At 35.9% G+C, this 69,143-nt stretch overlaps 9 protein-coding genes across 9 annotated transcripts in view; 6 read left to right on the forward strand and 3 right to left on the reverse strand.

The window, feature by feature from the left end:
* Window positions 1-10,396: 10,396 nt before the first annotated feature.
* LOC149391353 (putative histone H2A variant 3) lies at window positions 10,397-12,465 on the forward strand. The gene is made up of 2 exons (XM_089619045.1): window positions 10,397-10,613; window positions 11,949-12,465. The coding sequence occupies exons 1-2, from the start codon at window positions 10,494-10,496 to the stop codon at window positions 12,243-12,245; spliced, it is 417 nt and encodes a 138-aa protein (XP_089475171.1). The 5' UTR covers window positions 10,397-10,493; the 3' UTR covers window positions 12,246-12,465.
* Window positions 12,466-13,410: 945 nt separating this feature from the next.
* Window positions 13,411-19,349, reverse strand: LOC149391354 (DNAse I-like superfamily protein). The gene is made up of 15 exons (XM_089620674.1): window positions 19,229-19,349; window positions 18,575-19,148; window positions 18,315-18,481; window positions 17,869-17,934; window positions 17,683-17,735; window positions 17,350-17,431; window positions 17,176-17,213; window positions 16,375-16,456; window positions 15,708-15,800; window positions 15,581-15,613; window positions 15,415-15,503; window positions 14,429-15,323; window positions 14,275-14,360; window positions 14,062-14,146; window positions 13,411-13,948 (listed from the first exon to the last, which is right to left on the reverse strand). Exons 1-15 carry the CDS (start codon window positions 19,304-19,306, stop codon window positions 13,880-13,882), a joined length of 2,490 nt encoding a protein of 829 aa, XP_089476800.1. The 5' UTR covers window positions 19,307-19,349; the 3' UTR covers window positions 13,411-13,879.
* Window positions 19,350-21,245: 1,896 nt separating this feature from the next.
* LOC149391355 (DNA-directed RNA polymerase subunit beta) lies at window positions 21,246-22,697 on the forward strand. Its single transcript, XM_089620809.1, has 7 exons — window positions 21,246-21,513; window positions 21,623-21,665; window positions 21,762-21,854; window positions 21,955-22,017; window positions 22,085-22,180; window positions 22,291-22,368; window positions 22,511-22,697. The coding sequence occupies exons 1-7, from the start codon at window positions 21,371-21,373 to the stop codon at window positions 22,595-22,597; spliced, it is 603 nt and encodes a 200-aa protein (XP_089476935.1). The 5' UTR covers window positions 21,246-21,370; the 3' UTR covers window positions 22,598-22,697.
* Window positions 22,698-22,762: 65 nt separating this feature from the next.
* On the reverse strand, window positions 22,763-24,030 carry LOC149391356 (Acyl-CoA N-acyltransferases (NAT) superfamily protein). Its single transcript, XM_089620810.1, has 3 exons — window positions 23,751-24,030; window positions 23,372-23,494; window positions 22,763-23,244 (listed from the first exon to the last, which is right to left on the reverse strand). Exons 1-3 carry the CDS (start codon window positions 23,902-23,904, stop codon window positions 23,027-23,029), a joined length of 495 nt encoding a protein of 164 aa, XP_089476936.1. The 5' UTR covers window positions 23,905-24,030; the 3' UTR covers window positions 22,763-23,026.
* A 1,068-nt stretch (window positions 24,031-25,098) lies between these two features.
* LOC149391357 (FAD/NAD(P)-binding oxidoreductase family protein) lies at window positions 25,099-26,915 on the forward strand. The gene is made up of 3 exons (XM_089619644.1): window positions 25,099-25,463; window positions 25,545-25,852; window positions 25,924-26,915. The coding sequence occupies exons 1-3, from the start codon at window positions 25,209-25,211 to the stop codon at window positions 26,657-26,659; spliced, it is 1,299 nt and encodes a 432-aa protein (XP_089475770.1). The 5' UTR covers window positions 25,099-25,208; the 3' UTR covers window positions 26,660-26,915.
* Window positions 26,733-28,591, reverse strand: LOC149391358 (ATPase, F0/V0 complex, subunit C protein). The gene is made up of 4 exons (XM_089619642.1): window positions 28,379-28,591; window positions 28,196-28,273; window positions 27,340-27,510; window positions 26,733-27,220 (listed from the first exon to the last, which is right to left on the reverse strand). The coding sequence occupies exons 1-4, from the start codon at window positions 28,504-28,506 to the stop codon at window positions 27,049-27,051; spliced, it is 549 nt and encodes a 182-aa protein (XP_089475768.1). The 5' UTR covers window positions 28,507-28,591; the 3' UTR covers window positions 26,733-27,048.
* A 2,781-nt stretch (window positions 28,592-31,372) lies between these two features.
* On the forward strand, window positions 31,373-34,493 carry LOC149391359 (protein ECERIFERUM 26-like). Its single transcript, XM_089619978.1, has 2 exons — window positions 31,373-31,816; window positions 33,486-34,493. The coding sequence occupies exons 1-2, from the start codon at window positions 31,373-31,375 to the stop codon at window positions 34,425-34,427; spliced, it is 1,386 nt and encodes a 461-aa protein (XP_089476104.1). The 3' UTR covers window positions 34,428-34,493.
* Window positions 34,494-52,011: 17,518 nt separating this feature from the next.
* LOC149391360 (pleiotropic drug resistance protein 1-like) lies at window positions 52,012-60,884 on the forward strand. The gene is made up of 24 exons (XM_089620499.1): window positions 52,012-52,373; window positions 52,991-53,111; window positions 53,197-53,285; window positions 53,381-53,465; window positions 53,569-53,728; window positions 53,833-53,909; window positions 53,996-54,049; window positions 54,123-54,213; window positions 54,306-54,607; window positions 55,109-55,390; window positions 55,779-56,095; window positions 56,185-56,345; window positions 56,429-56,532; window positions 56,625-56,781; window positions 56,907-57,005; window positions 57,098-57,270; window positions 57,577-57,909; window positions 58,341-58,631; window positions 58,719-58,802; window positions 58,920-59,053; window positions 59,125-59,352; window positions 59,422-59,593; window positions 60,135-60,389; window positions 60,473-60,884. The coding sequence occupies exons 1-24, from the start codon at window positions 52,018-52,020 to the stop codon at window positions 60,728-60,730; spliced, it is 4,383 nt and encodes a 1,460-aa protein (XP_089476625.1). The 5' UTR covers window positions 52,012-52,017; the 3' UTR covers window positions 60,731-60,884.
* A 5,113-nt stretch (window positions 60,885-65,997) lies between these two features.
* The window catches only part of LOC149391361 (pleiotropic drug resistance protein 1-like), a 6,897-nt gene continuing 3,751 nt past the window's right edge, over window positions 65,998-69,143 (forward strand). Inside the window, exons 1-11 of the mRNA XM_089618876.1 lie at window positions 65,998-66,468; window positions 66,551-66,671; window positions 66,766-66,854; window positions 66,940-67,024; window positions 67,106-67,265; window positions 67,386-67,462; window positions 67,743-67,796; window positions 67,902-67,992; window positions 68,084-68,385; window positions 68,670-68,948; window positions 69,025-69,143. The exon at window positions 69,025-69,143 is cut by the window's right edge and continues 198 nt beyond it. Coding sequence (XP_089475002.1) covers window positions 66,203-66,468; window positions 66,551-66,671; window positions 66,766-66,854; window positions 66,940-67,024; window positions 67,106-67,265; window positions 67,386-67,462; window positions 67,743-67,796; window positions 67,902-67,992; window positions 68,084-68,385; window positions 68,670-68,948; window positions 69,025-69,143 — 1,643 coding nt within the window. The 5' untranslated portion in view covers window positions 65,998-66,202. The remainder of the gene's footprint in view (window positions 66,469-66,550; window positions 66,672-66,765; window positions 66,855-66,939; window positions 67,025-67,105; window positions 67,266-67,385; window positions 67,463-67,742; window positions 67,797-67,901; window positions 67,993-68,083; window positions 68,386-68,669; window positions 68,949-69,024) is intronic.

The raw sequence follows: 69,143 nt of genomic DNA on the forward strand, positions 1-69,143 counted from the left end.
AAGTAATTTGTGTGTTTATTTTGAATTATGCATGCTTTTGTATTTTTTTTCTATTATATGGCGTACATTGTAAGTTTAATTTTTATTCAAGATTGTATTTGTATAATTATTAGTATAATTGGTATATATTTTATTTGGTTGTATTGTGCTTAATTAATGTTATGTATTATTATCAATATCATATTATTTACTCTCTTTTTTAATTGATAATATGTATTTTTTTGTATAAATTATTTAAATTAGCATCTAAATTACAAATTAATTTTTTTATGGGTGGATTTGTAATTACAAATAGTTTCACCTCAAATTTGGGGTGGATGAATAATTTCACCACAAATTTGGTGATATATAATTTATCTAAAATTTGGGGTGGGTTGGAGCAATCTCACCCCAAATCCAAATATGTCCAATCTCACCCCAAATTGGTGGGTTGAAGATGGTCTAACTGCTCTGCAATTATCTTCACTCCACCAAACTCACGCCTCCGTCGTTTCTTCTCTTGATCATGGAAGCTTCTGCCGGCCTTTGCTATTCCGACCATCTCTAGGTATTTTAAAATATCGTTGGGCACGGTTTGAAGGCCTAAAAGTCTGAAAGTTATTAATTACTGTATTTGAATCGTTATCGTTTGGGAGATAGCGAAATCTTATCTATCTTTCCTCTCCTCTCGCTTCTCCGATTAATATTAGAGCGCTGCTCATCAAACCTACGCCGCCATTTATTCTTCTCCGATTTTTCTCTCCGTCGTCAAACTCACGCCATCGTAGTTTCTTCTTTTCAGTTCCATGTCTCTAGTTGTCACTGCGCCGCTAGTATAATTTTGACTCCGCCGCTGGCATTCAAGATTCATTGGGGCCTCCTAAAAAGATCTAATAAATTCATCGAGTTGTTCCAAAGGATCAAAACGGCCTTGGTCGCTGAAGGTTTGTTATTTTTTTCCTTTTTTTTTTCTATGATCAGTAATAAAAAAAAAAAATTGCTGTCGATATGAAACTAAATTACAGCCAATACACTATTTATTATATACTATTTAAATTACAGCCATTCACGACATGTCCGTAACAATATTTATTATATACTAGTTTTTTTTTCGTCAATCAGTACCCCTGCCACTCCGACCGTACGTGCTACGTGCTTAATTACAGCCAAGCTTCTCATCGCGTTAAGTTTTTTTGTTTTTTTTTTTCAATGGTCTCGTGGACATTATTGAGTGACTCTATAGGTATAAAAAATTGTTTTTTTTTGTTGTGTCTGTGATCTGGGTGTCATTTTTTTTTATTATGTCGATTCCTTTAGTGATAGATGCTAATTAGTTAATGTTGAAATTGAAAGTTTGGTAGGGTACGTATAGGACATTGTTTATTTTTTATTGACTGTTGATATAGATATTGTTGTTTTTCTCCTTTAGTGATAAATATCTATTGGTTTATGTTGAAATTGATAGTGTGCTAGGGTACAGGACATTATTTTAATGTTGAAATCAAGGATACGTGTTATGAATATCGTACGGTAAAAGTAAAGGGACACCACGACCTGTAAACAAACAATTTGAAAATGTTACATCATATTACAAGTACCATTACCTATTTCCGACGCTTCGTGCATCTTATTCTGAAAATGGTGGGACTTCACTTTGTTCGCCGGTACACTCTCGTGAATGAAGAAACGACTTACAATTTTACCCAAACGCTTCTTCAGTGACGTCTTTGCCCCCGGATTAAGGGTTGCTTATTGTGCACTATCTAATCGATAAAGAGAGGGTGCAGTCGTTTACGTCCCCCTTCCCAAATCACGATGCGATTGTGAACCTCCACCAGGACCGGATCTCCAATTTGCCGCAGCAGCGTCTGCACGACTTCTCTTCATTGCCTTGTATAGGTCACACTCCATCTCAGCATCGAAGTCTCATTCTTCATCAACTGGACCAAGAGTCGCACGCATCTCTCTTCGAATTGTCTCCTCTATGGTGTGTTTATTTTTCTTCTTCTTTTATGCCTCTTGTAGCAACAACATATCTCTTCTCTAACTTCTGGTGGACACTTCTCACACCGGCGCACATTCTTTTTTGGGTCGTTTCCACTCAAATGAAGTTTCATACGAGTCACGCTCCCTCCTCTTGTCGTCACTCCACAATAATTGCATGTAAAATGATTATGGTTCCCCGCCACCTTCGTATAATGCTTTTGTACGCCTTCATCTTTTTCAATTATTTCGTCCACAAATTAGTAAATACCAATTAACAATTGTATGATATTTTCATGAACAATTCATGAGCATTTCAAATTTCAAATCCGTTAACATAAACATAGATCTGAATTTCATGACCACAAACAAACTTTTAGTGAATACCAATTAAAACTTTCATGAACATAACTCTAAATCTAAACTACTAAAATATCAATTTTCGGAAATTCTTGAAATTTTTTGAAAAAAACATATGTTAACCAAGGATTGAATATAAACATCTTCCATTCACAAATATATCACAACAAAAATCAAATAAACACGGAATTTGATTTATTTCTAACAAAAATTGTTTAACGCTTCAATTTTCGGGATTTGTTTAAAAAATTTGAAAAAACATATGTGAACACGGAGTCAATATAAACAACTTTCATGAAGAAATATTTCACAAAAAAATCATTTACATACGAAAATGGACTAAATTCAAATCTACTGACACAAAATTTCGGGCAAGATCTCGAAAAATCGGCGAAGTTCAGCCGAAATTTCCGAAATTTTGTTGATTTTGAACACAGGTAATCGGCATTACCTGGGCGTGACGGAAATGACGAGGTTGTGTCGGTGTATCTTGGCGAGCTGAGTGAGAGAAAAAAAATTTGTTTCCTGCGTCGACTTCTCCTGGAAATATCCCGAATTTTTGTGTTTTATAAACTAACCCGAACGACACTTATGGACGAAACGACATGGACAAAAAAACGACAATTCCTTGCAATTTCGACGACAAATAAATTCAAAACGCATAAAAACTGCCGAACTCCTCCGAATGACGCGATGCCGACGTAATTTCGACGACTTTTCCCGACAATTTAAATCTTGGTTGAAATTTAGTGTGTGTTATAGGACATTAGTTGTTGAGTGTTGTTTTGAAGTATATATATTCATTTTACCGTAGATAAATTATGGATAAAATATGGATATCGGCTCGTAGAAATATTACAATATGTGAATGTAGTTGAATCTTTCTTAGAGCATTGTCGAATTGTTTGCGAAAACATAGAAATAATTATTTGTACGTGTATTAGATGTGGAAATTATTGTTTTGTTAAAATACGTACTCTATACGATCACTTGATCATAAATGATATCGATCAAAGCTTCCAATCTGTCCCTAGAACAAGCTTACAAACATATCTATGGTGAAAATAACCTTCCCTAAAACAGCCAATGCATATATTGTCCAATTTAATGGTTATAGTCCCAATTGAATGAATAAAACCCATAATCACAAATTAAAGAACTAAACCCCAGAATATTGTACCCCCAAAGTAAATAGCTACTAGGCATGAGATACACACTTGCATACTTGCATAAAAACAACCCAAAAGAAAACAACAATAAAATGACCAAAATTAGATCGTTGGTCTTTCCATTTCATTTTGGATGCTTGTGATGTCCTCATCATTTCCTCCGTGTCGAGAATGATTCGCCCTCAACTCAAACTCTTTTCTTTCTCACTTTTTTGTGTGTGCTTCATCTCTGAGAACCTGTTGTGGAGTTGGTGGTGGAAATGTGATATCGCCGTGGTTGTAGTGGAAGATGTACTTGTTGGTGAAGCCGTTGTGAGATATCTTATGATCGTATTTCCATCGCCGTCCAAGTATTTCGGAGAGATTTTTTTTCTCGTTTTTCTTTCATTTTTTATGTTTGATATTTGAGAACTTGTTTTGGAGTGAGTGGTGGCAACGTGATATCACGGTGGCTGTAGTGGAAGGCATATTTATTGGTGAAGCCGTTGCGTGATACCTTCGGGTTGTATTGCCATTGTCGTCCAAGTATTTCTGAGAGATATTTCTTTTGTATTTCTGAGAAATTGCTGCTTAATACAAAAGAAGAAGAAAATAAAAAAGTAGAAACTAAAATACTAAGAAATAACAATTAGAATGAGAGTGGAACCTTGATAAAACAAAATCTCTTATACCACTTGTTATGATCTCGTTGGAGGAATTCGTTGGAGTTCAAATTAGAGCGGACCATTTATCAAAAGATTCGGATATAATTGAAGTTTTCGTACTCGAAACTTTCGAACACTCCGTGCAACATGCAGAGAGTTGCGTGTGGTGTGGAGTCCCAGATTTTCGTCCATTCGGGTCTCGTGCTCCGTTTTGACTTGTTTCGACTCCTAGTTCCTTCATTTTGTCGGGAAATGACTCTAAAGAACCTCTAGCAACTCTTTTACCCATTTGAACTTGCGAATCATCATAAACACACTAAAGCCATCAAAAACACACGAGAACTCGCTATAATTCAAGTCCGAGAGTCATGATTATCACGTATGAAACCTCTTATCATCTTGTTAAGGGCGACATCACTCATTGCATCCTTGAATTGCTGCATTGCAGAGACAACGATCGCCGAGAGCTTCCATCTTCGCCCCGTCCATCCGGATATTGAATTTGTGCACTCCACCGCGCTCTCGAACGCCAATTCCACGTCCCTCTGGTCCGCGTTTTCGATGGCAAGACATAACAACACTTTGGAGTCGTCTTCATCGTCATCTTTGTCGCTCATGGCGGTTTTTTGAAGTTGCCTGGAAATTTCTAGAATTTCAGGAAATCACATTATGAAACTTTCGATTTTCTTCTTCAGCTTCGTTCAAGTTTTCCAAGCGATTTCTGAGTTTTGTTTAATTACAAAATTTTAAAAAATGGTGGAGGCAGAAATTCTTTTCCTTTTTTATTTTGAAAAGGTGGAGGTTGCGTGTACAAAAATTGTTTCGTGATTTACTAAAAATATTTACACGTGCCGTTAATTATAATTAATTTAAATTAATAATAATAAAGACTTATATCACCAATTTTGTTTAGGCATAAATGAGGCATGCAATGAAATTATTTTAAACGTGTGGTTACATTACAAGAATTTCAAACGTTGGCCATATACAAATATTGTTAGATATTTCCATTTTTTTTATATATTTTTAGCTTAAATAAAATATTTTTTAATTTATCGCTCCTAATTTTTTTTAAATCCGCCAGTATCTACACTAGTTAGAAGTCAAATTTGTTGGAACAAGAAGGTCATCAAATAGACGCATGTGCTAAGAAGATATAAAGAAGTATTATTTATAAAGCCAAAATCTTACCTAACGACATATAGAGTGGAATATATAGAGCCACGTGGCATGGGGTAACACAGCCACTCTCGTCGGATTCCTAATCCAACAAGGGTTAAACAATTTAATTGAATGGTTTTAGGATTCACGTATATTCATAGTCGACTTTTACTTTCGTATATAAATACCCTTGATCATCAGTTCACGTATTTTACGCGCATACACAAATCATCACTTTAATCGCTCTCTCTCAATCTAATCTCTTTCTCTCAACTATTACCTTAATTTCCCAATCAATGGCAATGGAAGACCTACAAGAGCTTAGCCTGTGCATGTTAGCTTGTTTTGGATTCTTGAAGTCAAAGAACATAGAAATCAACGAGTCCATCATGAACAAGATCAAGAACGATATCAAGAAGAAGTTCGACGAAGCCTCTGATCAACAAACCGGTTGGTCAGTTCGGAAGATGAGATCGGCGATCAAAAAAAGGCTCAACACAGCGGTGATCTCATTCGCTTCATTGACCATATCAGAATCGGATCAAGAATCCGAAGCAGTGATCAGCGATGTAACCCTAGATGCAAATAAACGGAAGACGAGAGTCAAGGGTATTCAAAAGAAGCAGCCAAAGAAGAGAGCGAAGAAGGTTCCGGAAGAAAAAGCCGAGGAGAATAGGTTCAAGGATGGCCCGGATCCGCCGCCGGAGATGCCTGAGAGGATGAGGAGCGTAATCGGAATGGAGAACGAATCATTGAGGCTGATATTACAGAAGGCGATCAAGAACGCCGACATTGAAAAGAATCAGAGCCGTCTTTTGATGCCGATCAATCAGCTGAACAAGTCGCTCAAGGAAGGCGAGTTTCTGAGCTCCGGCGAGGCTAAGGAAGCTTCCAGAAAGGTGAAGCACAGAATCCCGGGGATGAGAGTGAAGATTCTCGATCCTCGACTCAAGGAATCGGATATCACGTTCAAGAAGTGGGACATGAATACCTCCACCAACTATATTTTCAACGGCACTTGGTCCACCCTCGTCAAAGACAACGGAATTCAGCTAGACGACGTCATTCAAGTCTGGTTCTACCGCGACGCTCACCACAATCCCTGTTTTGCCCTCGTCAACCTCACTCGTCCACTCCATTAGCTAGTACTAGTAGTTACTCTAAACATGCAAAAAAAAAAAAAAAAAAAAAAAAAAAAAAAAAAAAAAACGTAAATTGATATATATATATATATATATATATATATATATATATATATATATATATATATATATATATATATATATATATATATATATATATATATATATATATATATATATATATATATATATATATAGGAGAGTTAGGTACGAGTTCAATTTTTTTTTTTTTAGGGTCAATTAGGTATAGAGGTATATTTACACTTTTGAATTTCTGTTTAGCTAGTTTTTAGTAATAAAAAATAATAGTCCACGTATTTACATCCGTAAATTGACTAAAATATCACATTTTATTTATATATTGAACAGAAAATAAAATGTGATATTTTAGTTAATTTATGGGTGTAAATACGTGGACGTGAAAATTAACAATTTAAAAAATGTAAATATGACTAATTTACTAATTATTTGTTATGCTTAATATTTGAATAGTTATGCTATCATTTTAATTGAAAGTAATAATCAGTGAGCTATTTCAAATTGTTTATTATATCAATGAATAACGAAAGGTTGCCTCGGATAACCTGGCCCATAACTTGCAAGGAGGAGAATCAACCAAGGAAGAACGTCAATTGGGCCTATCTCATCTTAACCTGAAGCACGAAAATCAAATTCAAATATGAGAAAAATTACATAACTAACTTGTGTGCGTCACTTTTCATATCACTTATGCTTATAAAATATTTCAGCAATAATCGTTTTTATATTTTTATGGACAAAAATACCTTGTGTTTCGAATTTGTTCAACAATTATTAAAATTTAGTTAACACTTTTGAAATCCGGTTAACAGCTATTAAAATTTGATTAATTTTTATGGAAACATGTTCAAAATATTAGTATATTGAAATCTTGTTTACAGTTATTAAAATATGGTCAACAGTTATTGAAATTTAGTTAACAGATAAAATGGACACTTAAAAAATTATTTATCAAAAATAAAAAGTCCAACCACTAAGAAAAACTTACAAAAATGCTATTAGGGTTATTTCCACTTCAAAACATTGTGATTGTACAAATATTATTAGTGATGGCATAAATACATATGCTTGTAAGGCCCAAAAAGGTATCTGATTCTAGACAGGGAAAGCAAAATTCGAATTTATTTTGTATTATATAGCATCGATTTTTTTTATGTAGCAATTAGTGCAGTAGCTCAATAATCAATCATCGTAAATCTCAAGTAAATAGTCACAAGCATGACGTGGCCTTCCTGGTTTGCTATTTCATTGAAATAAATTGGTGGGGTATTTATGGACGTGACTATTTAGCTAAGATTTACGAAATTTTGGTTATATAGGAATGTGAAACTGTAAATATGTCTGTACCTAATAGAACCAAAAAAATAATTGTGCAAAACTAATTAGCCTCAACAAATATAACAACTTATTTGTACCAAACATTTGTTTGTTTTACATCCACACCTCTTTTGTTTCGTGCTGTTATATAATAAAGCAAAAAAAAAATGTCATTAGGGGCTACGTTGCTCTCTCTCTCTCTCTCTCTCTCTCTCTCTCTCTCTCTCTCTCTCTCTCTCATCCTTCTCCACCTGGGTTCACAAATTACTGGCCTGCAGCAAGCTTGCGTATTTTTTCGGAGTCGCTGCTTCGGGCAGAGTGGGAGAAGGCAAAAGCGAGGGAGGTTATGTGTGTCCGATCGGAATTTTTGTTTTTATTTGTGTTAATGTTTATGTAAAATTTATGTTAATATCAATATATTTTTGTTTATTTTTGCTAATATTGTGAATATATTTGTGTTAATGTCAATATATTTTTTTATTCTTTTTTTTCCCTTTAGTCTGGAAATGAAGTTTCAGAAAATGTGAAGCGTGGCTTTTTGTTTCTTTCTTTAGGGAAATGGAACAAGTGATAAAATTTTCTACTTTTTTTTTTCTTTGATTTTGTGTTGTGTAGATTTGCCGTGTATATCTTTGTTTATTTCAAACTTCTTCTTTTAATTTATTATATACAGTATGTATTTAATGAAAAGTATTATAGTTTGATTTTTCTGATTAATATGAGTGTATGACTATAATGCAAAATATACAAAACGATGATTATTTTTCCAAAATTAAGTTTGTATTGGCTATACTGCTACTATGCCCATATAATAACCGGTCATATAGATGACTGAATTTCAATAATATCATTTAAATTAGTTAGATGTTAAGTGTATGAAATTGTAAACACTAGTCCTTGAACAACTGTCAATAAAATTATTGTGAATCGGATACTACTTTTAAAAATGATTAATTAAAACCGATTAATGAGATTTAGTGCGATTTGATTAATCAATTTTGAAACCATAAATAACTAATCTTTTTAAAATCAATTTCAAATCAGGACTAATTTTGAAACCGTTTAACCGATTTTTTTTATTTTATTAAAGGGTTAGTAGTATCAAAAACAATTTTAAAATTGAATATTTAATGTAAATAAATGGATAAGCGAGGATAATCGAATTTCAATATTTGAAAATCCAAAATTCTGTTGGAAGAATTGTAAATAATAAGCTTTATTTACAAGTAAATGGATGATTTGTGGCTAATATTTGAGTGGGGTCCACTCATCGGAATTTGTTAATTCTTGCGTATTCTTATTCCTCGTTGCGTTGGGTATAAGATTGATTATTTATTTGCCAAAATCATTACTATAATGAATGAGAAATTGATGCTCAAAGTATGCTTAAAGAACACATTAGTCATGTGGAAATAAAGTGAATTGCAAAAGTCCCACATGGGTTGGGTAAGTGTGTTGTGGTAGTGTTTATATACCATCCTCTCTCTTTAGTGGTCAAGCAAGTGCAAGAGAGGAGAGTGTGTGTGGGTTATCTCTTAACCCCTCACGCGCGCACACACACGCGCGCCGCCGCCGAGCCGGGCCGGGCCGGACCCGGACCCGGGAATGTCTCGGGCTCGGGCTTGGGCCTTGGGCTCTTTGGGCTTACCCTTAACTTTTTATTGCAAAGTTCACTTACGATTTCTTTTAATTCCATAACATAACTTATTCTGCATGGGATAAATGCATAATGGAGACGTTTTTGAGCGAGCGTCCAAGGCTGCTCACGTTCTTAACTGACGTGCATTCACGTGTGGTTTAATTCTGGAGCATTAAGTGCCTGCCTTCAAGTGCTATTACTCTGGGCGTTTTCTTGTTCAAATTCGCTCAGGATTGTGGTTATAAAAGAAAGGCTTGGGTTCTCATTCGGACAGAACCGAAAACACTCCTCTCTCCCTCTCTTTGAAATTGTTTTTGTTTTGTAGTCTGGTGATAGGTTCTGACGCTCTGGTTCTAGTTCGCTGAAGCCGAGTTTTGTGGTGCATTGCTCGTCTAGAAGTCGTTGTATCCTGGGAGGCTTTCGCTCACGAAATCCAGCACCCGTGGGAGGGCGATAAAAGCTTCAAGGAAACCGTCAAACGGGCCTCGACCTTTCCTTGTTTTCCTGTTTCTGTTTCTGGTTTATTTTCTTTTTAATTTTCCTTGCATGTGTCTTGTATTTTTCTATCAATATTATTTTTAATATTGCTAACAAATTCAGTTTTGATTTTTAATAAATGGTCAAAACTAAATAGAATGTATCCAGTTTTATCCTTAGGTAAAAAAAAAAAAAAAAAAGCTTGATGTTTATAAATTTTTTATTTGTTGTTTTTTTTTTTTTTTTCGTTTCGTTTAATTTGTTTTATTGTAAAAAATTATTTTAGAATATAGGTTGTCATAGTTCAAATTTTAAAAAAAAATGATATAGTATAAAAATTTCCCTATGTTCCCTGCAATATTAAGTTATTAACACATGTTTATTTAAAAAATAATAAATAAAAATCGAACAAAAAGCGACAATCTAGTTCGTAATATTCCAGAACAAATAAGGGTAATTTGGGTATACAGCCACAAAATAAATAACCCCAGAAGTTTCTCTCTCCTCGTCCCCGATCAAATTTTTCTACCCCGAAACCCTTCTCTTTCGATTCCATCGATTCAGAGCTCGAACCGAAGCCAAAATGTCTGGAAAGGGCGCGAAGGGTTTGACAATGGGTAAAAGCCCAGCTCTTAGCAAGGACAAAGACAAGGACAAGGACAAGAAGAAGCCTATCTCTCGCTCCTCTCGCGCTGGTCTTCAGGTCTCTCTTGCTTTCTCTGCTTTTCCTTTTTTTTTTCTTTCTTGTCCTGTCTTTCTTTTGGCTTTTAATTTTATATTTTAAACTTTAGTTTCTTTAGGGTTAGGGTTCCGTATGTGATTTATGTCCGATCTATTTTCAATTCGAACATTTTCGCATGATTGTTATAAATTTTTGCTTGTTCTGCAGTGGATCTCTTTGTTTGTTTGGGTTTTTGTAACATAAATTTTTGTGGGGGCAGGGTTAACTTTTTTGGTCTCTAGGGTTTTCTGGTTTTAATTTTATTTTTATTCGAACTTGGTTAACGGACTCTGTAGATTGAGTACCATGAAGCTTTTGAAGCTTAAAGAATTGGGGATAAGAGAAATTTCTGTAGCTTCTGAGTGTTTTTCCTTGTCAAGAATCTGCTTGGGGAAGTATTCAAAACATAAGTTTCTGGGTATGAATGTCGGAGGACATAATATCAGTACAAGCTTTCTGTTTTCAATTATTTGATCCCTTCGAGTTTCTGCCAATGAAACAACTCATTAAAAATCGATACCTAACTGTATCACGTATAGATTGCTCGCTGATCACCTTACTTGTTATTATGCTCCACCAAAGATTCAGTAATTTCATTGTCTTGGTTCCAAGTCATAGAGTTAAAATCTTTAGTTAGACGATACTCTCTTGAACCCAGATTTCTTTGAAAGCCAAAATTGTGTTTCGTTGATGTTTGACGAGTGGTAATCATCTTCTCTTTCACGTCACAAGTTCAGTTGAGGTGTCTGAGAGATAGAAATCTCTCCTCGAAAAGTTGTGTCCTATTTACTTAAATCTCATCCTCGAGAATGTTTTTGCTTCAGTTTCCGATTGGTGGAATCCACCGGCTTGTGATGAGTTAAGGTTTTCCATGTGTTTATTTTTGTCACGCGAACGTGGTTAATGGGTCTGTAGATTGAGTAGAATGAAGTTTGTTTGTATTGAAGCTTATTAGAAATTAAGGGTCAGCATAGTTTTGTAGCTTCAGAGTGATTTTGCTTTTCAAGAATTATCTGAAGTATATGAGGTTTCCAAGTATGAATTTCATTGGACAGAATAACAACAAGCTTTCTGTTTCTATTTATTTGTTCCTTCCTAGTTTCTATCACATAACACATTCAACTTGCTGATATCACAAATGCTTTATCACCGCTCTAGATATAATACCCCCATGTAACATACATTCAGCTATTTCATTCTCTTTGGTTCCTAGTCATGGATTCAAAGATGCCTGTAGTGAGACAATAGCTCTGTTGGGGTGTTTAAAAACGTGTGTTTCTCTTAAATCTCATACTTGAAAGCATGTCTGTGTTACAGTTTCCGGTGGGCAGAATCCACAGGCTTCTGAAGACTAGGGTTCAGGCGAACGGAAGAGTTGGAGCGACCGCGGCGGTGTATTCGGCGGCGATCCTCGAGTACTTGACCGCGGAGGTGTTGGAGTTGGCTGGGAATGCGAGCAAGGACTTGAAGGTGAAGCGTATAACTCCAAGGCATCTCCAACTTGCGATCCGTGGGGACGAAGAACTCGACACTCTCATCAAAGGAACCATCGCCGGCGGCGGTGTCATTCCCCATATCCACAAGTCACTCATCAACAAGTCCTCCAAAGAGTAGAAGTCATGTTGCTGTTTATGAAATGATGATTATGATTGTCTTTTTTTTTTTTTTTTTTTTAATTTTATCATATGTTGGTTAGTTATAACATTGAGATACAGTGCGACTGTGTACATTTTGCCTGATGATATCTTATTAATTGTTGACGAGTTCTCTTATTTAGGCTGCGGAAATAACTAGCTTTTTTTCGGTGATCTAAGTAGTGAATTGTTTTCTGTTTTTTCTCTTCTTCACATTCTCATTATCGTATATCTTATATTATATGTATGGAATCTTGATTCTCTGTCTCTCCCCTGTTAAAGTGGTTACCTGAATTGACGATCTGTTTGGTTCTATTCAGTTTGTGTGAAGTAAAGTTCTTCAATGTAGTCGAAATTCCTTAGCATCATGTTACTCTAATGGTGCGGTTAACTGGACAACATTCCGTCTCTGGTCCCCAAAAATTATGCAACCAAGCAACATTTGGCTCTACTCATTTGTATTTGAAGTAAGTTCTTCAGTGTGTGTCTGATGATAACTTGTCCTTCATTTTCATCTTAAAAAACCTTGGGAAGAGTTAGAGCCTTGGAACTTCGACCCGAGGTGGATCTCTTCTGTCTAAAGTCCATAGCCCACAGCGAGCTGCTCGGTCTGATATACTTTCATCAAAACCATCATGAATTGACGATCTGTTAGTTCTATTCAGTTTGTTTGAATGAAGTATAGCTCTTTTTAGACGAAGACCCAATTTTTGCAGACGGTCTATGGAATGCGGTCAAGTGAACATGATCATCCGAGTAACGTGCAATCGATTTTGAACGGTTGAGAAGGATAAGTATCAATCATAATCATAGACTGTAAGAACCTTCACTCACTGATGACTAATATATTGAGAAAAGCCAACCATTTTCAGGCGAAATTTTGACTTACGCTACCCACCGTAATAACTCATTTCCAGCCAAATCCTGTGAAAAGTCGCTAAAAAAAATGAAATTTCTAGTGTAATCTTCAACTTGGTAAGCTGCATAAAATCATTGCGAGAACTAAGGACTCCAATGAAATGTGGCCCCATTGCTCTGCAAGGAATTTGGAAACGACTATTTTGTGAACCTAAACCATAAAATGGATACAGCCTGTCAAATTGTGTTTGAACTTAGAACAAGGTTCTTATTTCCAATTGGGGCCAGGCAGCAAGGAGATTCTGTTTGATTCACTGGACTAAACATAGAATTAACAAAGACCTCAAATTATTGAGATAGTATATCAATGTCAAAACTGCAAATTGGTGGACAATGCTTCAAGAATTAAAAAGTTGTACCATTTCCACAACCATGTAAAATCCATCAGGTAGAATCTTGGTAGGGGCACATTCCCGACGCAAGAAGACAAAGACTAGTAATAAAAAATATGTTGTGATCGATCCTAACTAGGCCTGAGAATTTTATTTCATTTTGCAATTGCATGAAACGAAGGACACGGAATATGATTGAAGCCTCAATATGATTCACCGGTTTGGAATCAGAATAATGATGGTAATCCTCAAAGATCTCGAGTCAATATGAGGAGTAATCCCATTTCTACCAATATGATTGCTAATTCCCATACCACTGTTTTTACTGAAATACAAAACGTACCACAGCTATTAAACATTGGTACTATTGTTTTGCCTGATCTAGAGCAAATGCTAACTCGGTAGCCAACGCGATGTGGTCACTACCCCATTTCTGCAAAATAACAAGTACGTGTTAGTTTATTAAAACTGAAAATTTCAGCGAAAAATAGTATATCACAACCATATTTTTTAAACACCCGCGGATATATTTCATTAACAGCTTACCTTTGTTGGAAATCCTCTGGTTTCTTGCATGACATGTTTTGGGACTGGGGCGAGAACCCGGACAGTTTGCAAGCCTTCTGACCGCCTGCATTTAATAAAACAAGAATGTGTTAAGCTTTGTTACATGAGTTTCTTTCTATAAGTATTCATAATTAGATTGGAAATTCCAGGTAAGAGTACACCAAAAAAGCAAGAACTTTATGAGCACTTTACCAAATGTAATCAACAGTCCCCAGGAAACACTTATGGTAAGTGGTCGCGAGAGGCTCTCCGTTTGAGTCCCGTATCCCGAATAAATCCTGCACGGGCGAGAAATCAGAAACATCCAACTTTGGCCATTCCCTAATAGTTATTAAGTGTCGCTTACCTCGGCTTCAGTATAGGTGCTTGTGAGTTTCAGAGGATGTTCTAAAGTAGTACAATCTGCTCTACCGGTAGCAATTTCTAGTTCATCTGGAACCCATCCCACTGACTCGGGGAAATTTTGCCCAACATCAGAAGAACCTTTAATTGAATCCGAATATTGGTTTTCCTGAACCCCGGTTTTAGATGAATGTGGTGGAAAAGCACCGTCATTGTGATGCAACGCGGATAAAAATGTAGAGTCATCTTCATCCTCATTTTTCCCTTCATCTCCATCAAACTCAGTTTGAAATAAATCGGCAATCTTTTCTTGCTCAGTGCTAACAAGTGTAGATGACATGTCAGCTTGACTTGGTCCTGAGAAACCACCTTGACCATCGCTCAAACTTACCTGAGGGTAATGATTTAAGCCATCTTTCTTGAGAGAATGGCTGATACTTTCCTTCGGATGATTACTAGTATCAGAATTTTCATCAAATGATCCAATTTCCAAGTTATGAATTACTTTGGTCTCGGACGAGTGATCCACTTCAGGATGAGACATTACTGACGGAGATGAGTCAACTTTCCCAGAGGATCCAATTATGCCGTCTCTAAGCTCGGAATTGGAAATACAGCAAGCCGATCTGCTTCTATCCGCAGAGCTCTGCTGAGTTTCTTCTTTCGCCTCATCTAGTTTTCCCTCATGGTCTGCATGGTTCATCTCGCTTGATCGTTCATTTGCATCCGCAACATTACAAGACTCGAGCCCAGGGGCGTTTCCCACTAAGTGAACAATCTCAACATTATTTTCTAAAAAATCTGATTTTGGTGGGTCCAAGGTTGATTCATTATGTATGCGAGCTCCAGTGTAATGAACATTTGATGGATCAGGAACATTTTTTCCAGATCTAAAAGCGCTGTATGTTGTCAAGCTTTTGATTCAGATTTCTGGTTTATCCAAAATCGGATCGTAATTAACAAGTTAACAATGATATATATGAAAAATACCTGGGGGTCTTCTTTGCCCAAGGCGGGCGAATTTCAGCAGAATCTTGACCAGACACTTCATCTCTACCACCAATCATAGACAGATCTAACTGTAGAAGGATGTTAACAATCTCATGACTTCTTTAACATAAAATATGTGTGTGTGTGACGGTGTTTACAACTTTACCTTCTGGTCTGAAATATAATTGTACAGAGGACTCTGGTACAAGGAAAACAAAAATAATTATAAACATTGAATAAGATAAAATGCCAAAACACCACAATCTTAGAGAAACGCTTAATCTAGTGAGCACCTTTGGTACAGAATTGAAATCTCCACAAAGAACGATTGGAGCATCATTCCACTTTTTTGATACAGCATGAACCGTGTCAAGGAGTATCCTGGCCTGTTTGAAGAATGAAGAGATACGAGCATAATTTACTACTGGGATCTTATCAAATTGGATTTAATGCTTACTAAATTGAGCTCAAACGAAATAACTATCCACCAGAGTATGCCTCACGATACCCAACCGATATGCGATTATATGCTTCATTACGAAATTATTACAACATTAAGACATATGCCAGACCTAATACTGCAGGGTAGCCGAATGATCAATAAGCAAATTTGTTATCCAAACTGGATCTCTAGAATAAAATTTTGTATGAGAACTAATAAAGGTAAATACTTTTTTTTTCCATAGCCAATTCATTCTCTCTGACACTGTATATTTTATTTTATTTTCTAATTGTTGTGACGTTGAACCTGCAATCTTTCAATGAGGAAACTCGAGTACGACACTAACCTTCCAAGAGACATAGGAACAAAAAGTAGTAGACTAATCACCTTGCAACACGGGTATTCTTAAGAATAAACTATTAAACAACCTTTTCTAAGAAAGGCACGGACAAAAACTGGAAACGGTTACCATCAGAAGAATGCAAAAGTCACTATTTCAGTATATGTAAGGGAAATACCTGGGCAAGCTTAATTTCTCCTCGTTTGGGGTTGAAAAGCAGATGAGTATTACAAATGACAACTTTATTGGAATCTGTTAAGCTGCAAACAAAATTTACAGATTTATACATTTGGACTGAGGATAAAATACTTGAGTAGTCAGCTAAGCATGTCATGTCAATTGTCATCTACTATTTTCGAGGGACATCACCAGTTCACCCGTTCTATTAGCTCTATTAAGACTTATATTTGCTTTTTTCTTTTGTCCATTCCAGAATCCTTCTGAAAATGTGCTTAGTCCCTCCATTAGTTGCTACCAATTTAAATTTTTTGACAGATTAGCAAGGAAAGGAAACAGAAAAAAGTAGACACGAGGAAGTCTGTCCAAGGAAACAAAAAGAGAGTTCAAATATGGACATGATTGACAGAACCCATTCAAAATTCAAAGTTTATAATCAGTTAATTATATAAATGTGGAGACCTGAAGTAAAAGTACAACAAATAGTAAAAATGGTTCTGAGCTAAAGCTTAAAAAAAAAAGAAAAAAAAGAAAAAATAATAGACATCTCCATTTTAAAATCAAGCTGCTAGAAATATAACGAGTACTAGTCAATTGACTAACCAACCCAAAAAAAAAACTTAATATCTTGACCACAACAGGTCAAGAAAGCAAATAAATCAACCAGCTTAATATTAAATAAAGCAACCCTATCCACATAAGAGGAAGTTCATTTTAAATATAATTTTAAATGGGATTCGACATGTAAAATCGGGAATGGTAGAATGAATATAAGGAGAGAATGCAAGTTATAAAAAAATACCTTGGAGATGTAGAAATGCCAGAGGTTTGCTTGAGCAGCTGCCAAGAAAGAAAAATAACATTTAAATATCAGACAGTCATCATGAAAATATCAACTGCGAAAACAATAAAATATATATATATATATATATATATATATATATATATATATATTTAAAGATGACCTCAGATGTACCTCTAGAACACAAATTTGTGCAACATTATTTCGGAGTCCAAACTTGTTGAAGTCGATTGATTCTTCGTGGACCAAGTTGAATCTAACATGAAGGTGATTAAATTGTCACATCCAAATCACACGTAACAATATCCTGTCTACAGTATCCTCAAATGTCACACTGAGTCGAGGAAACAACACACGTAGCAGATATCAGACACTAAACTGATCGATGGGTTTATTTTTTGAAACAATATTAGCATACTCACACTTTATAAAGTCACTTGTTATAAGACAAACTCTATACCGCGTATATAAACTGAGCTGTTTGAAGTTCGAGAGGACATATTTTACCTTGATTTACGCCAAAAAATTGCACAGCCGTCAATTGGTCCACCGGTCCGTATCTATACAATGATAAAATAGTACTTCTGTTTAAAATCAGAAACCTATGATAAGCTCTCCATTATTTACAGAGCAAATCGGTCAAATTGTCGTATATGTTCATTATCCTTTTACAACATATTTTCTTCACATTACCTTCCAAATTCCGTTGTACCCAATTTCTTTGAACTCCTCCTCCAAATCTTGAAACCTATCAACCTCCTGGGATTTTTTTTTCTTTCCAAAATGAGTCTACATAGAGTCTCTTTAAATCCTCAGAAGAATATAATCGTTGCAAAAACATTAAAAAAAATGAAGCTACAAAAGAATCAACCGTCTAAGTGTTATTTAATCCCGAAAGGTCAAGAAAAGATCCCTTTCTCTACTTCCTAACGAAAACTTAGGCATAAAAAGCAAAATTAGTAAAATTTTACACCAAAACCATATCCTCAAAACAAACTACATATATGTTCTACACTCTTTATACAAACATATCAAAATCTTCTTACTCAACACTCGCTTCACGTTCATAAATTAGCTGATGATACAGTCATGCAATAAATAATACTTCCCAGGTAACAAAAAAAAAAAATCCTTCAAACCTGAAAGCACATAATGTCAGAGGACCATAATGCGAGCTCAAAAACCAAGTTTCTCTTTCTCCGTTCCCAATCCAACACGCGATCAGGAATATGGTAGTAAAGCTTACGTTTGTGTTCCCAGACCAGGTAATCAGCGAGTATATTATAGGAAAGCACTGTAAACCGATCTACCAAACCAAACAAAATTAACTGAATCAATACACGCATAACTGCAAATAGATGTACAGCATTGACAATACAAAGAAGCGAAAATCGATTACCAGTTGAAGTGCACGGAGTCGTCTTGGCCAACTCCCAAGCCCGATAGTCTGGAGGATTCTTCTGGAACATCGACCGATTTCGAGTGGACTGCGAGTCAGGATAGCTCAAATGTGGATTCCGTGGTGGAGGCGGTTGGAATTGTTGGTTGTGGAAATATTCCGGCGATGGATTAGAACGAAATTGTTGGTTAGGGTAATATGCCCGCGGTGGAGGAGGTTGAAATTGTTGGTTAGGGTAGTATTCCGGCGGTGGAATAGGTCGGAATTGTTGGTTAGGGTAATACGCCGGCGGTGGAGGCGGTTGGAATTGTTGGTTGTGGAAATATTCCGGCGATGGATTAGATCGAAATTGTTGGTTAGGGTGATATTCCGGCGGTGGAGGAGGTTGAAATTGTTGGTTAGGGTAGTATTCCGGCGGTGGAATAGGTCGGAATTGTTGGTCAGGGTAATAACCGGAGCTTCCAGTTTGGCCATGGCGGTCGAATTCGGAGTAACCGGAGGCTGTGGAGGCGGAGTTTGGGCGGTCGGAGGAGATGCAGAAGCTCCGCAGCGGGTGGCTTCTGCCGAGTGGGTACTACGAGAGAGAGATTGATTAGCGAAATCGTAGTTGAAGCATAAATAATTTTGAAGAGAGAGAGAGAGAGAAATGGATACAAAGGGACGTGCAGACGCGGCGGCGGAGCGCATTGAACGCCGGAAACGGCGATTCATGTTTCTGACTGCGATGTGCATCTTCTTTCTCTGTGTCTGTCTCCGTCTCCAAGGTTTAAGCGCGCGGTTTTTATAATACCTGAAGAAAACGACATTGAATTGTGGAGAGGGAAACGACGATTTTATCACGGCAGTCAAATTATCGAGAAAAATGGTTCCCCTTGCAATTTGAATTAGTTTTCGGGTGTAACTAATTTCTATCAAATGCCACGCTTTTTTGTTTCTTTTCTTTTTTCCAATCAACAGTTTTTTTTAAATAGGACTCTGGCAACTTTACGTAGCAGTGAAATTATCAACTAAACTATGCTAAGAATCACTCTTCAATAAACACTTAAACTTACAAAGATTTATAAGAGTTTATTCTTTTAACTATAGGAATTTGTTCTTTTGAAAGGGCTTTTTGAAGCTGCCTTAAAAAAAAAAAAAAAAAAAAAGCTTTCGATAAATTTTTATTGGGTTTTTTTGTATTTTTTTAAAGGCTTTCTGTAATATAAATATACATATGTTTTTTTGTAATAAGCATATGATGTATCATAATATTTGCTTTTTTGTAACGTAAAAAGTAATCGAATAATTTTTTTAAAGATTAATTATATATTTTCTCTCAATTCTTACACGTGTAACAACATATCCCCTCAAGTCTAAAAAATAGCATCCAGGTCTTTGTAATCTTACATCGAATAAAATGTACATGTCTCCTCATACTTATACTCATCCTCTCTCTCTTATTGAAGTGGGAAAGTCTCACATTGGTTGTGTGTGTGAATGGACATGTGTTTATATATCAGTTGAGCATCTCCACTTAATATCAATTGGATTTAAGATGGAATTCAACATCGTATCAGAGTCTTGTCCATTCACACAACTTGAATTTGGCCCGGTCCACGCAAAGCGTTGGGGGATTGTTACTCGGTCTAGTCACGCTACGCGTGAGAGGGAGTATTGGAGTGAGAAAGTCTCACACTGGTTGTGTGTGTGAATGAACATGTGTTTATATATCAGTTAAATCTCTCCACTTAGTATCAATTAGTTTTAAGATGAACATCTCTCTCTCTCTCTCTCTCTCTCTCTCTCTCTCTCTCTCTCTCTCTCTCTCTCTCTCTCTCTCTCTCTCTCTCTCTCTCTCTCTCTCGATACTCCATGGGTTCACGTCATTGATGAACAATAGATGAGTTTTTTTTTTTGGTATGAGATTTTGGTTTTGTAGAAGACAATAACATCCCCAAATCACAATCGAAGCTTTTTTCTTTTGTTTTTGGACTCAGGATTGGACCCGTGCTTCCCAAAGAACAAAGATTTGAAATCGATTTATTTATGCTAAAATTCTCTAATGTTGCTCAAGATTCGGATCAACAACTTTTGGTTTGTTTTTCAATCGGAAAAATTCTTTTCTCTTCACATTCTTCACGCCCTGAAACCCAAACCCAAAGTCTCGATTTGGCCAATTCGCATAAAATTGTTCGCAAATCTGGAAGCTTCTTGGCTGCCATGCCCGTCGTAAACTCCGACAAAGGTTCTGCTCGATATCACCGTCATCGGAGTGTCTACGCTCCATATTTCAAAAGGTACAAGAAAAGAAAAGTTCTCTCTATTAAAGAAAATAAGTATAGATTGTACAAAAGAATAAGAAGAATAAGAAGAAGAAGAAGAAGAAGAACACGACGATAATAGAAGAGAGAGTTGCTGATAAAAAATAAAATGAAAAAGAGCAAAATGAGTTTTAATTTATTTATTAATGTTTTAATTTATTTTTATAAGGTTAACTAGGTAATATCACAATAATATAACCAAAATGTGACCAAATACTAAATGGTCGTTAAAAAAAATTAACGGTAGGGGCACAATATCACCAATGTAGATTTTGAAGGTTTCATATGCTATTTTTCGAATTTAGAGGGTCATGTGGTTACACGTGTCAAAGTTGGGGGATTAAACATTTTTTTAATTAGTGATGCCTTGTCATTTGGATCGTCAAAATCCCAGCGGTAAGTAACGTTGACTACGAAACCTGGTCCTCTCAAATACGTTGACCTTTTCTAAAATCCAGAGAGAATAAGAATAGAAGATTGAGAGTTAGCAGAAACGATGTCGTTTTTCTCGTTTCTCTCGTCGTCGCCAGCTCAGTCCCTCTCTTTCTCCAGAACCACCAGACCTTCGACGACAACGACGTCTTCCCCGGTTCGCTTCAGAGTCTCCGCCGAGATTCCCGATTTCCTCTCCGAAGACTGGTTGGTTGGTTGGCTCTTCTGATTCAATTTTCCGATGAACCGTAGATCAAATATTCGCTTCGTTTTATTTTTTTGTTATTCATCATAATTTTGTGTTCTATTTCTTCAGGCTTGAATCCCGCAAGAAACGGCCTTCCGGACCGAGACTAAGTGTATTTCCTCTGAGTCTGACCACGCAAAATGATGAAACAAAAAAAAAACGACGGGTTTTGTTGTGTTTTGATGTCGTTTCTCTGTACGTTTGCTAGTTTAGTGCAGAAGAAGCGGTACGGTATCAGCTTGACGCTCTGAAGTACAACGACAAACCTCGTCAAGATTATGGCATTGAAGTTATGTACAGGGTAATATCATTTGTCATACTAACGAAATTCCTTGTATTGTTTTTTTTTTTGTATGAGCTTTTTCTTTTCACTCAAGTATATGTTTGGTTTGCCATTACAGTTTGCAGGGTTTGATCCTTTTGAAAGGTCAACATATTTTGGTCCATTCTTTGATTTGGGTCAGGTTAGTAGAATTGTAAATCTTCTTAGCGAGAATGAAGATTTAGTTGGCTGATTCGTATTTGTTTTAGTTTGAACGGTTTAGGAGGGTTTTTCACCACTCAACATACAGAGTGCTACTTGGTCACAAGGAGAGAGAGATGTTGAGCAGCTTATTTGTGGAGGAGGTATTTCATGGCCTAATAAATATCTGTTAAGCTCGACTTTTAAAATATATATATATATATATATATATATATAATGATAATATTTATATTTCTTGGGAACGGTTGAGCAGAACCGGTTCAAACAACGGGTCTGGGTAAGAGGAAGCCGACCAGAAGAAGAAGAAATCTTTGAATTCACCATGGTTCAGGTTTGGTTACGTTTCAAATGGCCTATTATATTCAGTCTCAAAAGACTTTTTTTTTTTTTTTTTTGTCAAAACCTATAAAAATTCTGTAAAACTGATTTGATCAAACCTTGGAAATGGTTCTTATAAGCATTTGGGGTTGCAGAGAGTAGGCAGTTCGTGGGACGGGTATTGGCTCACTGAGAGTTTACTTCACGACGGAGATGCCTTTTCTGGAGGCTTGGCCTATTGAGCAATGAACAATGAGAGTTATCATAAAGCTTTTATCTTGTACTTCTGTAAATCCTTTACACACATCAATATTAGTTGCACACATCAATATTATTGAACTATCCTTTTTTATTCCTTTCTTTTCTTTCTAAGTAGCCATGGAAACTAGCTAGTAATTACCATGACATGTAATCAAACTCAAAGCGCAAAACTTTTTTTGGCAAACCAAAACCAAATCAGACACCAGTTGTATTATCAACGGAGTAAGGAAGCTTGTCTGCTTGATATATATGTAAGGAATGCTAGTAATAATTATGGGGGAAACAAAAAAAAAAAAAGAGAGTAAAATACTAATCTGATGATGGGTTTCTAAAGACTCGACCTACTAATGGACGCAATCGGAAACTTTTTATGATCACCTCGCGAAGCTTAAAAAAAACAAAAACAAATACTATTTGTTGGGATGGTGTTGAGCGACGTGGTTGGTGAGGACGTAACAGTCCGGCGGAGAAATGTTGGTGTAGTAGTTGTGAATGGTTTCGGTGATCTCGAATCCGAACTTCTTGTAGAAGTTTATCGCGTCCTCATTGTTGGTCTGCACATGCAGGTAAACCTCCGGTATGTTTTGCTTCGCGCTCAGATCCAGAACGTGGTTCAACAGCTTCGACCCTTCAAACAATTCAATTCACACAAGCTGAACTTGACACACACGCAGAGAAAGAGAGAGATCTAGATACACATATACATATATATATATATATACATAGAGAGAGAGAGAGAGAGAGTTGGTTCAGACCGATTCCGATGCTACGATAAGGAGCGAGAACGCCCAAAGTCATGATGTAGATGCGAACAGCGCCGCCTTCCTTTTTCTCGAGCCGGCAAGCGATCGATCCCACGCATATATCACTGTAGTAAGCTGCAACAATTTTATCAAATGAAAAAAGCAAGCTCAGAATTCCTTTCTCTTTAGGGATTTCTATACGCTTGGTCTGACGAAATTGGGGGCAAATGAGCGGGTGTGTTTTCACTTTTCATTGCAATTTGTCTTTTTCTTAGTAACAAATCAAGGACGAAACAAGCAAAAGGAATTCGGTAATGAATGTCAATATTGATGATAATGATGATGATGATGACGAGAGAGAGAGAGAGAGTGTGTGTGTTTAGAATCAGACCGAGCTTGGTGAAATCGTCGGAGGCTAGGGCGTCGGAGTAGTACTTGTCGTTGTATCGGACTGGGAAGAGAGCGGTGTTGAGCTTCTTCAGCTGCATCACATTCTTATCCCTCACTCCCTCAAGCGTTATCTGTACTTCTCTCCCAGCTCCCATTTCTCTCTCTCTCTCTCTCTCGATGAATCGCTGAACTGTACGTACGCCCCTCGGGGAGAAATAGAGAGAGAGAGAGAGATTTACAGAGAGGGTTTTGCGATTTGCAGGGGAAGAGAAAACGGGGAGAGATTTTTATACCGTACGACCTCTTTTCATGTCGTACTCTTCTGGGCTCTCTTTCCTAGTTCCTGGGTTGGCCCATTCTTCACACCCAACAGATACACAGAATGTGGAAATTGTTGGTGTGTTTTGCGAACTTTATCCCAAGAATAACGTGATTACATTTTTTTATCTCGATTTTTTTTTTAAAGTTATAAACAGTTATATTTATAGTTTTTTTTTTTTTTTTTTTACTATTTTAAGCTTTGTTAAAAAAAAAATTATTGTTTACAGTTTCAATTAATAACTGTCTGTAATTTGGAAAAACTAAAATACTATATTTATGAAATAATTTAAATAGCCACTATTTTACAAATGTTACATTTTTAAAATATTATTTTTCTAATTTTCCCATTTTAATAAAAAAAAATTATTATAATTAAAATTTTAAAGCTTATATATCGGAAATTTTTAATTCAGTAAACTTTGAGGAAATAAAATGGGAAGAGAGTCACACTCACACAAGATATATTTCCATAAAATTTAATTGAAACTTCACATTTTGACTTCGTAATAACAAACAAAATTCTGGCGGCATATCAACGAGAATGAGTGACATTTTAATTCATGCTCGTAGTATATTAAAGGAAACAATACTCATATTACAAGAGAAATATGGTAAAAATATGTGTAAGAACACATTAACATTTTAATTTCATTAATCAAAATTGGAAAAGTATGTGTATACTTCATTCTTCATTAAAAAAAAGGCTGATAAATCTCTCAAAAATTGATTATCACACGAGCATGTATACCTCTGAGAACACCAAAACTATAATGTTCTACTCAACACTGAAGTTTGATACGAGTTTACTAAATTTTCATCATATTGAAGAAACAATTTCAAACTAATATACCAAATGTCGTACATTATTTATTTCTTTTATAACATATATGTGTACAACAAAATAGAAGATTAGATTTCCTTTTTATCAATGCAATTTTTTTCCTCTAAGCAGATAAAAAGTCAATATTCAGGTCACGTGGAATGGTATATCCAACCAATTGGCAAAAACATGTGACCATTATCACCCAACTCAATCACCCTCTTTTATTTTAATTTATTTGACGTTTTCCTCTCCATTTAATCTCTCCTAAAAACCCAGAACAACAACGAGAGAGATAAGAGTTGGAGAGCGAAAGAAATGAGCGACGGTGAGATGAAGAAAAGACATAAGGCAATAATTGTAGGAGGAAGCATATCTGGCTTATCGTGCGCACACGCGCTCACTTTGGCGGGTTGGGACGTGGCGGTCATCGAGAAATCTCCGGCGCCGCCGACCGGAAGTCCCACCGGAGCCGGCCTCAGCCTCGACCCCCTCTCTCGCCACGTCATCAACTCTTGGATCAACCACCCTCACCTCCTCCAGAACACCACTCTCCCACTCGCTATTGATCAGGCAATAACTGCACAAATATAAACTATACGTGTCACGTTCTAATTGGTCTGTAGTCTTATAATTTAGTCTTGCGTCGTACAGAATCAGGCAACGGACGTTGATGAGAAGAAGGTGGTAAGGGCGTTGAGTAGAGACGAGGAATTCAACTTCAGAGCGGCTTATTGGGCCAATCTTCATTCTCTTCTTTACAATGCTCTTCCCAGCGATATATTCCTCTGGGGTCATGTTTTTCTCTCCTTTAATGTCTGTGCTGACAAAAAGTCGGTGAAAGTCTACGCTAAAAAGCTTCACTCTGAAGAGACCGTTGAGATATTCGGGGATTTGCTTGTTGCCGCGGATGGGTGTCTTTCTTCGATCCGCCGCAGTTTCGTCCCCGATGTCAAACCGAGGTGATTGTTATTCGACGAAAAATTCGACGAAATCGTGGTTTGATGCGACAATAAACACGAATGAATTGCAGGTATGCAGGGTATTGTGCTTGGAGAGGGATTCTCGATTTTTCGGAGGACGAGAGCTCGAAGAAGACCGTCGCGGCCGTCAAAGAAGCCTATCCTGATTTGGGGAAATGCTTGTACTTTGACTTGGGCCGCAAGACTCGCGCCGTTCTGTACGAACTCCCGAACGAGAAGCTCAACTGGATTTGGTACGTGAACCAAGCGGAGCCGGAATTGAAGGGAAACTCGGTGACGATGAAAGTGAGCGACGAGGCGGTTGAGAAGATGAGAAAAGAGGCGGAGAAGACTTGGAGCCCAAGCCTAGCCCGTGCGATGAAAGAGACGAGAGAGCCGTTTGTGAACGTGATCTACGATTGCGATCCTTTGGAGAGGCTGGTTTGGGACGGAGTGGTGGTTCTGGTTGGGGACGCGGCTCACCCCACGACCCCTCACGGCCTCAGAAGCACCAACATGTCTCTGCTTGACGCGGCCGTTTTGGGCGCTTGTGTTGAGAAGCTTGGAAAGGAAGGTTTGGACCGCGCTCTCGAGGAATACCAGTCCGTTCGCTTGCCAGTCGTGGCCCACCAAGTCCTTCATTCTCGGCGCATGGGCCGGATCAAACAAGGGTTTGTCCTCGAAGATCGAGAAATCTTTGACCCGATCACTGCTTGTCCCGAAGATTGCGAGGAACTGAAGCAGAATAGTATGCCCTTTTTTGGGGATGTTCCTCTAATAGTTGATTTTAATCTGAATATCAAGTAACTGTTATTTGGTCTAGTAACTGTTTGTTTATAAGCTTTAGTACCAAGTGGAAGTGCAATATGCAAAGAGCGTGGAAATAAATTACACTCGATTCACTTTATAAAGTTCGGGGAACACGGAGGCTCGAGAAACTTCGGAAGCGTTACATAGAGTCTAAAAGAGACCATTATTGTAAAGTACTCATCTTCTGACCATGATTTCATCCACCAAAAAAAAAAAAAAAAATTACAATTCAACTCAGCATAGAGGAAGCTCTTATGCTATAGGGGGGACTTACACAGCTACTGAAAAATATGAAATAAGATACAAGGTGCGATTGGGTACGCATCTTTATGCAAATAAAACCAATGAATACCGAGTAGAATAAAAGCGAATAATACAGTCGAAAATCAGGTTCCCTTGGCTGGCCATGTCGCCTGGGCCGACATGATGATCCCGACGATCACTCCGAACAGCCCGAGCGCACTTCCGAAGATCTCAATCACGAGAATCTTTACGAACAGCGTGGAGTTTTGGGCATCGGACAAAGCACAGCTGCTTCCGATAATTCCTACACACAATCTGTTTGACGAAATGAAAAGGTGGGTTATAGCAAGTGGGCAAAAACGGGCATATAAGCAATCTTCATTTGAACACGACAAAGGAGACGTGAGAAGGGGGAAATTGGGAGGAACACAAACCCACAAACAAGGTTTGCAAAGCCAACGATGAGCCCCGAGGCAAATATTGCATATCCTGCTCTAAGAGACTCCGGGTAATGTATCTGAGACGTTGGGACGCTCTCGAGTTTAGTCTGTAGGATGATCGCAACAATGACACCGTAGATGGCGACGGCTTCGCAGAAAATAACACTGCACGAGTACACACCCACTTTTCCGATTAGTACTGTGATCACGAGCTCATAAAGAAAATGCATTTTGGATCAATTTCTGCATGTGAATACACTTTGATGCCTTCGGACCGAAAAACGGATATAAGAAAAAGGGGGTTTGAAGGGAAAAGCTCCCGAAATTCAAGAATGGCTGATTGATTCCTTGACTTGAGAAACAAAACTATTGAATTTTCTCAAATCAACTAGCTCTTGCTTTAACTCGAAGCTAGAAAATAATTGTTAACTTGTCCTTTGTTAAATCTGGACATATCTGCAGTGGAATCTATAATATTTTACTACGTGCTATTTACGTGGTATTGAGTTCAAATACAGATGACTGAGCACAGATTGTTACACAGCTCTTATTGCGCGAGATTCAGTCATCCATTTCATTTCAACTTATGAATCTACGAAAATCAAAGGTTTTGCTAAGGGAAAATAGGAGGTATAGGAAACTGTGTTCGACAGAAAACACTAGGAAGGCAACACTTAAATCTGACTTCCAAAAAACACGCCAAAAAGATACACTCACACGATAATTACTAAAGCCTCAAACCTAATTATACTGGGAAACAATTCGCACTAACCCTAGCAAAATTCAGAAAAAGAGCGAGACTTTCAAAAACCTTGATGAATCCCAAAAACCAGGGCTGGCGAATCGTTACCTGATGAGATTCTTGGAGGTGATCCGAGGAGCTTTAATGGCAGCTCCGATCAAACTGCTTCCAGTAATGTAAATTCCCCTGCGGAAAATTCCATCGGAACACACGCGAATTCCGCATCGAATTAGACGAATTGCGAAACAGACACTTATCATCAGAGAGAGATAGAGAGTGAGGGAGGGTTACCAGGCGGCGCCGAGGACTGAAACGCCGATAGAGACGGCGATTCCGATGGCGGCGAAAGTGTAGGGAGAGATCCTGACCAGCGCGGCGGCCCAGGAGAAGGTGTGGGCGGCGATTGCAGGACCAGACATGGCTCGATGCTTGATCTGCTTTAGGCTTCGCTCGAGAGCTTCTTTGATTGATCCGACTCTCTATAATGGCTGAGAGAGAGAGAGAGAGAGAGAGAGAGAGAAGTGATTGTGGTTGGTCCGTTAAGATTGGAAACTCGTTCTGCTCGGCAGAATCTAAACCCGAATAGTTGCAAATTACAATCCCAATCTTGTAAACGACAGACGACGGTGAGAATTTAAAAACGACAACTCATATTTGGCCCAGCCCAAGTTCACAGCTAAAATTCAATTAAAAATTAACGAAAACTAAAATTAATTTTAATTTTAGCACACTGTATTCTTTTTCTTCCAATTTCACAAGAAAGATTTCGGATTAGACTTAATTTTCGAATTAATCTCTATTGTTTTTATAAATTAGTCATTTTTCATCAATTTTCTAGTAAATGTAAAAAAAAAATCAGTTTTTTCTCAAAAAATAAAAATAAGTTTTTTTTCTCAAAAAATTTAAAAAAAAAAATCTCAATGTGTACCATAACTCTTTGACAATTTTGACATTTTTTTTTTTTTTTACATCAACGGCAACGTACTTCTTATGCATAATATATGACTAGTTAGCAATGGTTAATAATGAATACAATGCATTGTTTCATCAATATATCACGGTAAATCATTGACTATCCGTACTATTACAAATATTAAAAAATAAGTTACCGTCCCAAGAAGAAGAATGAAAGCAACAATACATAAACAATAAATTAAATGATTGGAGGCAGTCATGAGACGTAGTAAGGAGCAACGACGATTAAATCAACGACGTTAGAGAGCTATAATTTTTTTAAGAATTTTTGTATGTAAGAAAATGACTAGCATTTGACCCTGCGCCACACCGGAAAGAACGTGAAGGAGTGATCGCTAATGTGTTGGAAGAGTGGGGGCTTACGAAGAATGGGTAAAATACCTTTTTTTCGACGTCAAATTTATATTGTTTTGCTATTATTTTATATCTTGGAATTAAATTTTCAGATTTCGAAATTCATCTATATATGTTAGGTGAAAATTATGGATCTTGATTATGGATCTACACTTGACTCTATCCAAGAATGTATTTTTAGTTGTTATAGATCATACGAGATCAAATACGGAGCACCAGTGGTGGTCGAAGAGCGCACACACAACTTCGCTGGCGGGAGGAATTGGAACTTTCTCAACATGTGTATTAAACATCAATGACATCCACTCCCACCCGCGACAAAAAACGAGTTCAACTTGTATATTAAAGCGGGCTTCATCGACATAAGCATAGCAACAACCTCGACCTCCTTCAATGGTGGAGGAAGCAAGCTGAGTAATTTTCAACATTTTCCATTTTTGCACGAGCCGTACTCACCATTCTCGTCTTGAGTGTTTCATCCGAGGCGGCATTCTCAAAAGCCAGCCTAACCATCTCCGACCAACGATCGCGACTACGCCTAAATTTAGTCAAAGTCCTTACGTGTATAAAGGATTGGGAGTGTTCAAAATTAAAATTGTCGTCCGAGATAAGAGAAGAGCAATAAGATCCAAACAATACCTTGACGAGATGGAACTTAAAATAAATGTATTTTTTATATTTATATTTTATTAATATATTTATGGTATTCTTCCGCCACATGTGAGAGTTTCAAATGATATTTCGTAGTATCGTCCACATCTATTAAAATCATAATTATTAATTTTTTATTTTTATTTTTTAATATATCTAAAAAACGTCCTAAAAGTGACTTAGTTACTATGAAGTTTCTTTTATTATAAATTATACAAATTAAGCCACTTGAAACATACGAGTTTTTTTTAGTCAACGTTGTATTTTTTAATTTTTTTTAAAATAGTCTTCAAACTGACGTGGCAAGTAAAGTCAAATATATTGTATCTAATATACTCTTTACTCCACCGTAGTTAATTACAAAAATAAAAAAAATTAGTTCCTAAATAGTGGGATCTCCTAAGTAATTAAAAAAACTATGAATTAATTGTGTTATTAAGCCACTAAAATTTGGAGATATGTTAAATAGTCAATTTAAAAAAAAAATTAAGCAAATAATCATTATGGTGATATAATATTGTTTGAACGTTTTAAGTTCCATTTGTGCCTTTAGAATGTGATGGTTATTTACAATTAATTGAATATTTACAACTATTAATGTCTTTTAGGCTTTGTCAATAAAATTTTATGGTTATATACTTAAAATTTACCAAAGATTGACTATATGTCGAAACTTCAATTTTCATATGGTTATATATTTAGAGAAACCAAAAGCTATTCCATTTTTTCATTCAAATCAACGTATCTTCTCTTTTTTTTCTCTCTCTCGCTCTCTCTCATGCATTATCATAACACGGCGTCAGAATCTCACGAATCAATAGTGATTTTTGAGTGGAAATAGGCTAACAAGAATAGTGTCCGATGATTTTAGCAAAATTTCGTGCTCCAAAATAATATTTTTACGTTTTTTATTTAATATTTCATATTTTGGACAGTTTTGCTATTCGCTTTTTATTTCCAGATTTTTTTTTTATTTGTTTCAAGATTTCATTTATTTTGTAAGGTGGTTTTTTTTTTTTTTTTTTTTCAAATGACAAAATAACACTTATTTAGCCTTCTGAGTTCTCTTACTTTATTTGATAGATTTTTGATGCGGAAATAACGTGTCACACAAAATCAACCTCTTTATTTTTTTAATTTTTTACGTCACCAAATGAAAAACCAAACTCAACAAAAAAACAGCTTTCAAGATCATGATAAACACATTTTCCCCCACAAACACGAACACTATTTTCGCTTACCAACTATAAATAATCTCTCCCCAGTTACAATATTCACATATAATCACGCATCCAAAAATACAAAATGAGCATCGATGACAAGGCAGCGATCAGATACATATGCAAACGCACCGTCGTGAGCACAAAGCCGGTGAGCCCCGGGAAGTACTATCCCTTATCGGTTCTGGACCGTCTGATGGAGAAGAACCGAGTTCGGATGGTGTGGTACTACCCTCCGATCGGCGCGATCGGAGAGAAGCTCGAGATCGGAGAGAGCTCGAGGAAGCTGAGGGAGTCTCTGTCGGAGCTTCTGAACGAGTTTCCGGCGATGACGGGGCGGCTGAAGAGGGACGACCGAGGCCGGTGGACCGTCAAGTGCAACGACGCCGGAGTCAGGCTCGTCGAGGCCCGAGTTAATGGGAGCGTCGAGGATTGGCTGACGTGTGTTGATAGGGACAGAGAGCTTATGCTTGTTCATTGGGAGGAGATGTATCACAAACCCTATTTCTGGTCCACTTTCTATGTTCAGGTAAATAATCTGATACTATACACCTTAAAAATTATGAATCTTAAATTTATTAGGAATTTTTTAGTATGTTTTTTTTTTTTGCCTAAAGTGGAACTCTTGGCTCACTTAGCTAAATTTACTTATGTTATTTTGACTATTTAATTAGTATGAATTATAAAATCAAAGGAAAAAGAATTAAACTAACTGGACCACCATAGTTAGGTGGAAAAAGTAGAATTTTGTAACTAACTGAACCACTTTAAACTCAAAGTTTGGGATTTAGTTTACGTTTTGAGAGTTTTAGAAAAATAGTCAATTATATTAAGTGACACTAGATGTATAATAGGTTAAAATTACATATTTGTCTTTAAATAAATATAACTTTTTTTTTTTTCTAGATTCATCAATTTCTCTCTCTTGTTTTTTAATTCGTCACTTTCTCTCTCCTAATTTTTTTCAAACATTTTTTTTCATCAAGACTTCAAAAATCCATATCTATCTCATTCGAACTCGAAATTGAGTGATTCCAAATCCTACAGATTCGTGGCACCGAGATCTTAAAAAATAGACCCATTGTGTTTGATGAAAAATCATGTTTAATGTATCATGTTTACGTTTCCATTTATTTCCAAATGATTTCCGAAAATTTTCAGTTATTTACATGTCTAAGGCAGTAACGTGATTTTTCTATATCTATGGAATTAAACATGATTTTTCATCAAACACAATAGATCTATTTTTGAAGATCTCAGTGTCACGAATCCGTAGGATTTGAAATCATTCAATTTCGAGTTCATATGAGATAAATATGATTTTTTGAAGTTTTTATGAAAAAAAAAGTAGGAGAGAGAAAGTGACGAATTTGTTAAGAGAAATTGCTTCATTTGCCACCAATTTCATAACATTTTCCCACTTTCCACTAGAAAACTAATTTGGTCTAAAATGACACCATCTATGTCAACAATGTTGACATCTATTTTTGTCATTCACTATGTCAACATTGTTGACATAGATGATGGCATTTTGGGCCAAATTAGTCTTTTGGTGGATAGTGGGAAAATGTTATGAAATTGATGGCAAATGAGACAATTTCTCATTTGTTAATTAATAGATAAGGGCAAATTAGACTTTTTATTTTTGCTGTCTGTTTGACTATATTTCTAAAGTTTGGCAAATATGGGTTAAAACCCAAAAAAGAGATTTGCTTTTGACCATATTTCTATAACGCCCGAAAAAGTATACAGAATAAGCTGTTCTAAATTAAGTTATTAGAAAAAGTTACATTATTAATATATTTTTTTCGACATATTTATTGAAAATTTTGATGTTGTATATAAATGATATATCACTTTCAAATATTTAATCACAAGATTAAATATTAATGAAATATACTTGCGCATTATTTTTTTTGTAACATTTAAGCATTTAATTCATTTTAGACAAAGTTAACTATTTATAAAACAATTCATTTGAATTTATTTATAGCACCCTAGTTAGTAATATTTTGGTCAGCTCATGCAAAAAACAAATCCAACTTTTTAGGATTAAAAAAAAAATACATTAAAGATTAATATATGTATTCAATTACGTACACAAAATAAAAACATTTCTAAAAATTTACTGTTTGGTTTTACGGTTAGCTATATATAATTTACGGTTCATTCATTCCATGAATCACTACACTGCATAGGTGACTGAATTTGAGGAGGGTGGATTTGCCATTGGACTAAGCTGTATTCACCTACTGAGCGACCCAACTAGCGCTACCGTGTTCCTCAATTCCTGGGCTCAGTCAACGTTCTTGGGCAAAATGCTGGCCTCGCATTTCGATCCACTCCCACACAGAAGACAAGACAACCAAAATATCGACCGTATCACTCACTACGCTTCATTGATCGACCACTACAAGTACACAATCGAGAAATCATCGTCCATTGTTCCGACCGTAGACCCAAACTACACAACCGTGTCTTTTCTCTTCTCCGACGACAAGGTCCGAGCCTGCGTTGCCAAGGCCCAGATTGCTATTGGGCCTCAAGAAAACAACTCGTGGGCTTTCGAGGCGCTTTGTGGGCTCTTTTGGGTCTGTATAAGCAGAGCTAAGGGAGTGACCAATGGGCTTGTGGACATGTCAGTGTGTTTGGACGCGAGGGATGTTCTAAGCCTGGACAACCGGTTCTTCGGGAATTGCATGGTTTATAACCGCGTCCAAACAGAGGGGCTTCGAGGGGGTGACGTGGCAGAGGCTGCCAATGGCGTGGTTCGGGCGGTGGGGGAGACTGATATGGAGAGCGTGATGGACTTGATTGAGTGGCTGGAGAAAGGCGATGATGATGACATGGATCGATCACAGCCGTTCATCTTCAACGGTTGCGATCTAGTTTGTGCGGGCTTGGAGACCGTAAACCCTTATTCGGCTGTGTTTGGGGACGGGGTTAAGCCTATCCGCGTCTCGTGTTATGTCGAGCCGGTGGTGGGATCTGGGCAGGTGTTGGTCCTCCCGGGCCCACCAAGAGAAGGCCCGCTCAGTAGGGTCGTCATGGTCACTCTTCCGCGCGATGACGTGGCTAAGCTTTGTGAGGACACTCATCTTTTGAGCTTCTCTCCGATTTTGTTGATGGAATTAAATTAAACAAATAATAGTTTTTTTTCCGAGGGATAACAAATAATAGTTCCACGTGATATTAATGATGTTCGGCGTCACAATATATAAAAACATGTATTTATAATTACATTAATTTATCATAACATAAAAAAAATAGGTGTATCATCACAGATTCACAGTATGACCTCTACTGTAAACGGAGCCAAAATGAAGGAACACAAGTTCTCTTTTTCTTTGGTAGAGAATTCCCTAAAATAAGGGAAGAGAAGAATTCTCTACGAGAGAGAAATTCTCTTCCCTTAAAAGAGAATTCTCTTCTCCTAAAATATATTTTTGATTTAAATGTAATGGTATTTTATTTGTAGTGTTTTTAATTGAAGGGACTAAAAAGCAAAGACATTTTTATGTGTGTGTAATTATTTCATGACTATGTTAAGGTTCCATTGTTCGTCTATGTTATGAACCACCACACTCATAAAATTCATCCTAGATTTAGCCGTCCATATATCAGAGGTCAAGACTACACTAAACGTTCCAGAAGATAAAATGGTTTTCATTTTTTTCCTTTTCTTCCAAAAAATATTTGAGTACGTCACGCCTCAATGTTGATCTATAAATAATTTGAATACCAAGTATCAAATAACTAACATATTTAATTAAACCTTCATCCTCAACATGACTAAACGATTGGTTCGTGAAAATGATGTACTCAACTAAATGTTGCCTATGTTCTAAGGGATCGTGAATACTTACATTACTTGAAGAACCGATCGAGGAACACTTCTTGTAGTGGTGTTTTTGACAAGAAGTTTCTTGAACCCCATATTGAGCTTTGATGACATTTCCACATGCTAGACATTTTCCTCGAGGGGTAGAGCCTTCACCTATTTGCTCGAAGAATTGTCATACGTGGGATCGAGCCTTTCTTTTCTTTCGGGGTCTTTGCTCTTGTTGTCTTGGTTGTGGTATTTGGATTGGAGGATGATGTGGTTGCACCTCTTCGGTCTCCTCCTCATCGTCTTCCTCCTCATCCTCGGGGTTATTGTTGTCAATGGTGCCCACAAGAAGAGTTGTAGTCTTTATTTTGTACATTTGATGTAATAAAGTCTCATGAAGACTCTTGCTTGTAATTGCCTATCTATTCATTAATAAAGTTGAAACGTTCATTCATTCTTTCTTTGATTGAAGCTTTATGATAAAACCTTAGTCTTTTAGTCCATAAACAAACTTAACAACTTACGAAGAGACAAATGTAGATTTGCATGAACAAACTCTTCGTAGTTTGCTTAAAACGATATATTCGCAATCTTAGGGTCAAAGGACTATTGACCTCAGTATGATTGTTAGAAGAATCTATGATGTCTGGTTATGAGGCATTGAGAGTTGGGGACTCTAGTTCTTCTAGGTATCTTCTGAAGGTATTGAATTGACCAGTGCACTTCTAGAGACAATATAAGAACAAACCATTTAACCTCTTATGTCTCGAAGTCACTATGTATGAATTGCATCATGCTTACCTTAATCCTGAAATGAGACATGCCATTTCACACCTTAGTATTCTCATTTGAGAAAGTCAAAGTTCGGACTCACTATGTGATTCCGAACAAGGCCTATTGGTGAAGTACTAAGTTGTGAGTCTGTCATGAGTAACTTTGTGAAGTTCTCATAGATATGGAATTCATGTACAAGATTGCTGAAATGCAATGTATGTCACCTCATGATTTGTTCCTTGGAGTGTGAATAAATGAACTGGCCAGTGTCCAAATTGAGTCCTGACTCTTTTGGATGAAACAATGTGACTTGTTAGCTCATCGTCAATACATTGTTTCTAACTTATTCACAAGCGACAAAGGAGTTGAGGAAATAACAGCTAGAAGGGTAAAATGGTAATGTAGTAAATCCCGACTAGCTGATGACATTCATGAAGGGTAAACATAGATAATATTCAGTGGATCCGCTCATTACAATTAGGTGAATTCTTGAGTAGAAAATAAATTCATTTGAACCGAGAGATTTTCAGTGTCAGCTCTTTAGTGGAGTCAGTTGGCATTAAGCTAAACTTGGAAAAGGTTTGTGAACTTTTGAGTCCAAGTGTTTAGCTCAAGCTTTGTTCATTTGGGTCCATGAGGTCACTGTCACGAATCACATCGATAGGAATAGTTAAACTGGAAGCTAAGTCAAAACAAGAACGAAAATTATCAAAAGGGTATTTTTGTCTTTTGAGACATAGGATGAAATGAATGTCAATAAATTTTTTGACAAGTTCATTTGATGACTTAATGTCACTCGGCCATAACTTGATTATTGGGCCTTGTGAATTAATTTCATTTCGTAAGAATTTTATTGAAAATTCTTAATGGGCTTTTCTCATGTTGTCATGAACAAATGAAGAAGCTTCTAGAAGCTCCTTCTAGATGAGAGATGGGCGCCCATAATACCCAAGGAAAGAGAGTTTATTTTGTGCATAAATGTATTTAGATACTTGCCAAAAGAAAAAGAGGAAACAAATTTGCATATGGATGCACATGGGAATCGGCCAAGCAAGGAATGGAACAAAAAATGAAACAAATCCAAGGGCTTCTAGAAGCCTATTTGGCCGAGTGACTCTAAGGGAAGGAGAGCAATATTTGCTCATGAATATGTGATATTTAATGAAAGAGGAAACTACCTTATTGAAGGTAAAACCTCCCCTATAAATAGAGGCCTCATTCCCTTCATTCCATTCATTCAACATAAGTTAGAGATTGAGAGACTCTCTTTCTAGACATTGTTGGCCGAACTCCTCTCTCTCTCTCTTTCTAGTTTATTTTCGATTTTTCTTGTTTTGGCACCTAGGTCATCACTCGACCTAGTGTTTAGCTCTGCGACTTCGAGACTCGTTCTTAAGTCGTAGTGTTTAAAAGTGCCCACTCACTGATTCCTTCTTTTCGAGTGATTTAGTGATAGAAACTTTCGTGGTTGCTCGAGGTGCCGAGGAAAGGAAGAGAGACGTGCTGCGAGGGGAGACGAGCGTTGCAAACTTTCCAAAAGCTTCTTCAAAGTTCAAGCTTCAAGAAAGGTTAGTAAACTTCTAGCTCATATTGGTTTTTAATTACATGTACTTGCACTTGTCTAGGTTAGTAAAAACTGTTTTACTTGTAAAAGAAATTTTTTAAAATTCCGCCGCTTACTGAAGCGTTAATTATTTTCTTAAACCCTAGATCGATTCCAACAGTTATGATGTTGACTTTCATAGTGTCGATATATTAAATAAGGATCTTGGGTTTCATCATCATCCTCTTGTGGTATTCGGGCTTGTTGGGAATTTTGGACTTGAAATTGGATTTGACTAGGTGGTTGAACATAAGGGGGATTTGGGTTGAACTCGGTTTCATATTGGGTTATGTTGAATGATGGAGGTTGGTAAAAAGATGAAGGTAATGGAGTCGGGTCAAACTCGGTGTTTTCAAAATTAGGAATTTGGTTTAATCCTAACTAATTTTGAGGAAATTGGATGGTCGGGGAATCTTGGGGTGGTGGAGAAATTGTAGGAGGTGTGTTTTGGGGTAGAGGATGTGGATGATGGGATCGAGACGAGTTAGACGATTTACGCAACATTGAAGTGTATGATAAAATTATTACTATATGATAAAATTCATAAGTATGGGAAATGAATTTTGAGAGAGATGTAGATGAATGAGAGAATTTGAGAGTGTTTTGTGTAAAACGATTGGAGATATATGAGTGTATTTATAGAGAAAGAAATGAGTGGGTTAAAAATGAATTTTTTAAAATTTTTTGGGGTTCCAACGGATATAAAACGGTGATATTTGGGCTGTAACGGTCAAAAAATATGAGCCATTGGATCTCCAATGGTCAACAATCTAATGGCTCAAATTAAAAAAAAATCCTACGGTTTTTGAAAGAGAAGAGAGAGAAGATAATGCTTTTTGGGGTTCTCTTCTCTTCCCTTTAATACAAAGAGAACGGAATTCTCTTTCCTCGTTTAAAGAGAAGGGAAATTTCTCCTCCTTAAAAAGAAAGAGAAGAGAAGAGAATTCTCTTACATTTCTCACCCCATGACCACGTTTACTCTACAGCAAATATAGTCCTTTTCTTTTGTTGGAATATTAGAGAGGAAATTGGACAATATTGAGTATTTATTGTCTATTAAGTTGCTGATTTTAGGCAAAGGTTGGAGTGGGGTCCACTCAACGGAATTTGATAATTCTTTCGTATTATTCTTCCTTGCGGAATGGGGTATAATATCGATTATAATTTTGCCAAAATCAGAGCTAGAATGAATGAGAAATTGAAGTGTGAAGTATGCTTTATGTCACATTGAGAAAGTGACAGAATGGACGAACTGACTAAGTCAGTCCAGCTCGACTGGGCGAGGCGATCTCGACTAGACGAGCTCGACTGGGTGAGGCGAGCTCGACTGGGCGAGGCGAGCTCGACTAGACGAGCTCGACTGGACGAGCTCGACTGGACTTAGTGACGAAGTCATTCCAGTTCGACTGGACTTAGTGACGAAGTCATTCCAGTTCGACTGGACGAGCTCGACTGGACTAGCTCGACTGGTCTTAGTGACGAAGTCATTTCAATTCGACTGGACGAGCTCGACTGGATTTAATGACGAAGTCATTCCAGTTCAACTGGATGAGCTCGACCAGACAGAGCGTACTTTTGAGACTTAAAGCCAACAGTTTGGATTCTTCAATTCAATGGTTCTTTGAGCTTTAAGTACTCTTTATGGCTGTGTAATAATGCCATTAAGGCTGAAAAACGTTTGACTGTTCACTTGGCCGTGAGTTGAAGACGGTGGTTTAAATGGTTGTAATAACTAGCTTTAAATGCTTTTAAGGCTGGACAGTTTTGGAACTTAAACCAACGCAGCCTTGGCCTTTATATATAGAGGCTTGCTCTTCTCATTCGAACACACACAGAAACACATAGTTTCCTCTGCTTCTCTCAGCTTCTTCTCTCTCCCAGAAATTGTTTTTTTCTTTTTGTAGTCGGTGTTCAGTTCTGTTACAGGGTAGTTCGCCGGAGAAGTCCGTTTGGTGCAAACCTCTTCTCGCTTCCGCCGTTGTATCCTGGGAGGTAAATTGCTCGTCGTTTCCGGCACCCACGGGGAGGGCAATATTACTTTAAGGAAACCGTCGAACGGTCCTCGGCCTTTGCTTCCATCTTGTTTTTCCTTCGCTCATAATAGTGTTGTGTTGTAATTTTTATTTCCTTTGTTCTGAGTTGTCGGTTTTATTTTTTTAAAAAAATATATATATATATATTATTGAAGTAATATTTCTAACATCTTTTACTGTATTTTATATATTTAATTCCACGAGTATCAAGCTATCATTTGTTTGTTTGGTATGTACAGTACATTAGTACACTGTATACACAAGCTATCAATAGATTGATATACAAAACTGGGAAAAAAAAATCAGTGTTTTGTGTTTGATAGAAAATCAACCTCCAAAACCAGATTATAAACATAGAAATTATCAATAGATGAACACTATACGATTTTTACGATCCTAATCCAAGTCAGAGATGAAATCATCACTACTAGCAAATGACTTTTGGCGTAGCTACTTTAGAAGCTTTTAGTATAAAATGCATCGTCAAAACTTATTTTCGATATACTAATTGATTATTTTTAGATGGACCAATGAGAGGATTATGGAGCACAAAAATAACGCCATTATATAATTTTTGCGGGTCTGGAAAAATAAACGCCTCTAAAACATTTAGGTGCAATACAATTTGGCCATGTATTTGTGTGGCAGAGGAAGTTTTAGAAGCACTTACACACAAACAGCCTATAGCCTATTTGGTGTATAAATAATGAACCATTTTTATTTAAACTAATTGTTTAAATAGAATTTTGTAATTTTTTTTGGAAAAAATCAAAGCATTTGAACCATTTAAAAAGGCTTTTAAATGAGATATTTTCACCATGAGTTAAATTCTACGCTATAGGTAATTTAAACTCATTAAAAATGAGGAGTATTTATTTATAACTGTTATCATCTAACACTCATAATTTATTTTATTAAATAGAATTATCGGCCTATTTATCTCATATAGAGTGGTTAAACGTTAGTTTTCTTTCAAAGACAAATAATATGGAATCTCGTATGAAAAAAAATTTCCACTTTTGACTTTTTTTGCATATCTTTTTTTGAAACCTTTATCATTTGTTTCTTTTGATTAAGAAACACGAAGTTTAATTAATAAGAACATCTTCAACCCATATGCAAAATGCATCTTTTACATCTGTGAACAGTGTTTTACATCTCCAACGCATCTCTATTTTACTTATGCTTAAAAAGAATATCATGGGTATATTCTTTTCCACTTTAATTTTTTTAGAATTATAATTTTATACCTCTAATACTTTCACATTTTATAATTTTTTCATATCACCCAATATATATATATATATATATATATATATATATATATACATCATTTTTAATATGACAACAACGCATGAAATAATAATATGTTTCTCGATTAGATGAAATATGCTAATTTAATTTATTTTTAATGTATGAGTTGTATTTGAATTGACATATTATAGAATATATTTAAATATTTATGTTCAATTAATAATTTAAGCAATCATATTAAAAATATATACATTATGTACAAAGTTGTAACTACAAATTAAAATTTGGATCAATTTTAGAATTAATAAAAACTTTGGTATTAAAAAAATTATGCATCTATGAATGGTGATGATCTATATTTTTTTTTTTTGAAGGCAGCTTTGCTGCAATGGGGATTGAACCTACGACCTCCACACAGGAGGTAGTGTGGAATTACCACTAGGCTATCCTAGGTACCACAGTGATGATCTATATTTTGATCACCACTATTACATGGAGATGCAAACATAGAGAATGCATAAAAATTCGCATCTTGGTTGGAGCAAAATCTCTAAATTTTGATGCAAAATGCATATGGTTGGAGATGGCCTACGGCTAATAAATGAATAAGAGCACCCCTCTCTCTCTTTTCAACCCCATTTCTACAATATTCATCCAAAAATTATTCCAAGAACACTTGCACGACTTATAGGTCGATGCAAAGAGAAGTATTGACCTAAAAACATATTATACAAGATTCAGAGACGGCTCTGTTCAATTCCAATGTCCGTGTTGGCTATCTCACCGTTGAGCTTTGAGGGTATGAACACTATCTCAATTGCAGAGGAACAAAGCTTAATGTGAATGATTGGTAATAATTAGCGTTAGGGTTTAAAATATCATATGAGTTAGAATTTGATGGGACAAAGGGTTAAAAATATCATATGAGTTAGAATTTGATCGAACAAATGATTAAAATATCATATGCGTTAGAATTTGATTGAACAACTTGCTGCGTGTTTTTAGTCCAAAGCGTTTTTCTTTAAAACTATACGTTTGATTTGGTATGCGAAAGAGACATGTTAGCATTATGGAATATTCAAAATTGCGTAAACTAAGTTTATGTGATACCAAATTTCACCAACTAGTAACTACTATACATATCCTTATCTATACCGATTATTGGTTGCAAAAATCTTGGCAATATATGATATTCCCCTCAGTAAACACTCGAATAATTGATATGGTAATGAATTGACAAATACAAGAATATCACAAGCATCACATGATCATGATAAAAGGATATATATTTTTGTTTCATTTACCTTCTAGTTCTTTTTCTTGTATACAGTTTGATGCATAACGTGGAACGGTTGATCATAAGTAGACAAATAATGCATATAACAGTCGAGATGGTCGGATGTTTTGTAGACGCTTTGTACAGTCCTGAGTCTTGTTCAAGCCCACAAAAATCAAGTATACAAGACATTAAGTGATTATAGCACATATATGACATTTTTCAATAATTTATTTTTTATCGCAATCAGATAAGTTTATTTTAATTCAAAAGGGATTTTATATATTGTGTGTATTTACATTTTTAATATTTTTTTTAGTTGATTTTTTTTAGTTACTAATCCTCACGACGTTCACTATCGTTCTCATAGAACCGTTTGGAGATTCTTTTTCTCATTTGAATTTGTTTGAAGTTTCTGGATCTGTTGAAGATTTATTGACATCCAGAAAATTTATTAACAACGATGTCAATAACTTTATAAAATGTCAATAAATCTCCAAACGAATTCTCAAATTTTTCAAACAAAAAAAGTCTTCAAGCGGTTCTATGAGAATAAAAGTGAACGCCATGAAAATTTAACTACTCATATACAAAAAAATCAGCCACGCAAGAGAGAGAAGAAAAAAAAGACTAAAAAGATTAAAAAAAAATAACAAAAATAGATTTATTGGAATTTGATTTAAAATGATCGGGAATTTCATAGGTATATTGCTAATTTATTATCCAATATACAAATATCATCTTCTTGACAGAGACAGAAGCAGCTGTCTGAAACAAATAATATATGTGATTTATATAAAAGAAATAGAATATTGTAAATTACAGTAATGTCCAACACCGCTGCGAGAAGAAACAAAGATAGTACGGACATATTCTTTTAATAAGATCTTGTGATTGTGGTTATAAATCGATTAATACTATTGGTCGCAAGAGATTAGCTAAGCAACAATAGCCACATGATATTTAAAGCTAGCCATCCATGCCACGCGGTAGTCGTAAAGATTCGATAGAATTATTTTAAAATATAAGAAAAAAAATATATCATTATATATATTTCAGAAGGATCATTTTCGAATTTCATTAAAATAAGCTAACCTTTGTGTCTACGATTTGTTTTTGTTCAATCTATTCACTTTTTTTTTTGGAAGGATTCAATCTATTAACTTTTAGTCTGTGGAAAGGTATAAACATTGGCCAACTATCTGCCAGCAATCTCACTAAAATTTTAATAACTAAAGAATTGTACTTATTGTAACTTTAAGTTTTTGTTTTCATTTTTTTTTTAATATTGAGGATAAATCCCATTAAAAATATGGGATTTTTTTTTCTAAGTTTAAGAAAATTCCATATATATGTGTACATACATATATACACACACAGTCACAGATATTATATATATATATATATATATATATATATGTGTGTGTGTGTGTGTGTGTGTGTGTGTGTGTGTGTGAACTGTGTCTGCGGAAAATTAACCCTATTTGGATGCTTCATGCTTGTACAGTTGTACGTATAACATCCATACATGTTTATGGCTGATAAAATTGGAGATCAAGAAAGGAAAAATAAAATAAAAGAAGAAGATGAAGCAAGTATGACGATATATGAGGTATAAGAAATAAAATAATAATCTATGAACCGACAGATCTTGTCCGGATACGCAGGGATTTGTATACGGAAGAGAAGAGACTGCGATACATACATAAATGTCACAAAATATTATGTTATACTTATACCTCATGTAATTGAATTATTAGTATTATTGATCAGCCACAGTCGATACCTGGCGCATGTGATCCAATGCGTTATAATAAAACATTAAATTCATAAACCTATACATCCATATTGAAATTATAATACAGGAAAATCTAATAAATACATGTAATATCGGAATTTCATCGTAGCGAATAACCACAAAACATCGAACAAGATATAGTTCGAGGTGTAATATAGTGAGGAACGAGCAGGAGCATAAACTAAGATCCGAATATCGACCAGCATAATCATGAATTATGGAGAAGTTCTCGGTAATATAAAGACTAGTCAAACGAAAGCTTACAATAGCCACGTAAACACTAAGAACTGTCATGATAACCTTCAAACGGTTATCCAAATAGTTACCAAACACGAACAAAGCGGTTACCAAATAACTACTCAGGACGTGAGTCTGATCAATCCACGTTCACACCAGCCCCCTATGTAAAAAGCACAAGACCCTAACAAGAAGAGGCGGGAAACTGAATCACATCGCACGCCTACGCTACATTACTTTTCATTGTTACTTTCACATTTATATCGAATCCCTTAGTAACAGTTACTTCTTGTATTGAGATTTGTTTGATAAAAGAACAATATGATTTTTATGCTTAACGTATTATCAACTTTAGTCCGTATTTGTGTATAATCGTCGAGACAATTATTGTATTTATTTTTTGACATCATGTATATATATTTTTTTTACATGGTTTTGAGATAGGTTACATTTATAAATATTTACATAAAAGTGTTATTTTTTGTACATTATTTCATAAATATACGTTGTTATTTTCGCCGATAACCAGTATCTTCATCGGCTTCTAATTATTCGGTAACAATATTTCAAATTAATTATATAAACATTTATCCAGATTTATCTCGGTATATTAGTATTAAAATTAAACCATTGCTCACTAGTCACGACCATGAGGAAAAATATTGCAAAGTAGTCATTTCATTTTATTTAATAGAAAAAAATAAAAATATAAACCTAGCTAGTCTTCCTGTAGTACTTTATGTTATTCTATATACTGTCGGGTAAATTCTGATTTGTCCAAAGTTTGCCGTGCAACTTGTAATAATTTAGCTTATATCGTAATATATATATATATATTAGCATATTTCAGTCCAAGACATGTTTCAAAAACACCTTCCAAAATAGGTTCACCCTTATTATTTTGTAGACAGGACTAACTTACAAAAAAAGAGGTACGAAAAGAGGACAATCATTATATTTATAGTACCACTGTTTCTAAAAACAGCGCCACAAAAATTAATCCGAATATAATTCATCCACAAATCCATTTCCTTACAAAAATTAAATATATTAAAGAGAAGTTACTCTCACAATAATGCACACATTGACGTCTTCATTATTGGTGTATATGAGTGTACTAAAAATCGTTCTAAAAATCGTTCCCTGTCACCCATGCTCTCATCGCTTACCTCATCTACAGTCCTACAATCAGTGAATAATATTGGAAAAATATTATATTCGTATACAGTTCAAAAGTCAAACCTCCCAATATATATTTGTTTTTTGACTAAAAATTTGTCGAATTTTAAGAAGCGTCAACTTAAAATAGCTATATGAAGTGTTGACACGAGAATCGGGATAAGTACATTTAACCGTGACTCGAGATATCGTTAGGCATATAACTTAGTGGGGTCGAAGTAAGCTCTAAACGTTCGATAGTAGTAGTTGGTTGATAATTGAGGAGTTGGAAGGTGATATTGTAGAAAAATTGTGCATACTGGAGATATATTTTCCATTATTTTTTTTTTTATCTTATGATTCATCTCACTATGTGATATGCCGTCATTTTAACGAGGATGATATAGCTAAATAGTTAATTTAAAGTTATGAATTTGCAAAATAGCTAAAATTTGTCTTAATTTAGTTAAATAGTCAAAATGTGCAGCAATCTGGTTTAAAAAAAAAAAAATTGACCCCAAGATTAATTTTTTTGAAAGTGATAAATTGCTTATAATAATCGTAAAAAATTTTAATCCTGATTGTCAAAAAAATTTGGAAAACGTAAATTTGGCTACTTTGCTGAAAAGTTGAAACTTTGGTTATTTTGCTAATCAATAAGTTTCAAAGACTATCGGCGTCAAAGACTACCAGCAATCAAGACTTTAGGCGCCCAAGACTATCGGCACAAAAGACTATCAGTGTGAAACTATAGGCATGAAACTATCGGCGTGAAACTATAGGCGTGCATACTATCGACGAACTTATCGGCGTGCATACTATCGGCATAAAACTATCGGCGGGCATACTATCGGCGAACTTCCACAACCTTGGCAAATAAACCGACCTCCAAGGCCCAAAATGCCCCCAATGCTCACTCAAACCTCAAAATGAAAAGCTATAAATACCCCATCTCCATCTACAATCAAGGTAAGTTTTCAAAAACTTAAGAAATTGTTGCTTCACTCTCGACTCACTATATTTTTTCTCTCGACACTTGAGACGAGATATTAGCCCCCCACCTCGACTAATGTTGAGCGTCGGAGCGCGCGTCAGGGGAAACCCCTCCGCATCTCTCTAGTTCACGTTTCTTGTTTTTTCAGGCGAAGAACACGAAGACAAAATTACGAAGTGACGAGAAATCGAAAACCTCTTTCCGGTGAGGCAAATACGACGAGAAGAGAAGATTTCACCACACCCAGCCTAGTGCGGTTATAGGCTCCGGCCCTAGACCGAACCACAGAGGGTTTTAAGTGTTGACCCAAAAACGTGGTTAACACTATGCATCTTGGGCGAGAAGTATGAATTTATGGTCATATTCATTATTGGGGGATGTATCCATTTGAGATGTAATATGGTGTTTAAAATTATATTTATTTTGAGTCATTCTTTATGCTCAATTAGAATCTAAAATCATGGTTATTAATTACTGTCTCGTAGCTAGGTGTATGAAGATTTTGAAGAGTTACATATGAAATTATGCACCACTAGAAGAATGAAGGATGCATATGAGAAAAGTACTTTATTGATGAGTCTTGTATTTCTTTCGCAAATACATAGATCAAGACACAACCCTTACTACATAATCTCACAATGAATATATTGAAGCTGATACAATTGTAGGAGGTCGTCCACTTTTTAAAGGAAAATCAAAGGAATTGATAGGTGCGTTAATCACGCGGAAAACTCATATTTTCTCGATTAAATCCGAGCTTGTTCTTGAGTAGTTTTGAGGTTTTTCGTGTGTTTTGAAGGTTTTCTGGTCAAAAGTGGGATTTCTATGATACTCTGAGCAAATCTGTACAAATTGAGGCATTCGGGATAAAAAACGAGTCAAAAATGAAGAATGTGGCAAGAAGACATCAAAACCTCGCGCCACGACCCTCATAGTGCGCGTCGCGAGGTCTGGAAATCATCCCGAGCCATTTCCGAGCAGTTTGCGCGTTCCGTGAGGGTGTGGAAGTGTTGACCTCGCGCCGCGAGGTTGAAGAACTTTAGCATCGAAAATCCCCCGAGCGTCAAGCACGGAACGCGACCTCCCGAGAAGATCTACCTCGCGCCGCGACCCATCTACCGCGCGCCGCGAGGTGCGCGAAACCAAAAGAAGGAAACACGTTTTCTGGAGCAATCTGAGCCGTCGGATCAAGTTTTGTTACCTAGTCTACTCCGAAAATTAGAGGAAACACCCTAATTTCGACCTAAGCCTATAAATACACTACTTAACCTCTTGTTTAGGGATCTTAGCATTTTTTTTATTGTTTTTACTTAGTGTTTGGGAGAGATAGAGAAAAAGAGGAGAGCCGTTCTTCATCAATTCGCGCCATTTACAATTTTATTCTTCTCTTTTACTCTTGAACTCCCGTATTTTAATTCACAATTTAATTTTTAATTATGGTTTCTTATTTTTATTTTCTCATTCTCTTTTTGTTTTCTCGCTACGCCATGAACTAATTCCATTAAGGACTATGGCGTATCGGGTTTAGGATTCGGTTATGGATATGATTTAATATATTGAAGTTCGCTTTTCATTCTCTACTACCTTGTTTAATTCAAATCCGTTTTTAATGCTTGATCAAGATTGGCTACCTTGTTCATGATTTTGTACTTCAACTTGATGCTTGAGAAAGATTAGGTTGTTAGTGTTTTGGTTTGAATTACTATGATGCATGTCTAGGCTAGAGATAGTTAGGTTGCCATAGAATCGCGTGAATGCTCTTGATATGAATGCATGTTGTTGTTAGGGATTGAGATCGAGAGAAGATTTTCCTAATTTTGACATAGGTTGTTAGATGCTCGAGAGAGATTTAGCAATATTATTCTGTGAGTATGGTTAGCAAAAAGTAGTGAGTTGATTATTGATTGAGCGTCAAATTCGTGTATCCAAACCGTTGAATAAACCCGTGAAGCCTTGGTCCTTAGCCTCTTTTTCTGCTTACAACTTTTATTTGAGTATCTTGTTATTTATTTGTGTTAGAACTTGTCAATAATTTGTGACATCTTTCCATCTCCTCTTTAGTTCAATTTGTGCTAGTTGATTTGTTTGCTAATTAAGCTTGTTCCTCGTGGGATCGACACTCGTACTCAACTCACTATATTACTTGAGCGACACGTGCACTTGCGCGCGTAAAAATCTCAACAGGAATTCTTAGATGAAATGCTTAAAACTATTCACAGACATGTCCTATATCACATCGCTGAAGCCGAGTCATATAATCACATACATGCTTAAGTAAAAAAAAAAAAAAACTCAAGTTTATTTATAGTACCCTTCATGTAATTTCAATAATATACATAATGACTATCTTTATTAACAACATTGTAGAATGCACATTGATGAGTTGAACATAATGATAAGCGGTTGCTCAACATACATTATATGACTACATTTCCTTCATAGTTATTAGAAAAGGTTACTTCCTGCAGCTAATTAATATCTATTTATAATCTTTTTGGTGCTTTGGTGTGAAAAGAAGTTTTATTTTTTACTTTTCATATTCGTAATAGTACTCATGATCATTCTGGTGTAATAATGACATCCGATTCACTACAATGGTTTGCAAGTGGTTCTCAACGAGTTTACATGTCCCATAAAAGGTGTATAATTAATGGTAAACAATATCATACTACTGATGTAGAAAAGTGTATATACATATTTATCGAGTTTCAGTAGATGCAGATACCATTTATAGACCAAGTTCACGAGACATGGCTCATGTTCGTGCCAATATCTCGTATTATAATATCATAAAATAGATCATTTTGCTTGATTTTCACTCCTCTAAATTTTATGTATTTCGATGTGACTATACTAATATAGTCTCATGTGTCAAAGAAGATAAAGAATTTTACACTTTTGAATTTTTACATCTCTGACTATATTAATTTCAGAGATCCATTCATTCTAGCTATAAAAGCAAGGCAAGTATTCTACGCTAGAAGAATCGAGTCATCGAACTAGTCCACCGTAATGATACTCTATCAGATATGGACATAACAAACTTGTAAAATTCTAAGAATGCAAAATAAGGGAAAATATTTTACATAATACTTTATTATGAATGAAGAATACAACTTAGTAATATAAATGGGAGAGATACATGAGTATTAAATAGATACATATAGAATAATAATAGACACTAAAAGAATATATGATATTAATTTTAATGAGTACCGTATTCATGTAAAAGATTACTAACGGTTTCTATATAGCCACACATATTTGTTTATGAATTTGTCTCTTAAATTTTCAGCAGACATAAGCAGAATCGCACAGTATATTATTTACAAAGTGCAATTTATCTTTCAATTTAGCCATGCATACACAAATCTATGTATATTTTCCATAATAATAAGAAAATAATAGTTGTAAAAGAGTCTCTTTGGGTTTGTATCCAAGAAATAAAAACGAAGTATAAGTATAAAATACAGGCGAACATATATATATAAATAAGAGATGGATTATAAAATAATAAGTCGGACTCGTGGCCTTGAGTGACTGCCAATCAAATAAACAAACCATTTTAAATTATATATTACAGATAATACCTAACCTAACCATACAAATGTAACCTGCATAAAAAGTCCATTGCAACAATACAATTTATATTTTTCTTCCTTTCCTTTATTTTTTTTAATTACATTTCTTTCTTGCTATTTAAATCATATATATTTGCATGACGTCCATGTATGGCTTTCATTGGTGAAATTCTGATTAGTTGCGAAGACAAGATGTCACACACAATATGTGTTGACAATGTGTCCGACAACTTGATTGAACACAGATTATGGATAAACAACAAACAATGCAAAAACAAAGTACACACGATATGGTTACCCAGTTCGGTGAAACACACCTACGTCTGGGGGCACTCTGCCAGTGGAAAGGATTTCACTATCTTGTAGTTAATAGTACACGCAAGGTTTATATATGATTACAATCATCAAATCAATAAAACCTAGAGACTATTACCACCAGTGAATACCTAGTCAGAGACTCCCTTGAATTTGAGCTCCGTCTCAATTCCACCCTTCGAGCAACCGCCTGACTCAGATGACTTTCAGTCTTCAGCTGTTCGTGAATCTTCAATCACGCGAACACAAAAACCCAACTCTCACAGACACTCAATCTTTGTGGAATAGAGTTTGAGAGAATACACCGCGATCAACAAAACACAAAACCTCCCAGTCCGCCGGTCTTGCATGTCTAAGAGCTCTAAGTGTTTTATCAAAAGCGTCAAGGCTGCTAAGGGGGAGCGCATGGCTTTTATAGCAGCTGCACAAGCCTGGAAGTAAATCTAGGGTTTCCTTACCCAGCCTCAAACGAATATCACATAATCAAGTCACCAGCGAGACAAATATCTTGCAATGAAGACAGTAGCGAGGTAAATATCTTACAATGAAGTCAGCAGCGAGGCAATATCTCATAATCAAGTCACCAACGAAGCAATCTGTCAATACTGGAAACTTGCCTGAAATAACGTCTGAACACAGGAGGAAAGATGTCACACCAGAAATAGAAGCATAACGACCAACATCTTTCCACACAACTTGCACTAAAAAATAAAGTCAACATATAACGTAACATTGGAACTACTTTAAATCAAAAACCTTTTTTTTTTTAATTTTTATCCTCAGATTAAAAAAAAAAAAAAAATTAACTGTCCCGCGTAAATTTACATTTATCACATTATCACACGAGTACACAACAAAACAGGGATAAAATTAAGAATGATATCAATATAATGAATAATATCTTAGTTATTTATTATTTTGAATTATATTAGTTGGATTCCATGTGCTTAGCAGCTAAATTCAATGATTCAGTGTTTCATGAAATGTATAAACAAATCGATTTAATGAATTGATCTCTTGGCGTTATCACCTGTAATAAATGATAATTCACGAGGCGCTATTCTTGGTGCATTAATTTTAATAATGCTTTAATTAACAAAAAGAAATATTATCTTATAGATTTCTTAAATATTACTCTGGTCTTGGAAAGGGTGTATTGCAAATAAATTGCGCGATACTACACAGCTACTTATTTTATTTTGTATTTTTATCTTCTCAAAAGAATCTTTCCTTTTGTATACAGTAGATCAAATTATTTAAGTTTATTTATCAAAAGGTTGGCAATACAGCCAAACTCGTAATTTTTGGGGTTTATTATTAAACAGCTCAATATAGAAAGATTAATTAGTTTTTCTGATATATTAGAATCTCTCTCTCTCTCTCTCTCTCTCTCTCTCTCGTAAAAGGCCAACCAATATTCTGCATTACTATACTTGGAAATTTACAGTCATATGTGATTCAGAGTCACACCAAATATTTTCCAACCCAAGACATACTAACCAATACGAACCAAAAAGTGAACAAATATGTAAACTACAAATTTCGACAGATACAAACCGATAATACATATATATATATATATATATATATATATATATATATATACATATATTATATATCCCCAAGTTCCAAGCTAGTTCGCTCGTTCCCATGCTGTAATAACAACAATAATAATATTAGTTTAAGTGCAAATCAACTGTCAGAAGATACGTAGTTGACCCTGAAAAATAAACCTAGCTAGAAATTAAAATCCTTGTATATAAATATATATATACACCACGCAACTCTCAAGAGAGACCTTCATTCATACACATTATATATTCATATACATAGCGTAGATATATACACACATCACATATAGAGCTACGGATAGTATATATGGAGATCGGCGGTGGTGGCGGCGATATATTCAGAACAAGCAGTGGTAGAGTGGGAAGCTCGAGCATTTGGAGGAACACGACGACAGAGGTGTTTTCTCGGTCATCTCGCCGAGGCGGCGGAGAGGACGAGGACGATGACGAGGAGGCGCTGAGATGGGCGGCGATCGAGAAGCTTCCGACGTATCTGAGAGTGAGGAGAGGGATTCTGACGGAGGAGCAAGGCAAAGCCAGAGAAATCATCGATATCGCCGATCTCGGCCTCGTCGAGAGGAGGAATGTTTTGGAGAGGCTCGTCAAGATCGCCGATAAAGATAACGAGAAGTTCTTGACCAAGCTCAAAGATAGAATAGACAGGTTTTTTTTTTTAAATATAAATTTTGTTTATATTTGGCGCAAATAACCCAGAGCTTATGTTATATTTTTTTAACTTTTAACTTTTTTCCCTCTCATTTTTTTTTTGTTGGCCGAAGAAGTTTTCCAAGACACAAACAACTTAAAAAAAAATATTTTTACTAAATATAATAATACATATATTTTATTTAAATGACAATTCTTATGGGGATTATTCCAAAATTATAATTAATGGTAAAAAAAATTCCATTTTCCATAGAAAGACTTTGTTGTACTTTTATTACTATGAATGTCATTAAATATATTTTTTTATGCCATATATGTCATTAAATGCAGCTTTCATGACAAATGTTGTCATAAAAATGGTAAAAAAACATTCAAAACATTCCTATTAGATAATAAAAAAAATATTTCTTTTATATAGTTACACTTTTGGAATACTTATTAAATTAATTTATTTTGTAAATATGTTTTAATGGTGTTGAATTAAAAAAAAAATCCAGAAATGACTAAAATGTTAAAACCAACACACTAGATACTAAAATAACACAATTCAAGAACTATTTATGCCAAACAAAATAAAATTTCATTAATTGATGTGTTTTTGTTATTGGTTATAGAGTTGGACTTGATCTTCCAAGGATTGAAGTGAGGTTTGAGCATTTGAGTGTGGAAGCAGAGGCTTATGTTGGAGGCAGGGCGTTGCCTACAATTTTAAACTTCACCATCAACGTGTTTGAGGTTTTATAAATATTTAACACAAATTTCCATATTAATTTAGAAAAGGAAAAAAAAATTGTTGATTTTATATTAATATGTTGGGCAGGGGTTATTAAACTGTCTTCACATTATTCCGAGCCGGAAAAAGCCATTGCCAATTCTTCATGACGTTAGTGGAATCATTAAGCCAAGAAGGTAACGACACTTAAATACAATAAAACAAAAAATAATTTAAAAAAATTGATTTTTAAATAGTTTCATTTTTTTCCCCTTTCTTTCTTGACTCCCAGAATGACGCTTCTTTTAGGCCCTCCGGGCTCAGGAAAGACAACACTTCTATTGGCTTTGGCCGGAAAACTTGATAAGGACCTAAAAGTAAGAGAAACGTACTAGATTTATTTTTTCTATCCAAATACTATTTTTTTTTTGGTGATTAACTGAGAAAATTAAAAATAATAATTTATAAAAAAATGGACAGTTTATGGGGAGAGTGACGTACAATGGGCATGGGATGGAAGAATTTGTGCCGGAGAGAACATCGGCTTATATAAGCCAATACGACCTTCACATCGGAGAAATGACCGTCCGAGAAACACTCGCTTTTTCCGCTCGATGCCAAGGAATCGGACCGCGCTATGGTTACTCCCTCAAAATTTTAATCTAATGCAACATTTTTTTAATAATTTTTTTGTAAACACATCATCTTAATTTCATATGAATATTATTATTCTTGTGAATTCAGAAATGTTGGCAGAATTGTCAAGGAGAGAGAAGGCTGCCAATATTATTCCAGACCCAGATCTTGATATCTATATGAAGGTGACATAATTAAATATAATTAATAAGTTCTAATGCTTCAAAGTTCATTTTTAAATTTTGAAAACAAAAAAAAAATAATGTTTCAGGCATCAGCTTTGGAAGGACAAGAGACTAATGTGGTCACGGATTATATACTAAAGGTATGTTGCATTTTAATTAAATCATGTCAAATGATTTTATTTTAATTTATTTTATTATTATTTCCTGTTGCAGATTTTGGGACTTGAGGTTTGTGCTGATACTATGGTAGGGGATGAAATGTTTAGAGGTATTTCTGGAGGACAGAAAAAGCGTGTTACAACAGGTAATTTATTAATTAAAGCTCGTGATCAAAACAATTAGTCTGCCTAAGGAACAAATAAATAAATATTTATAATTTTTTTTTAATCTACGCAGGAGAAATGTTGGTGGGGCCGGCGAGAGCGCTTTTCATGGACGAGATATCGACCGGTTTGGATACTTCGACGACGTTTCAGATTGTGAATTCGTTGAGGCAATCCATCCACATTCTCGATGGAACCGCACTGATCTCTCTCCTCCAACCGGCTCCCGAAACTTATGACCTATTTGACGACATAATTCTACTCTCGGATGGCCAAATCGTGTACCAAGGACCCCGAGAGAATGTCCTCGAGTTCTTCCACCACATGGGGTTCAAATGTCCCGAGCGAAAAGGCGTAGCCGATTTCTTGCAAGAAGTAAGTTTATTTTTCCTTGAAAATTAGGCAACTAAGTAAAACAATTAGTTCTCAACTGTTGCATTGCTAGCATTTTTACAAAAAATATCTCATAAGTACCTTCAATTTTGTAGCAATTTTAGTCGACAAATAATTAGCAAACAGAGGAATTTCTAAATAGTCAACGTTTTGTAAATTTTTAGTTAGTTTTTTTTATTTTTTTGGGAAAAAAATCTATACCTAAACAACTCAAAATCTAATTTAACCAATAGAAACCTTATCTTGTCTGAGATTTCAAAAGTTATAATAATATAGGGTTTAATTTTTTTTTTTTTTTTTTTTTAACTCAATTAGATTTTAATTCAAATTTATAATTAACAAGTTGATCCAAATTTTAATTAAAATCTGTCCTAAGAACATGTTTACCTGTGAAATTGGGCAATAGTTGACAGAGACTTGTTTCACAAGTTACCCACAAACAAAAGGGATTAAATTGGATATTGGTGCGTGAATGTGATATAGGTGACATCAAGAAAAGACCAAGAGCAATACTGGGCAAAGAAAGACGAGGCTTACAGTTTCGTGAGCGAGAAAGAATTCGCAGAGGCGTTTCAGTCGTTTCACATCGGCCGAAAGCTCGGGGACGAACTTGCCATTCCCTTTGACAAGTCCAAAGCCCACCCAGCCTCGTTGACCACTCACAAGTACGGCGTCGGAATGAAGGAGCTCTTCAAAGCCTGCGCTTCCAGAGAGTGGTTGCTCATGAAGAGAAACTCCTTTGTCTACATTTTCAAGATTTTCCAAGTAAGCATATATATTTATATATTCCCTTCTTGCCTTTCTCTCTGAATCAGTCTGGTTTCTATTTCATCATTGCATACCCGTTTGGACTTTAATATGTACCATCTGATTCCATCTTGAAAAGTTACGCAGATTCTGGTTTTTTATGCTCATTCTAAAAATAACGGCTCGCAAAAGCTTTCATTACCGACTTTTCAAAGTAAAACTGTGAAAGAACCTTATTTTATAATCTAAATAACATTGTAAATAGAGTAAAATTTGGTCATTTGGAATAAGTTTTGAAAATAGAAACTCAGTGATGTTATGAACTCTAGCTCTTAAGTTTTTTTTTCTTTCTTTCTTCTCAATGTGAGATTCCTGACAATTTTCTTATATTCTTTTCGCTGATCAGCTCACTTTAATGGCGTTTATCTCGATGACGCTCTTCTTCCGAACGGAGATGAAGCGAGACACGGTGGAGGACGGAGGGATTTTCCTTGGCGCACTGTTCTTCATCCTCATCCTCATAATGTTCAATGGGTTCTCCGAGCTTGCCATGACCATAATGAAGCTTCCCGTGTTCTACAAGCAAAGAGACCTTCTTTTTTACCCTTCTTGGGCCTACTCTCTGCCCACCTGGATTCTCAAAATCCCAATCACTTTCCTCGAAGTCGCCGTTTGGGTCGTCCTAACTTACTACGTCATCGGTTTCGATCCCAACATCGAAAGGTAATAAACAACAGAGTGTGATGATATATCTATCTGATGTGGGAATGCCCTTGAATGATCATATAAATGTGTATATCTTTTTCCTGCAGATTTTTCAGACAGTACTTGCTTCTTCTGTGTATCAACCAAATGGCTTCTGCGCTTTTTCGGTTCATGGGTGCGCTAGGAAGAAGCGTCATCGTCGCAAACACGGTTGGCTCTTTCGCTTTGCTCGCTTGTCTCGTCATGGGTGGCTTCGTCTTGACAAGAGGTTGGTTTTTTTTTTTTCTCAATTTATCTTATGGAATTTGAGGATAGTATTCTTATGTATATGTATGTCTTTGTGCTTCCAAGATGATGTGAAGAAATGGTGGTTGTGGGGTTATTGGGTCTCGCCTATAATGTACGGACAGAATGCCCTTGCTGTTAATGAATTCCTTGGACATAGTTGGTCACATGTAAGGTTTCATTTCGATAATTATAAAAAATCCGGAAAAAGACATAATTATCGAGATACTAATTGCTGATGTGGAAATATTTTTCGCGTCAGACTCTTCCGAACTCAACAGAGACGCTAGGAGTAGTGCTCTTGAAGTCTCGTGGGCTTTTCCCGGAGCCGAGCTGGTATTGGATCGGAGTAGGCGCTATAATCGGATACACTTTGCTCTTCAACATCCTTTTCACCATCTCCTTGAAGTATCTCAACCGTAAGTCCTCTTTTTCCAATAACTAAGCTCTCTCTCTCTCTCTCTCTCTCTCTCTCTCTCTCTATATATATATATATATATATATATATATCTTCCCCGCTAAATTTTGGGTTGAATTAATGCAGCATTTGGAAAGGCTCAGGCTGTGATATCAAAAGAAGTCCTCGCCGAGAAAGTTGCAAACAGCGCCGGAGATTTATCTGCGAGAGGAAGGCTCTCAAGCGGTATATAGTCTAGCTTAGTTATTTGGAATGGGAAATGCTTTTTTTTTTTTTTTGTGGGGCTCTTAGTTTCTCTGGTTGTTTTTTCGGTGCAGAGAGAGCGAACGAGTTGAGCCGAAGGGGTAGTTTATCGTCGAGAACATTGTCATCGAGAGTTGGAAGCATCAACGAGATGAGAGATCCGAGCCAAAGGCGCGGGATGATTCTTCCCTTTGAGCCACTTTCCATCACCTTTGATGAGATCAGATATGCTGTTGACATGCCTCAGGTAACTTGTGCTGCAAGAAAAGTCTTTTTTTTTATATAGCCATATTTACGCTTTGAGATTGTTATTTAGTCAACATTTGGTAAATAGTCACATCCACGTATTTACAAGCTTAAATTGACGTAAATACTCGATCCTTTTATTTCAATGAAAAGACAAAACCAGAAATGCCATGTCATGTTTGTGGCTATTTACTAAATATTTACCAAACGTTGACTATATAGCAATCTTAAACGTCTAAGCTGGCTAGTTACCTACATTTTTGTTTTTTTAAAGCAAAAACTGATCACACCGCATTTCTCCGTGCAGGAAATGAAAGTGCAAGGAGTTTTTGAGGAAAGACTCGAGCTTTTGAAAGGAGTGAGTGGTTCTTTCAGGCCGGGAGTACTGACGGCACTGATGGGCGTTAGTGGGGCCGGTAAGACCACCCTAATGGACGTTTTGGCGGGAAGGAAAACCGGGGGTTACATAGAAGGAAATATAACCATATCCGGGTACCCTAAGAAGCAAGAAACGTTTGCCCGGATCTCAGGCTATTGCGAGCAAACCGATATCCACTCCCCTCACGTCACACTCTACGAGTCTCTGGTTTACTCCGCTTGGCTTCGGTTACCCCCAGAAGTCGATTCCACTACCAGAAAGGTATCCACACCATTAATTTTTTGTATCATTTTAGTTGGGCTTTTTAGCGCAATCGTCCAAGAATACTACGCGTATAACATTCTGCTTGATAATTTTTTTTTTTTTTAGCAAAACAGTCCTCAAATAATTAACTTGACAGAAATTTAGTCCTTTTTCATTAAGGGAAAAAAAAAAAAAAAAAAACTAAACTCAATAGTTTGCGGACCAAAATGTCACTCCCACTAAAATGATACAAAATAAATAGTCTGAAAAAACTCAGGTTCGGGATTAGATTGTCACTCCCATAATATTTCATGCAAGTTAAAGTACAAATAAGGTCAAAAGAAATGTTATCTCAAAACTAATTGGCAATAAGAGAAGTACAAACTCACGATCTTAGTGATCTTTTTTCGATATGGGATTCTCATATCGATTTGCTCGTTACTGCGAAGATGTTTATCGAGGAAGTGATGGAGCTGGTAGAGCTGACCCCGATAAGGGAAGCCCTTGTTGGACTCCCCGGAGTGAACGGCCTCTCGACCGAGCAGCGAAAAAGGCTTACGATCGCGGTGGAGCTCGTGGCAAACCCTTCGATCATATTCATGGACGAGCCGACCTCAGGGCTCGACGCCAGAGCCGCGGCCATCGTCATGAGGACGGTTAGGAACACTGTGGACACTGGCCGAACCGTTGTCTGCACAATCCACCAGCCCAGCATTGACATTTTCGACGCTTTCGATGAGGTAATAATACATAATTTCTTCCTCTTTCGACAAAAGGACTACTAAAACTCGATCAATCTTATTTTTTTTTATTTTTTATTGTTGCAGTTGTTTCTGCTGAAGAGAGGAGGCGAAGAAATTTACGTCGGTCCTTTAGGCCGCCATTCTTCGCATCTAATCAAGTACTTCGAGGTTATAAAAAAAAAAAAAATATATATATATATATATATATATCGAAATTTTTGTATCATTTGTTTTTCATCGACGGAGTACTAAATCAGCGAGGCATCGGGTGCAATATTTATATAGGATATTGAGGGAATTCCGAAAATCAAGGACGGTTACAACCCAGCGACTTGGATGTTGGAGATCACGACAGAAGCTCAGGAAGAAGCTTTATGTGTCAACTTCACTGAAAGATACAGAAACTCGCAACTTTACGGGTAAAATAAATAATTCAATTTGATTAGTCTCATGTATCTTGTATTGATATGGTTGTTTGTTTGTTGTTCAGGAGAAACAAGGCAATGATAAAAGAGCTGAGCAGTCCAATGGGAGGGTCAACAGAGCTCTACTTCCCAACCCAATACTCACAGACATTTTTCTCTCAGTGCATGGCTTGTCTGTGGAAACAGCACTTGTCTTACTGGCGAAACCCGCCGTACACGGCCGTGAGATTCCTGTTCACCACCTTCATCGCTCTCATGTTCGGCACCATCTTCTGGGACCTCGGCACCAAAAGGTACCTTCCCCTCCAAGAAACACGTCTATATAGATATGTGTGCGTTGGCTTAATTATTTGGACTCGCAGGGAAAGGCAACAAGACATATTCAATGCGATGGGGTCAATGTACGCTGCGGTGCTCTTCATCGGGTTTCAGAACGCTGCTTCGGTGCAGCCGGTCGTGGCCGTCGAGAGAACTGTCTTTTACAGAGAAAAAGCCGCCGGGATGTACTCTGCTTTGCCCTACGCCTTTGGACAGGTACCACGAAACGCGCAATTCTGTGCTCCTTGTAATAGGTTGGTAATCTTGAGATTTCATGACAACTCGGTTGATAGTGCACTACAGAGAAATGGGCATTTAGACGCGGAAAAAAAAACTCGCGTCCAAAGGCCCAAAAATCGCATCTATTTCTCGATTAAAAAACAATTGTTAAAGCAAAGAATAAAAAAAAATAATAATTTATATGTTTTCACTCTTAACATGAGTGCTAGATGTTAATTCTACTATAAAATTCATGCCCCGCAATAGCATAAGAAACTATGGCAAATAACGATATTTGTCAAAAAAAAAAAAAAATACTCCTCACCGGATAATGTTACAAAATAAAATTCTATTTAACGTTTGTGCGCATAGCCTTTATAGCGCAAGGTATAAATTAGGCTCCACAACTTAACAGCCACGAATCTGTTTCGTAACAAATTTATTGGATGGATGGACAGCTATCGGAGCACGAAAAATATTATAAGAAGGTCTAATTAATTGCTATGCAAGTATGGATTGATTTTATATCATCTTTCAGGTGGTTATTGAGCTACCGTACATTTTCGTCCAGACGGCTGTGTACGGAGTGATTGTGTACGCGATGATCGGATTCGATTGGTCGGTGGAGAAGTTCTTATGGTACATCTTCTTCATGTACTTCACATTCTTGTACTTCACTTTCTATGGCATGATGGCCGTCGCAGTCACGCCCAACCACAACATCGCAGCCATCGTTTCCTCCGCTTTCATGGCCATTTGGAACCTCTTCTCCGGCTTCATCATCCCAAGAACCGTAAATATTATATTAATTCCCGCCAATAATTATATTATTATTACCGTTGCTAAAATGTTTTTTTCTTTTTTTTTTTCTTTCAGAGAATGCCAATTTGGTGGAGATGGTACTATTGGGGTTGCCCGGTTTCTTGGACACTGTACGGACTGATTGCCACGCAATTCGGTGACGTGAAAGACAAGTTTGAGTCCGGACAAACGGTCGAAGATTTTGTGAGGACTTATTTCGGGTTCAGGCACGAGTTCGTTGGCGTTGTGGCTATTGTTCATGTTGGGATTACTGTGCTCTTCGGATTCATATTTGCCTTCTCTATCAAGACATTCAACTTCCAAAAGAGATAAATAAATAAATAAAAAATTATTGAATTTTAATACAATTGCAAAGCAATCATGCCAAGTGTGTGTAGATATGATATGCTAAAAAGTCCCCCCCTTTTTTTTCTTTTCCTTTGGTGGGGTCATAATTTGAGTATGTTGTATAGGCAATGAATAGATTTAATATATATATATATATATATATATGTGTGTACACAAGTTAGAGTGGCTTACAATATTATTTGGTAGAGCCCATGCCTCACATGGGGCTCAATATAGTTTTGTGACTTTTTAAGTTGGTTCTATAATTTATTATATAAAATGATATAAATTGTGTGGAGTAGAGTACTTGACATTTCACGTTGGAATGTCTACGTTTGAGTTCTCGAATATTGTGTTGTTCTTCGAAGTTGTCAAAAAAACTTTGCAATTAATAAAATTCTGACATATATTTAGGTTGCTAAATGCTCTCGAGAGATTTAGTGATATCATTATTGTGAACGTGACTAACAAAGTATGAGTGTTATGAATCGTGTGTTATTTTTGTGAATCCAAATCATCGAATAGACTTGTGAAACCATAGTCATTTCCTTCTCATAACCGAAAAACCTATCTTTTATTCGTTGTATTTATTTTTGTGTAGTTTAGCGATAATCATTCTCCTCCATCTTTTGAGTTCAATTTGGTTCTAATTAATTTAATTATTAATAAGGCTTAGTCTTCAAAAGATTCGACTCTTTCTTACGATATACTACGTTTGCATCTACGTGCACTTGCGGACGGAAATATCGCAACAATTACGGAGTATTGCTGTGATTTTTTAATTTTTAGGTTGGTGCGGAGTTGTTTCTTCGGCATCTTTACTGGTGATCGGCGGTGGCGACTCCAGGTAGACATCGATGATGACGCCCACCATTACTGAAGTAAATATTGGCTTTGACTTTCTTGGTTTCAAGTTCCCTTCATTTCTTGATGACGAAACCCACCATCACGGGAAGAAGACACAATCACGTCAATCTCGAGTCCAAACTTTCCTAGCCGATGCCTCTTTTCCTAGTCGTTTTGGCTCGTTGCAGAGCTCTGGCGGTTATTAGTCTCAACCACATTTGTGGTCTCATTGGAGGATACTTCTTCTAATCGGCGTCTCCCAGTCGATCTCGGTTTCTCGGTTACTTTCGGTGATGTGCTTGCAGGCGTGGGTGAGCTCCTTGGTTGTCTAGCGATCTGGTTCTGATTGGTTTAGAGGGTAGAATGGAGGATACTGTCAAGTTCAGTTAAGGGTTTGGTTCTTTGGTAAAGGTTTTTATTTTATTTTGGTTGTTTGATTGTCTTTATTGTTGTTTGATGTAATTGTTATTTAGCTTAAATTACCCATTACTTTTAGTGTGTTTTGGCTACGAGGCTCTGTCCACAGTTCTTTGGTGGTTTTGTTGTCTCAGAGATGAGTGATGCATTTGTCGGGTTTCAAGTTCGAGTTTTTCGTTGGAACTTTGGCGGTGCAAATACTTGACAATCTTTATCCACCGTTAGTGGTCATCGAGAGCTTTGATTCACCCATGAACCTCGGATGATTTTGTGAAAGAGTTAATTAGTTTACTCATCTTGTGCGTTCATTCGAATTTAGTCGCGAGTCTTTGTGATTATGAGGTCTTACTCTTTTTAGTTGTTAGATGATTGATATTATTTTAAAAAAAAAAAAAAAGGTCTTGTAGCTATATAGTCATTTGACTTATAGCGTTTTGTATAAGAGAAATTGCCTCATTTGTCACCAATTTTATAATTTTTTCCCACTTTCCACCAAAAGACTAATTTTTTCCAAAATGCCACCATCTATGTCAACAATGTTAACATCTATTTTTGCGCTTCACTATGAGATGTCAACATTGTTGACATAGATGTCAACAATTTTGACATCTCGGTGGCATTTTGGGAAAAATTAGTCTTTTGGTGGAAAGTGGGAAAAAATTATAAAATTGGTGGCAATTGAGACAATTTCTCTTTGTATAATAGCCAACCTTTTGTTAATTTGCTACAAATAGTCACCTCAATTTATTTACGACACTTAAAAAGACAAAAAAAAAATCCAAAATAGGCGGGAGTGGTTTTGAGTATTTTTGTTTTTTTTTAATGCCGTAAATAAATTGAGGTGGCTATTTACAAAAAAATTACAAAAAATTGGCTATCTAGCAATTTTTAGACTTTCGATGGCTTATTTGGTTAATTTAAAAAAAAAAAAAAAAAAAAAAAAAAAAGAGATATTCTATTCGCCTAATTTCTCAAATTTCTTGAAAAACTAAACAAATTGTGAAAACAGAATTAAACAAAAAGAATAGAAACAGAAAAAAAGGAAATTCTTGTGAACGTGACAGTGGTTTTGCACTTCTAGGAAGATAAGAATAGATCGATATATGCCTCAAAAGTGGAAGTTGGGCCCGTCGAAGCACTAGTTCTGGTTCTTCAAGTTATCCTCCCAAATTTGTATATTTTACGACTTATGAACACATCAATCACATAATCAACGTAATCTGATAACAACTACGTTACGAAGCAATTTATCAATAACTTATTTTTCAAAACCGCATTTTAATTGAGAATTTAGTGGTACACATTTGTTAAATTACGTCACAGCCATCTCGGAGTTAAAAAAGATCTCGTGGTGGTATTCATCATCACAAGGAGCTATAAGTCACATAACAATATGATGCTAAAAATACCTTTAAAAAAATATGACGTTAAAAAGATCTCGTGGTATTAATTATTACAAGGAGCTATAAGTCACATAACAATATGATGAGGTGCTATCTTATCACATTTTTTTTTCTTTTTTAAAAAGTAGGACAGATTTTTGAACATTAATTGCACTAATATTGTTTTGATCGATTTAATTTCTAAAGGTATTGTTTTCATAGTTTATTTACCTTTTTTTTTTTTTTTTTCCAATTTCGTAAGTTTAAACATTTTTTTTCGATTCATCTAAAATATTTTTCTCAGAATCTCCGTTTTAAGCACATTTCACTATAGTATGTAGTGATTTGTCACTGAGGCTATTTTCGTTTTAGCCGATAGTGAGCTGTCACACATGTGCAATCTAATTCATCGGCAAGAGAATGAAGACTACCTTACGACAATTACGTTATAATATATTGTAAGAGAGTATAGCTCTGATATCTATTACGAGGGTATTTAAGGAATTTCAGGCTAATATCTATTAGCTCTAACTTTTCTCTATTTATACTCTATGCATTTGATATTCTTTGTACAACGTAATCAAGATTGTAAACACAACTCTCAACACTATAAATACAATTAATTGAGTAACTAAGCTATCAAAATGTGGAGATTTGTTAAATAATCAATCTTTTGTAAATTTTAATTAAATAGTCATTATTGTCATGTGGCATTGTTTGTACATTTTTAACATTCCATTTATGTCCTTAGAGTCTGGTGGATATTTAAAATTATTAACGAATATTTACGACTATATATTAATATTTTTTTGGTTTTATTAATAAAATCTCGTAACTATTTACTTAAAATTTATCCAAGGTTGCTTATATGACAAAATTTGAGTTTTCATATGGCTACATAATTAGAGAGCCTCCATGTATGATTTTTTTTTTTTTTATGGTTTAATTATTTTGTATTAGGTTAAATTTGGGGTTCAAATCATAACAATATGCTCTTTTGGTTTGTTTGGGGACATAGAAGTTATTCCGCGGTCTAGTTCGACAATGTTTTTTGGATTGAGAAGTTGTCAAAGATAAAAATTGTCCAAATTTTCAATTTCAACTACAAGTTATAAAATAACAAATTCTAAATTTCCCATTATAATTGTCCAAATTCTTCATATTAACTATTATTATTGAAATATGTATAACATGAAACCATCATATAGCAACATAATTAAAAATAACAAATTCTTAATTCCATTAAAAAAAATTATCATATTATAATTTTTACTCATGAAGCAATCATTTTATAATAAAAACAAGTATCAACTGTTGAGAGATAAGAAAAAGATTAGGCCAAAAATTATTGCTTTTACCAAAATTTTCACAGTTGTTGAAAAAAAATAAACGAAGATAAAAATTCACTACCAACAAAATTCAAGCTCAATAGTTCACCTAAACCTCATTTAACAATGATAATTCACCTATCTTCGAACCTTCTATAAGTACTTCACTTTTTTAAAAAATCCAGATAATATTTTCTTGGACATTGTAGAGTTAATTGCATTGTAGTTTTTCAAGTAATTTAATTAATATGTGACTTAATAATATAAAAATAAATATTTATTAAATAAAAACAGTTAACGAGATATTTGAATAACTAACAGAGAAAAACGTATAAAATAGTTAAATAATCATCCTCAATTTAAATTATAGTTAAGTTATTTAAATATTACAGATATAACTCAATTCATATTTAAATCTTTGGGACATTACCTATACAATAATAGACTATATGACTAACTCATGCATAATTAGATTAATAATAGACTATACAAGAAATAGCCGCCGAATTGTTAAAATAATATATCTTTATAGAGACGATAAAAAAAGGTCCTGATTATTAAAATAATATACAGTAAAAAGACGATCAACAAGATCCTTATTGAATTAGCAGTGCAATGTAGACTATGTAGTACATATCAAAAACTAGTACCTTAATGTGTTACACGTGTTCACGGCTTCACGCACCACCACTAACGTTCTTCCTTTCGAGCTATTTATTAATCATCATCTGATTAAAAAAAAAAATTATTAATCATCACGTTTCGTTTTGTAATCCTTCGACCATCCGTCATTATCGAATTATTATCACTTCACACGCATTTTATTTTGTCGACTAAAGTAATCATTGCACTAACAAACCTTTCCGCTTTATTATTTTCTTCTTCGAAAATCAAAAGTGGCCTTAATGACAGTGAAACATTCTGCGACGCACTCACTTCTAATTTGACCTAATAATACTTTTACTTCTCCGAAAAAGGACAATTCTCTCGTCTCTCACAAGCCAAAACTCAAATGCATGCATAGTAGAAAGAAACTCAAATCCCACGCTGAATTCACGTCAACCTAGCGTCCATATTCTTTATTTCTTATATTTTATTTCTTACACATTTTTTTTTTTTTACCTTTATCACACAAAATATGTATGGGTGGGCCCACCTTTTACATCATAGAGGTAAGGCATGGCCTATCCTTAGTTGTTGGTGCTTAATTAAGTTTATGTTGAGACATATATTTCACTAATTAAACAAGTGATATTTATGTCTATTGTATAGGTACGTACACAAATTTCTAGAAAAATATTCTTTAAATAACATATGAAGTTTTCGGTTAGTGGGAAAAGAATTTTGACACCAAATAAAAAGGAAAAAAAGAAAGAAAGATGAAAAAGGCTGATTTTGGTTACTCGCAGCTACACCTTGCGTAAAGTTGAGAGCGACAAGAAGAAGAACAGAAGAATCAACGCAGCGATTAAGCAAAACTCTCAATGCAAAAAACTTTGGCCGAACTCATGTCTTCACGCAGAGAAGACAACGACGAGGAAGCCCTGAAATGGGCGGCGATTGAGAGATTACCGACGTTTTTGCGCGTGAGACGAGGCATTCTCGTCGAGGAAGACGGTCAGCGGACCCGAGAGATCAGCGTCGAGAATCTCGGCCTCGCCGAGAGGAAGGTCTTGTTGGAGAGGCTCGTCAAGAACGCCGAGAAAGACAATGAGAAGTTCTTGCTCAAGCTCAAGGACAGAATTGATAGGTAACTTAGTACTACACATATATATATATATACATATATGTCTATATCATATACTTGTATATTGACATTGTTTTGGTTGAAGAGTTGGGCTTGACGTTCCGACGATCGAAGTTCGATTCGATCGTTTGAATGTGGAGGCACAAGTTTATGTTGGAGGCAGAGCTGTGCCAACTGTATTCAACTTCATGATCAATATTTTAGAGGTGATCACAATTTAATATTCAAATTTTTTTTTTATCAGTCACAAATAGCATTTGACATTGCTCTCTCTCTCTCTATATGATCAAATCTTACTAGGGACTCTTGAATTTTGCACATATTGTCCCAAGTAGAAAGGTTCCATTACAGATTCTTCAGGATGTCAGTGGTATCATCAGACCTCAAAGGTATAACTATATGTCTATAACCGACTATTTTATGTTTTAGCCCCTGAACTGTTTAGATTCTCATTTTGAGGCCTTCACTTTGCAGGCTTACGCTACTTTTGGGTCCTCCGGGTTCGGGGAAAACCACACTACTCAAGGCTTTGGCTGGAAGGCTTGATAAAGATTTGAAAGTAATAAAGTGATCACTGATGAGTTTTTTTTTTTTTTTTTTGAGGTGTTATGTTTCTGATATTAACATTAAAAAAATGAAGTTTGGAGGGAAAGTGACATACAATGGGCATGGAATGGAAGAGTTTGTGGCACAAAAGACATCAGCTTATATAAGCCAACATGATCTTCACATTGGAGAGATGAGTGTGAGAGAAACACTGGCTTTCTCTGCAAGATGTCAAGGAGTTGGACCTTACTATGGTCAGCCTTTATATAATTCTTGAACATCAATCATCATTCAACTTTTACTTTTCATGTATCTGCAAATGATTTGGTTTCTTTATTTTCATATCTGAATTCCGAATCCGAAACGATTCGCAGAGATGTTGGCAGAGCTGTCAAGAAGAGAGAAGGCTGCGAATATCAAACCAGACCCTGATCTTGATATCTACATGAAGGTCTGATCAAATCTACTTTTGTTATGATACTTTTTGGTAAATTCACATGCAAAGAGTCAATTATAATGGATAAATTTGCGAGAATTAATAAGACAAAATGTTAATGTAATGACAATAATAAACAGATAATTTCCAATTGCCATGATACTGTGATTGGCTTTAAAAGTATAGGATATGAAGACAACATTTGAATAAAACACAGCAGATAGGATGATATTTCCATAAATAAATAAAAAGATGTCTGTGACAGATATTTATGTTGTGTACTGTTCCTTTTCAGGCAGCGGCATTAGAAGGGCAGGAAATTAGTATAGTAACAGATTACATTATCAAGGTATATATATATAAATATTTTTATACACACACACATACAAAGGAAAATCAGTGTTTCATGGGAAAGTCCTTATGCATGCAGTTTCTTCTTCTTCTTTCAACGCAGGTTTTGGGACTTGAAAACTGCGCTGATACGATGGTCGGAGATCAGCTAGTAAGAGGTATCTCAGGAGGAGAAAGAAAGCGAGTCACAACAGGTAAAATAAACAAAAACACTCTTGAAGCGGTGTAATTTGTAATACAAGTTACTAGTAGCAGAAAAAGCAAAACTGACATGAGAGTTCACAGGAGAGATTCTGGTTGGGCCGGTTAGAGCTTTGTTCATGGACGAAATATCGACCGGTCTCGACAGCTCGACTACGTACCAGATAGTGAACTCGATAAGGCAGTCCATACACATCCTCAAAGGAACTTCTGTCATCTCTCTGCTCCAACCGGCTCCCGAGACCTACGAGCTCTTCGACGACATAATTCTTCTGTCCGAAGGGAAAATCGTGTACCAAGGACCGCGACAGAACATCCTTGAGTTCTTCGAATTTGCGGGGTTTAAGTGTCCCGACAGGAAAGGCGTGGCTGATTTTCTACAAGAAGTAAAAATTTCTAACTCTACTTTTAGTAGATTTTTCTATCGCGGTAATTTGAAAACTAAATAAAGCCTCTGTTAGAGTTTGATCGGGCACGAAAAGCCCGCAGTATGAAAAACCTGATTTTCACAGTACATTGTTGTGGGTTGAGGGATTAGTTTCCAGATTTTTGCCTAGGGTTTTGTGACTTTCCATTCGGCGTTTCCACCCTTTTTTACTCATGTTTTTTCTTTCCTGTCTTTAGTTTTCCCCGTATATCGATTTCTAACAGCCTCTTTTTTCGGAACTAGGTGACGTCGATGAAAGATCAAGAGCAATATTGGGGACGTAAAGACGAGCCTTATTCCTTTGTTTCTGTGGAAGAATTTTGCGAAACGTTTCAATCGTTCCACATTGGTCGAAAGCTCGGGGACGAGCTCGCCAACCCTTTCGACAAATCCAAAAGCCATCCTTCGGCTCTGACGACAAAGAGATACCGTGGAAGCAAAGAGCTTTTCCAAGCGTGTATTTCTCGAGAGTACTTGCTCATGAAGAGGAATTCATTCGCCTATATTTTCAAATCACTTCTTGTACAAAACTTATCTCTTAACCTCCTTGATCTCTAAATGACATTATCATAACTTTGGTTGCGATTCCATGTCGCAGCTTGTACTCTTGGCTTCAACTACGATGACGATATTTCTTCGAACGAACATGCGTAGAGAAACTGTGGTGGACGGCATAGTCTACATGGGAGCTTTGTTCTTTGCTGTCATTGTGGCTAT

The sequence above is a fragment of the Urtica dioica genome, chromosome 7 (assembly GCF_054948205.1).
Source record: "Urtica dioica subsp. dioica isolate 48M chromosome 7, U.dioica_male_clone48M_v1_H2, whole genome shotgun sequence".
In the NCBI taxonomy this organism is placed as follows: Eukaryota; Viridiplantae; Streptophyta; class Magnoliopsida; order Rosales; family Urticaceae; genus Urtica; species Urtica dioica.

Coding starts and splice junctions, on each gene's coding strand:
- LOC149391358 (XM_089619642.1), bottom strand. CDS start 28,506: ATGTCTGGTCCTGCAATCGCCGCCCACACCTTCTCCTGGGCCGCCGCG. Junction 27,511..28,195: donor ACCTCCAAGAATCTCATCAG/GTAACGATTCGC, acceptor GTACTCGTGCAG/TGTTATTTTCTGCGAAGCCG. Junction 27,221..27,339: donor TTTGCAAACCTTGTTTGTGG/GTTTGTGTTCCT, acceptor TTCGTCAAACAG/ATTGTGTGTAGGAATTATCG.
- LOC149391357 (XM_089619644.1), top strand. CDS start 25,209: ATGAGCGACGGTGAGATGAAGAAAAGACATAAGGCAATAATTGTAGGA. Junction 25,464..25,544: donor TCCCACTCGCTATTGATCAG/GCAATAACTGCA, acceptor TGCGTCGTACAG/AATCAGGCAACGGACGTTGA. Junction 25,853..25,923: donor GTCCCCGATGTCAAACCGAG/GTGATTGTTATT, acceptor AATGAATTGCAG/GTATGCAGGGTATTGTGCTT.
- LOC149391356 (XM_089620810.1), bottom strand. CDS start 23,904: ATGGGAGCTGGGAGAGAAGTACAGATAACGCTTGAGGGAGTGAGGGAT. Junction 23,495..23,750: donor CGACGATTTCACCAAGCTCG/GTCTGATTCTAA, acceptor AAATTGTTGCAG/CTTACTACAGTGATATATGC. Junction 23,245..23,371: donor TTATCGTAGCATCGGAATCG/GTCTGAACCAAC, acceptor AATTGTTTGAAG/GGTCGAAGCTGTTGAACCAC.
- LOC149391353 (XM_089619045.1), top strand. CDS start 10,494: ATGTCTGGAAAGGGCGCGAAGGGTTTGACAATGGGTAAAAGCCCAGCT. Junction 10,614..11,948: donor CCTCTCGCGCTGGTCTTCAG/GTCTCTCTTGCT, acceptor TCTGTGTTACAG/TTTCCGGTGGGCAGAATCCA.
- LOC149391360 (XM_089620499.1), top strand. CDS start 52,018: ATGGAGATCGGCGGTGGTGGCGGCGATATATTCAGAACAAGCAGTGGT. Junction 53,729..53,832: donor AGGAATCGGACCGCGCTATG/GTTACTCCCTCA, acceptor TTGTGAATTCAG/AAATGTTGGCAGAATTGTCA. Junction 59,353..59,421: donor TGGGACCTCGGCACCAAAAG/GTACCTTCCCCT, acceptor TTGGACTCGCAG/GGAAAGGCAACAAGACATAT.
- LOC149391355 (XM_089620809.1), top strand. CDS start 21,371: ATGTCGTTTTTCTCGTTTCTCTCGTCGTCGCCAGCTCAGTCCCTCTCT. Junction 21,514..21,622: donor GATTTCCTCTCCGAAGACTG/GTTGGTTGGTTG, acceptor CTATTTCTTCAG/GCTTGAATCCCGCAAGAAAC. Junction 22,018..22,084: donor CATTCTTTGATTTGGGTCAG/GTTAGTAGAATT, acceptor TATTTGTTTTAG/TTTGAACGGTTTAGGAGGGT.
- LOC149391354 (XM_089620674.1), bottom strand. CDS start 19,306: ATGCACATCGCAGTCAGAAACATGAATCGCCGTTTCCGGCGTTCAATG. Junction 19,149..19,228: donor CCGCGTCTGCACGTCCCTTT/GTATCCATTTCT, acceptor TCTCTCTCGTAG/TACCCACTCGGCAGAAGCCA. Junction 15,614..15,707: donor ATTTCAATTCTGTACCAAAG/GTGCTCACTAGA, acceptor TCCTTGTACCAG/AGTCCTCTGTACAATTATAT.
- LOC149391359 (XM_089619978.1), top strand. CDS start 31,373: ATGAGCATCGATGACAAGGCAGCGATCAGATACATATGCAAACGCACC. Junction 31,817..33,485: donor GGTCCACTTTCTATGTTCAG/GTAAATAATCTG, acceptor TACACTGCATAG/GTGACTGAATTTGAGGAGGG.